The sequence below is a fragment of the Pan troglodytes genome, chromosome 14 (genome assembly GCF_028858775.2).
Source record: "Pan troglodytes isolate AG18354 chromosome 14, NHGRI_mPanTro3-v2.0_pri, whole genome shotgun sequence".
Lineage (NCBI taxonomy): Eukaryota > Metazoa > Chordata > Mammalia > Primates > Hominidae > Pan > Pan troglodytes.
The window spans coordinates 46,350,300-46,422,388 of NC_072412.2; the positions used below are offsets into that span (position 1 = coordinate 46,350,300).

A 72,089-nucleotide genomic window follows, 5' to 3' on the forward strand; every position below is an offset into this window, starting at 1 on the left:
CACATATGGCTAGTGGCTGGGACAATGCAGATTATAGAACAGTTCCATCATCAAAGAAACTTCTATTGAACAGTGTTATTATATAATGTCATCTCCAGAGAAAGAAGACTTTAGAAAAAGTCAGAAACGGCCGGGTGCAGTGGCTCACACGTGTAATCCCAGCACTTTGGGAGGCCAAGGCAGGCAGATCCCTTGAGGTCAGGAGTTCAAGACCAGCCTGGCTGACATGGTGAAACCCCGTCTCTAGTAAAAATACAAAAAATTAGCTAGGCGTGGTGGTGCATGCCTGTAACCCCAGCTACTCAGGAGGCTGAGTTGGGAGAATCACTGGAACCCAGGAGGCAGAAGTTGTAGTGAGCCAAGATTGTGCCACTGCACTCTAGCCTGGGTGACAGAGCAAGACTCCATCTCAAAAAAAAAAAAAAAAAAAAGAAAAAGAAAAAGTCAGAAACATCTTGAGGCAGGCATAGTGCTGTCATCTGTCCAATATTGAAGATGATTTAAGAATAAGAAAGAAGAAGAGAACAAAGAAGAGAAAAAGAAGTTGCCTTAGGTGTACCTACCCAGAAAAGGACAAAGGCATTCTTGTAGTCATTGTGTTGTATTTTAGCTCTTAAACTTTTTAAGAGATTAGAATAATTTGACACATAGAAGATCTAAACCACTGAAGAGGCTCTGAAGCAGATAAAAGTAGAAAGAAAATAAAAAAACTAATTAGTTACAAACTAAGCTTAACCACAACTCGTTTAAACGATACTATTTACTCTTCACATGATTGGTTTTTCTTTTGCTTTATAGTATGACATAGTTTATATCTTTAAAGGGGAATTAAAATATTTCTGGGAATTTTTAAAAGTAAGTTCACACAGCCACATAAAAACTACAGAAACAGATAAAACCTATCTTCTCATTTATTCCCTAATCCATTCAAATTAAATATAAAAATCTGTAATTTTTAAAAGACAGAAATAAACATATGTTCTGCCTTCCCGGAAGGAACTATGTTTCAGGGTAGCCAAATAACCCAGTTGTGAAGAAAATGGTCTGCTTATAGAAAAATGCCAGCTAAAACATGTAGATAGAATTAGAGAATTAGAAATTCACCATTTTGAAACCCCTAATGAAATAATCAACTCAAGCAAGGATCATTAATAAATGCTAAAACAATCAAGTAACTATTGATACAGAATATAACTGAATATACACATGGTACAAAGTTCACGTCACAGACTACTGGCTTGACCCAAGGGGGAATATAGCAGAGGAGATAGGCAGTGATCACCCTAACCTTGCGATCATCTCACCATCACTAATGATGGGATGTGAATACACATTATTGCCTATGAAATAGTCTTTAAAAAAAGAAGTTGAACCTGAATCTAACTAAACCTTGCAATGGGCTGAACGTGTATGTCTTCCCAAAATTAATATGTTGACATCCTAACCCCCAAGGTGCTGGTATTAAAAGGTGGGGCCTTTAGGGGTCATTAGATCATAAGGACAGAGGCTTCATGATTGGAATTAGTGCCCTTATAAAAGAGGTCCCAGAGAGCTAGCTAGTCTCTCCCACTATGTGAGGGCCCAGCAAGAAGGCCAATCTATGAACAAGAAAGTTGGTCCTAACCAGATATCAAAACCACATGCTCCTTGATCTTAAACTTGCTAGCCTCTAGAACTGTGAGAAATAAATTTCTGTTCTTTATAAGTCATCCAGTTTTTGGTATTTTGTTATAGCAGGCCTAAAAGCCTTTAGAACTAACTTCCAGTTAACCAGGAAAAAACAGAGTGAAAAGTTAAATGACACCATAAAAAGCAATCAGAAAATTCCAGAAGGGGAAATATTCTACAGGACAACTGACTAGTTTTTCAACAAGTCAATTTCACTAAATAAATACATAAACAAAGAGTATGGGTATTTTCCAGGTTAAAACAGTCTTGAGCTAAATAATCAAACGCAATGTGTGTCCCTTGATTAGAAGAAACTAATTTGAACAAACCAGCCACAAAAGATATTTCAGGGAGACCAAGCTGGAAGGATCACTTGAGGCCAGGAGTTTGAGACCAGCCTGGGCAACGTAGTAAGACCTCCATCTCTACAAAAACAATAAATTAGCTGGGCTTGGTGGTGTGCACCTATAGTCCTAGCTACTCAGGAAGCTGAGGCAGGAAGATCACTTGAGCCCAGGAGTTTGAGGCTGCAATGAGCTATGATTGTTTCACTGCACTTCAGGCTGTGTGAAAGAGCAAGACTTTGTCTCAAAAAATAAAAGGACATTTCATAATAATTGAGGAAATCTGAATGTGGACTGGGTAATAAATGATATAAAAAAGCCATTTTTTATTTTGTTTGAAAAGATGATTTTGTAACTATACAGGAAAATGTTCTTATTTTTTTAGAAATCTGTACTAAAGAATTTAGGGGTAAAATATCATTTTCTTTAATATACTTTCAAACACAAGCAAAAAATAGTCATGACACAAATAGAGCAAAATGTTTACAATCTATGTTCTATGCTTGCCTGTGAGTGTCATTAATCTCATCTCTCTGCTTTTCTGAAAGTTTGAAAATTTCAAAGTTTTATAATAAATTTTTTTACATCCCATAATTTTATAATAATTTTTTTAAAGTTTGAAGCAAATCAACAACTATAGCTTCAAAAATATCCTGACCCACAATAAACATTGAACAGGGTATATGTCTCCCATTTCCTAAAAAGTTGGTCCAGGAAGAAGTATGAGAGCTGCCATAGCTCTCCCAAGGCTCATTATTCTCCATCACTCCATGGGAAATCCCAAAATAAATTTTTTAAAAAGTTGTTTAAATTTATAATGTTTTTGATTCTATAATAATTTTATAATAAATAATTGTAAAATGTTTTTTATTTTATATTTTAATTTATAAAAATTTTTATACATGTTTATGTTTGAAATGTCTATTTCAAACTTTATGAGATATTAAACTATAAGTAATATAGTTCATCATTTTAGAAATGCCATGCTTTTCTTCTCCAGCAATTACATAATCAAAGAGTAACTGTAGTTTTTCCTAGAACATTGTTTTGTAGGCTGGGCATGGTGGTTCATTACACTTTAGGAGGCCAAGGCAGACAGATCTCTTGAGATCAGGAGTTTGAGACTAGACTGGGCAACACTGAGAAACCCTATGAGTAGTAAAAACACAAAAATCAGCTGTGCGTAGTGTTGTGCACCTATAGCCCCAGCTACTCAGGAGGCTGAGGTGGGAAGATCACCTGAATCTGGGGAGGTCAAGGCTACAGTGAGCCAAGACTGTACCATTGCACTCCAGCCTGGGCAACAAAGTGAGACCCTGTCTCAAAAAAATGAAATTTAATTTAAAAAAAGAAAATTGCTTTGTAAAATTAACTTTTTCAATCAAAACCAAGATTTTTCAGATATAGAGAATGCAGCCCACTGGTCAGATTTGTCAGTTCAAAGAGAATAAATTCTAGTTTCCTATTTTTCTAGCCTGCTTATGATTATCCAATAGGATATCAAAAAAGACCAAAGCCTTTGGAATCCATGTTCAGTATTCCTGAGTCTAACTCAGGATGCCAAATCAGGAGACAAGCACATTCTCATCAATTTTCAATCATTCGAGACCAATTTTGCTTATAATTATCCAGTTCTTTTAGACCACCTTTCTCCTGAAGCCAGCCTTATGGCTATTCACTTCACTTTAGCATAAGCCCCCAAGAAGGTGAACAAAATGAGGAAACGATTGGTTAAAGTTGGCGTTTGAAATTCTGAAACATGTCCACCATTCCCTTCACCCATGCCCGCCCCTCTTAGAAGTAGTACTTTCAGATTATTTAAGAGTCGATTCTTCTATGTGGATTTTGTCATCTGTCCTTTATAACAGCTAGTAGGTTTAATTTGACTCTATTTTAAGCATATATTGACCTATGCTAATTATCTGTTAAAATAAATTCCACTCTTAGATTTAATAAAGTGTGTTTGTCATGGAAGACCCATTGAAGTAAGAAGCTGAGGAGCCCTTATGGTAAAGTGGGACAAGAAATAATAAGACATAATAATTTTCCCATGCAAATCAACAACCGTAGCTTCAAAAATATCCTGACCCACAACAAGTATTGCACAGGCCATGTTTCTCTCACTCCCTAAAAAATTGGCTCGGGAAGGAGTATGAGAGCTCCCATAGCTCTCCCAAGGCTCATTATTCTCCATCACTCCACAGGAACAGCCTGTCAGAGAAGAGTGAAAGACCATTTGTCAACCTCTCTTCAACTCCCTGATTCTAGCCAAACTTCATCAATCTCAAGTGAGGAGCCAGAGAGAAATCAAACCCCATATATCCAGCATCATTGTCTACGGGAGTCAAAAATCACAATTCCACTACCCACCCCAACACCACTGGCCCTGTTTCTCCCAATTGCTTTTTATTGTGTTTTTTAAAAAATCCTCTTTCCCCATCCCTGCAACACCGAGAAGGAGGAATTATAGTAGATAAACATGAAGCATGGAGATCCTTTAAAAATGTTTTTAATAATAAATGAGAAAATGAAAAGGAGAGAGTTGGGAAGGAAGGAGGGAATTCAAATGCCAGGGAATTGTTCAGTTTCGCCTTTAAAGATGTTAACACTCATTTATACATCTGCAAGACACTCCCCTTAAAGAAAAGTTCTATGAGTGTGGGTCTGGTTGCATGAATAAGGATAAAATTACCTTTTTAGACGATGTTTCCCACATATCATTCAGAGACCCCTGAAGTTAGGTATCCCTCTTGTAGATGTCCTTGAGATGCTGCTGGATCTGGGAAAGAGGAAACTGGGATACGGGTCTATGCCAAAAGGTGCTTCTAGTTATAGGACAGAGAGGAAAGGGGCAGAGGGAGAAAAACCCGAAGTCTGAGAATCTGGATTGCAGAAGACTACCGAGGTCATGGGAGAAGGGAGAGAAAACAAGGATGAAAAGCGAAAGGGGAAGAGGCATGAAATGTTGTCAAATGTCAAAAGGCATTTGGAGAGAAGTTGGGAATTGCATTAAGAAAACCACTGCAAATCTCGTTTCAGACCATTTAGAGATATGCCCCCTGGGAACTGCGAGCTCAGGCTGTTTAGCATCAAACAAATGGATCCACTCCATCCCTACCCTAATTAAATAAATCATTCAGTAATTCCACTGGGTTAAAGAACCAAAATATTAAAACCTTCAGGGCCTACTCTTGCCAAATATGTCAGGGATCGTGTGTGTGTGTGTGTGTGTGTGTGTGTGTGTGTGTGTGTGTGTGTGTGTGTTCTGAGACACCACTACTGTTAAATAGGCAGAGCTAAGACTTAGGGGACTGGCAGATTATTGCAAAAAGGGCACGGGGCAGAGGGACTATGTTGTGAGCCTGGGAAAGAAGTTTGTGTGGGGACTGTGGGCAGTGAACGCGTTGGGAACAATATGGAAAACTGGGAGCTGTCTTGGAATCTACAGGGCCGGGTAAGAGGATGTCCGAAAGAAAAATGAGCAGGTGCGGGATGTGTGCAGAGTCGGAAAAGAGTCCAGGGCGCCCGGAGTGGCTCCAGGAACGACGGACACCCCTCAAGGCTTTTGGGGGCGGTGGGTACTAATAGAACCCAGTGTCCGGGGTGTGCAGGGGAGGCTGCGAGCACGGCGGGAGTGGGGCGCTGGAGGGTGAGGACGCGGGAGTGAGGAAGCAAAGCCGGGGCCGGGCAGGGGCCTCCCAGCTGGGCCCGGAGGCAGCATGGGGACAAGGGCTAGGAGAGGGCATGGCGTCGGCATGGCGGGAAGCGAGGGGCATCCGGACACTCACCCCATTGGCCGCGGCCATCTGCACCACGATCTCGATGGCCGTCCTGCTAAAGTACCTGCCGTCGCTGCCCATCACCGTGGTGCAGCCCGACGGTCACGCAGGTCGATGGACGACAGCACGCTCTGGAAGAAGTTGGGCAGGTAGTTGCGCTGGCCCTCGAAGAGGCCGGTAGGTCGCCGCAGACCCCCGCCGCCGGCGGGCCGCCGGTCCTCGTAGGGCGCGGTGGGCACTGTCAGCACCGGGATGGGGCTCCCCTCCGTGGCGCCTCCTGGCCGGTCCTGCTGAGGCTCCCGGGGCCGGAAGGAATCTGCAGCCTGCCGGGGGCCTCCGCCAGCCTGGCTGCTCGCCGGGACTCCACCTCACGCCCGGGCCCCCTCTCCGGCAGGTCCGCGCCCTGCGCCCTGCGCCCGCCCTCCTGGGGACCGCCCGCCCCTCCTCTCCACGTGGCCGCTCGCTGACTCCCTCGGCGGAGATTGCTTCTGCCTTCCTGTAAAGTTTTCTCCCGCCCACCTTTTCCGCTGCCAGACCGCCCGAGGTGCCCTCAGTTTCTCCCCAAGTTGGACTCACTTTCGGGGTGTCCCAAAAGCCTGATTCCAGGGCCTGCTAGCCCGACCCCGGTGACGCCTGCACCCGCGCCTGGCCCCAGCCTTCACGCATGATCGCCGCCCTCCAGGGCACACCCTCCGCCAGAAAACAGCCGGCGGGTGGCGAGACTTTGGGCAGAGTCCGGGTTCCTCTCCGGCGCCAGGCCCGTCTCCCTGTCTCCCTGGGAGTGTGCAGCCTACTCGCACCAGTTTCTCTTTAGAACAAGCACGGGGAGGGATTTTGGGAGGGGGCTGAAACCTTTTGCCATCAGTGAACAGCGTCAGCCAAAAATAACCATGGAAAGGCGAGCTAAGAATGGTTACCTCCTGCCAGCGCTGAAATCGGAGGCTGGGCGCTGCGTGTGGGGTGTGTGTGTGTGTGTGTGTACCCTCCCACCCCGAACATTTGTTGAAGGGAATCACCACTGTCAGACTTCAATCCAACAGGACCCACTCGAGCCATCCACACTTTCCCCAGCCTCCTCCAAAACAGCACACTTTCCGATATGGACAATTTTTTTTTTTCACTTGTTTGTTTGTTGTGGTGGTTGCAACAGCAGCAACACAGACGACACATATTTCCCTATTCTTCTCGCCCTTCTCACCCTCCCTACCCAGCTCCTGCCTTAGAAACAGGCTTGGCCTACACTGTATCTGTCCACACTGCCTGAACTCTTCCCTGAATTAATCGTTTTCAATAGGAGGGGGCTAAATCCCTTATTAATGCCCTACCAGGAGTGAATGAATAAAGCCAAGTTAAAGGGGAACTGGGTACCACATACTGTGCTAGGTTCCTTTGCATGTATCCTTTCATTCTGCTGGAGCTAAAGATGTTCTGCCTCCTCTCCATAAAACGCACCCAAACTCCAAAACCAGGAAATTCTCCATAGAAAATAGGAGTGAAGAGAGAAAAGACTAACAGGATAAACCCCAAAGCAGGAAGAAAGTTTTGTCTCCCATTTCGCTCAAGGAATTTTTGGACCCACCAAGGCTACTGTCCTGAAAGATCCTGCTGCTTCTCCTTCCCCAATTATTGTCCACTTCCTGAGAGTAAGGCTGACTTGCCACAGGCTTATAAAGTGTTTGGTCACAGTAAGACAACTGTGAGTAATAACACACATTGTATACTGTTTTGCAATTGATAAAAGGCTTTGCATCTGTTTTTTCTTTGGAGGCTGAAGAAAAGAAGAATGGTATTCACGCAGTTCCCATTTTACAGATGAAAACAAGAGGACTTTTTCTGTGAAGTCAGGAAAGTGGTTACAATGGTACTTTCCGCCTGTCCGAATTATGTATTGCCCCTCCCCTTTCTATTAATAACATTGAAGTGTGATGGGACAACCACTGAAGCCGTCAGTTGAAACCTGCTGGGACTTTTTAGCCATTCTCTTCAACATAAAGAATGGGTGTTTTTGGAGGGGGTGAGAGGAATGGGGAAATGTTGTCAAAGAGTACAATGTTTTAGTTGAGACAGGAAGAATATATTTTGTTGAGATCTACAGCACAGCCTGGTGACTGTAGTTAACAATGAAGTATTGTGTATTTCAAAATTGCTAAGACAATAAATTTGAAATGTTCTCACCACAAAAAAGATAGGTTTTGAGGTGATGAATCTATTAATTCTCTGGATTTAATTATTCCACAATGTATACATATATCATAACATCACATTATACCTCCGTAAATACATACAATTTTAATTTGTCAATTAACATTTTTTTAAAAGTATAGTGTGGCCAGTTGGGGAGGTAGTTTTTTTTTTTTTCCTCTAGTCTCTACTCAGTCTCCAAGATCCCATTCCCCATAAAATTCCTGTCACCCAGGTGGAGTGCAGTGGCACAATCATGGCTCACTGCACCCTCTCCCTCTTGGGCTCAAGCGATCCTCCCGCCTACAGGTACATGCCACCACGCCCAGCTAATTTTTGTAGTTTTTGTAGACATGGGGTTTCACCATGTTGCCTAGGCTGGTCTCGAACTCCTCAGCTCAATCAATCTGCCCACTTTAGCCTCCCACAGTGCTGGGATTACAGGTGGGAGCCACCAAGCCCAACCCATAAAGTTCCTAACTTTTTATCTCCCTGGGAGTGCACAGCCTACACACACCAGTTTCTCTTTAGAACATGCTTAAGAGTCTTGGCTTAGCATCCAACAGACAGAACTTTAACACTTCTACGGATCTGTGCACCTGTCTATGGTGTGGGGTTTTTAAGATCTCTTTCTAATGACACTTTATTTTGCAAAGCAGGACAGTTTCATTCCCAGAAGAGCAGGTATGGTAAATCCTTTGTTCCAGTAACGAAGACAATGATCCAAACCCTAAGCCTCAGAGAAGCCCAGAAACCCTCCAGGCCTCCATCTCTCTGCTCCTAGCACCTGCCTCTCTCTTGACATCAACATCATTCTCCCCTCTCACAGCCCAGCTCCTTCCACAGACCCAGGGATTAGGCACCAGCACCTCAGACTAGATTTTAGAGAATTACCATTCAAGAGGCAATCCTCTTCCCTTGGTTCCAATTTCAAGGTTCTCAAAGACTGGAACAGGGCTAGTTTGAGGCAATGTGCCCCATCGCATAGCCAGAAAGAACCTTACAGTGAAAAGGAAAACAATTCTTCCAAAGTAAGGGGGTGCTGATCCCCAGAGGGAGGACAGATGGGCAAACAAACAGTAACCGGGCCACCACATGCTTCACACTCACTGATCAAGGATTTCTAAAACCACTTTTCTTTCCTCTGAATTTATATAGGACTTTGTATCACTCATAAAGGAATGTCTTATAGGCTGATAACACCTTTCTATTCATGCTTATACTTAACATTTAGGCTAGGATAATTTCCTAACCTCAGTGTCCTCACTATAAGATGGGAATTATTATAATCCCTACCTCATAAATTGTTGGGAGGATTAAAATACTTAGTAAAGTGCCTGACTAATAGAAAGGCATTCAATAAATGTTCGCTATTCATGGTGTCATCATCATTATATTTACCATTATTACTAATCTCCTGTATTGCAAGAATTACAGTTTATATTTTTGTAGACCATCACTGTAGCTAAAGGGTCTTTGGGCCATAGGTGATATTCCATAAAGGTTGGTTAAATTGATCTCTGGTTTTTGATTATGGAAACTCAGAACTCCCTCAAAATGTACAAAACAGATTTACCTGCTAAATAAATCTCTTCAAAGCTGACCCCAGGTTTAATTGAATTAATTCCAATGAATTTGTCACAATGATGGAGAAAGGAAACTTAGAGGGCCCCACAGTTGTTTGCTGGTAAAATGAGAAGTTTGGATTAGATCAATGTTTCCCAAAATATTTTCCTCAGAATGTTAGTGCCCCTCGAATCCTGCACAAAGCAAGAGTTTCATGACCAAGTAGCTTTTAAAACTCCTGTACACTCTACTCCCATTCTTCACAATGCACACTTTCATATTAAAAGTTCTGAGAGATCCTCAACAGAAGACATCACTTAACTTTTTTTTTTTTTTTAAGACAGATTCTCACTCTGTCACCCAGGCTGGAGTACAGTGGCCACCACTCATGGAATAAAATTTTTTTAACCTGGTGCTTCCCAATCTAAACTCACAGGGACCAGTTTTCTTAATGAAAGAGAATCAGACTAGCTTGTAACCATAGCTGGTGACACTCTCCTGCCCCATTCCTTGTATGTCCTCAGTGGACTAGGTCAGGAATAAATAAATTTTCCTGATTCTCAAGGGCTGGTCACTCCTTTGCACTGAGCTCAAAGCTTCTCTGTAGCATGGGTCACAATGAATGGTAGCCCTGATAGCCTAGAGTAGCCTTTCAGCCTTCTCTGAGCCTCTAAAGACTGAGGATCCTTGGCATGAAATGGAGCAACTGAGATACCCTTGCTTCCTCTGGGGACTCTCTTGCTCTCAAAAAGGCATCAGCCATCATCTCCATCTAGAGAATATACTAGCTGACTCAGCTTGACCAGCCTGACCCAAAATGAGAATCTGGGTAAAATAAGCATTGAAACACTTCATTCCTTGTAGATTCACAAAACATATTAGCATATTACAGACTATGAAGTTCTGCAGGAAAAAAGAAACCTATTTAACTTTAATCCAACATTGCCAAGTTTTATTTGACCATGGAAGATTTTTCCAAAACACTTACAAACAGATCAAGGACATTAATCTTTCATGAAATACTAGATCCCCAGGGTCCTCTCCAGCTACATCATTCTGTGATTTTCTTTTTTATTTATGATGCATTAAAAGATTAATCTCTATCAGACTTCCATTTAGAAATTCACCAGAATGTGCAAAGGCAGCAGGTAAAATTGCTGAAGGGTATTATAAAAATACCCTCCAGTGATTTTTGAAACATAAACTGAAATATTTATATAACTATATATTTCAGTTTGTATATTATATATATATGTATATACACACATATATATGTGTGTATATATATTGGTGTATGTATATCTATATCTATGTATATATGGCATTATATCCATTTTACAGATGCAGAAACTGAGCTTTAGAGGGGGTGAGCAATTGGTCCAAAGCCACACAGCACACAGGTAGTCATTGATAAAGGTAAAAACAAGAGTTGAAGCCTGAGGTGTAAGGACACAGAGACAAGTACACAAATGTTTACAAGTTACACATATGACACGTGCCTTTAACATGAATTTCTTGAACATTCATTTAGAGGTCTTACAATGAAGACATCAGAGTGGCAGCAAGTTCTGTTGGAATCAGGGGAGCGTGTTCTTCTATAATCCCCTGGCGAACAGGAAAGCACACTGATTTGGCCCATGGTAGTTATACACTCCCATTGAGTCAGGGGCCACTTCTATGCACACAGGAGGTGCTAAAAATATGCTGTTGACTCATTGCCTCTAAGAGCAGAAGAAATGCCAAAAGTATAGGACAAGAGGCAGAAAAGCACACGGAAAAATGTCGTAGGGCAGTCCTCTAAGGAGGTGTTAGATCCCTTTGAAATCTGTCCAAACACTTTCTTGTGCTGGGGGAAGTCAATTACATATTTCAAGAAACCCCACATATCATACGAGTATCTTGTACGTGTTTGTGTACTCGTGTCTGTGACCTTACATCTCAGACTTCAACTTCTCGCTCCCCACACTTATCAATGACTGCCTGCATGGCCTTGGGCAAGTTGCTTTCCCTCTTCAAAGCTCAGTTTCTGCATCTATAAAATGGACATAATGCTACCTACCTCATGGGGTTAGTGATCACATTTAAGGAGCTAGTATGTGGAAATTGCTTACACAGTACCTATCACATAATAAGGGTTTAATAAGTGTTTGATGTAATTGTTTTGATTATTACTACAATTACTAAAATAATAATTACTACAATAATAATGTTTCTTATTCTCTATATTAGTATTATCTTTGAAAATGGGCATGGATTATGTCTATGTAACACTTTTGGCACAATATCTAGCATTATATCACACACAAATTAGAGAATTCATGTTATTAAGGATGAAAAAATATTTTTACTGACCCTTAAATTCTTCGTAACTGCAAAAGAAGCCATTATCCCAACACATGAAATTAAAAAAAAATTCAGTTCCTCTGGAGTTTGTTTTTGGAGGTAGCCACAGGATACCTAAATTTTTTTTCTTTTCAGAGAGACCGAGGGGCTCACTAGATTGACCAGGCTGGTCTTGAACTCTTGGTTTCAAGCCATCCTCCCACCTCAGCCTCCCAAAGTGCTGGGATTACATGCATGAGCCACCACATACAGCCTACCTAAAATACTGAATGCTGTTAATAAATCTCCTGAGGCCAGCATAGGAAGGTGGTGGGCAAAACTAATGCAGGTATGTTTTTCTGGCTTTTTCCTGTATTGGGCCAAACTTTGAAAAGCACTTACTATTAATGGCTAACTTGCAAAATTTGTGATTTATTAAAAGCAGATTTTAATTGTTTTACCTAAAAATAATAGGCCTCTGATCTGCCAAAGATGAAGATTTAATTTCTAGGTGTTCCCCACAATACCTAGAAACATCAGTGTAATCGATTATTAAACACTTTAGAACTATTCTCATCAAAGTTCTTTAATATATAATACAGCAAAAGAAAAGTTTCTTTTCTAAAGGCTTCTCTATACATTTTTTAATAGTTGAATTTCATTTCTGAAGGCTCCTAAAAAGAATAGAATTTAGATCTTTATTAAAGAGGAAATATATTTTCCATGTTTAATTTAAATTACATTCCATCAGTCATTTGCAATCTTAGCCTACACGGAAATTTTTTTTTGGTAGTTTTTATGTTTGGGCTTTAGGAGGGGATTCCCAATAATCTCTATATAAATATTTCTAATCTCTATATAAATATTTTAACATTTCAATGTAAGTTAGTTTTTTAAAGCTATTTTATCCATAAAAATAATGAATTTGCATGGCTGAGGGTGAAATAATGTGTTACCAGGACCCCTCAGTTTTGGGGGTTGTGAGTAGATCCCATCTTCATGTTCCTCCAGCCCAGCCCAAGCCTGGCTCAGGTCCTCCTCCCCCATTTGTCAGGAAACACCATCCCCAGGGATTATATGTGCCCTGCCTGACCAGTGTTCTCCATCAGAGTTTACCAATCTTTTGTTCATTCCCTCAGAGCACAGCTAAGCAAGAGTACACTAATTTGAAAATTAACTCAAGCAAATAGAGGAACAATATCCCCAACACATTGCATTTTAACATAGGGTTTCCTGGACACACTGTTTCAACCCAAGAGTTGGGCTAATAGTAGGAGTTCCATCTGCTAAAATACGGCTGTCAGCTTCAGAGGGAAATTCATGAACGTCTTCGTAGTTTGTTTTTACGTTTCACTTGGCACTGTTTCTAAAATTTCCTCTGAAGCCAAAAAACAAGTTATTTCCCAGCACACTGGGCACTTTTCATTTATCATTGGATTGATTTTTGTAACTTGCAGTAGGAGCTGAAATCGACCAGGGGGTTCTTATCCAACAGACAGCAGCAAAACTCTTTGTGTATCAGCGTTCCTTTCAACAAGCGTGACTTCCTCAATGGCATCATTCGTGAGCGTAACACAGAGCTCAGCAATAACGTTTCTTCACTAACCCTACCAGGTATCCAACATAGGATGTTACTTCCTTTCACTGTTTTCTGACTCCTGGCAGATATTAATCACTGGGATTTGGGAACAAGGAAATAGAATTTCTGAGAATGCTTGGGAATTCCCAAATTCATATGATTTTCATAACACTTCACTTACAAGTTTTTGAAAAATAATAAGTGACTATAATAACAAGCAAATACTCGTTTTTTTCTGTAACAGGATTATATGAAAAGTTTTAGTAGTCTTCTGTCTCAAAAAGATATGATAACAAATGATGATTTATTATTATTATGAGCCAACATATTGTAACAAGATAAAATCCAATAGTATTAATAGAGAAAACATTAAAAAGAAATGAATATTATCACAAAATAAATGCTAAAGAAAAGTCCTTTAAAGATTGAAAGGTAACACCACAAATACTTAATGCTTTAATCGTTGTTTACATGACATTGTTAAACAAGGCATCAATCATCCCCTCCAATACCATTTAAATAACATAACATTCTGATCTCCTGGCAAGATGAATAGCACTAGAAAGAAGCAACTGTCAAAATTGCCGATTTAAGGGCATATTGTGTTTCTAAAACTTGACATTTCTTAGAAAACCTCTCATAGGATTTGTAAAACATATACTATGCCTATGAACACATTAATATTTATTTGCAGAAATGGTTCACTGTTAGCAATGGACAAGGCCATGAACACACACTTGTAACACAGCAACAGATACAAGAAAGTCTGACTGAGGCTCCTTTACTGCTCCTGTCCTGTTCACCTTAACTTTCATCTCCACATGTCAGTGCTTCCTCATCTTGCTTGACTTGAAGTCAGTGCATTTCTTCAAGCCAGTAAGTTCTCTATACTGACTATTAAGCTGTAATTTTCACAGGAAAATTAGAATGTTCCTTCCCATTTTCCTAATTTCTCAACTGATTTTTCTCTGAATTCAGAATCCATAAATATTGAAATGCCAGGAGAGAATTTCCAAATGGAAATGCTGTTCCCTTCGTCCATTTTCAGAAGAAACCGTAGGATAGTGTTATCCTTCTCTTCTCCAATTTTTTTTTTCCTGCAAACTTATGGTTATCACCTCTTTAAGTGAGTAGCTCACAATTTTGCCTCCCCTGCAAATGGTTCCAAAACAGTGAAGTGGGTCCTCTTTAGCTGTGTCTTTAGTACATAATCCTGCATTTCTGACCATATGCAGGGAGTGTGACCCAGGGAAGGATCCCTGACTCAATGGGATTTCTCTTGCTGTCTCTAGAATATGAACACCGGAACCCAGACGTACAGAGGCTGGGAGCCATCGTGGTGTGCTATATTGATGATGGCAGCAGTGGGTGGTGTGGGGGCAGTTAATTGACAGCTACCTGTTTCTGACATCCCAGGAACTGCCTGAACCTCCTCTTTCCCAGTCATAAGATATCTAAGATTCTGCAGTATTCTTCATTAAATCCTAGCATGGTTTAAGCTAGCCAGAATTAGGGTCTGTTGCTTTCAATCAACAGAACCTTAGCTAATACATTGTTATTTCCTGGTCTTTGTTCCTTTAATTTTCCAGGAAAAGAAGGGAAAATGGCTTATTGGTTTTAAAAAGAGACAAGGGACAACATACCATTTATGCAAAATTTAAAAACACTCAAAGGAAACTCTGGAAAGTTCCTGAGACATATATAGGTAGGATCAGCATAAAACTTGAATAGTGTATCTAGATCATGCTTGCCATGGTTGCCTTGACACAATGAACATCTGTATCAAGATCATATTTTCTTGGTGGGACAGAGAGAAGCACAAGGCGGGACTCACATTTACAGTAATCCTTGTTTTCCAGGGACCATACAACCCAGTTTGTCCAGAGCTGTTCATCTTAAGATTGTTATCCCACCATAATTATAAATAGAACCTCCTTTTTCTCTCAAGAATATCCCACTTTGGATGATAATTTCTGTGACTACCCATTAAGAATATTTAATAACTATAGAAAACTGCTTCTCTATATTTTTTGTATGTTTGAAACATTTTATAACAAAAATATCTTTAAAGTTATCACCTACACAGAACATAGCTGCCAAATGCTCCTACTCTGCTATTCTAACCATGAATCCCTCTGGGGCCCCTTCCTCCTAAGGTGCTTGTGAGGATGAAATGAAATAAGCTCTATGAAGTGCCCAACAGTGACCAACACTGAATAAAATACAGCCACCATAGGTGGCCTTCCCTTATGTTCACCAAACTCCTGATAAGTTATTCGGTGATGTTTTAATCTTAATATTTTATGTAGATTATACATTCATCTGATTCAAAATGCAAAAGGTACAAAAGCATATACAGTTAAAAGTTTCCCAACCCACTACCATTTATCTCCCTGGAGGCAACTGTTTCCAGATTTTTGAATATCCTTAAAGAATATCATATGTATGGAAAAGAAAGTTTATATATTTATATGCATCTGTGTATGCATTTTCCTATGAGAGGCTCACAAAGTCTCCTTGAAGAGATATCATTAATACAAATACCCCTCAATTTACAATGGGGTTATATTCCAATAAACTTATGAAAATATTGTAAGCTGAAAATGCATTTAATACACTTAACCTACTAAACATCATAGCTTAGCTCGGCCTACCTTAAACACTCACATTAACCTACAGTTAGGCAAAATCATCTAACAGAAAGCCCATTTTATAATAAAGTGGGCTTTGAATATCTCATGTAATATAATGAATACTGTACTGAAAGTGGAAAACAGAATGGTTGTATGAGTACTCAAAGTACAGCTTCTGCTGAATGTGTATTGCTTTCAAACTATCTTAAAGTTGAAAAATCATAAGTCAAAATATTCTAAGTCAGGGATTGTTTGTACTTCTACTTTACATGATGAAATTGAGCCTTGAAAAGATTAAGTGACTCGCCCAAGGTCACACTGGCAGTTAAATAGTGAAACTTGGATCCAAATTGTTCAGTCACTACATGTATTGTCTTGAAATTTGAAAAAGAGATAGAGGAATTAAACTACTAAATTGAAGGACTATTTTAGGCATAGAAGAAGCAGATGCCTTCATGTCCAAGTGATTGTGAAAAGCCCACTTGCCCCAAAATATGTCTCCTGGTCATATGAAATTCCACCATTTCAGATTTTTACCTGGGGATTTAGAGTAATCTGCTGTTTTCCTAGAGCTCCCCTAAAGTAGAAATAGAAAATTTTGGAAGGCTAAATATATGCTAACATTGGAAAACTCATTTTCTCCCCTTCGTAAGGCAAGGTACTGAAGGAGGGGGCCCTGTGGGCTGTGCAGGGCATCCTGGAGGCATGGGGAGAAGAAACTGAAAGGCAAGTTTGTATGGAACAAAGAATACCAATCTCAGGATTCTCCCTTGAACCTGCCCTAACTTTGTTCAAATAGACTTAGCCACTGACCTGCTGTCAAAAGACCACAGCCAATCTGACTTGTTTTCAATATAATGATGAATATTGATTTGGTCCCTTCATCCAACATTCTCAGCTGGATCTTTTTTGACCAAGGATATACATTACTAGGTGAGTACAGGCAGTTAATTCTTCCACACGGGTCTTCGGAGTTTCTGAGTTAACCAGAATCACCCACCTTAACATCTGCCAGTTTATACCCCAAGTCCTGACCAGTGCCCCCTACCTGCTATGCCTCATGTTTTCAATAGAGCATAAAATCAGAAATGAAAGATGAAACATCGTAGCCAATATCACAGAAATACAAAGGATCCTAAGAAACTGCTAGGTATAATTACACACTAACTAATTGGATCATGTAGAAGAAATGGATAAATTCCCAGACACATAAAACCTACCAAGATTGACTCATGAAGAAATTTAAAAATCTGAACAGACTAATAGCAAGCAAGGAGGTTGAATCCGTAAGAAAATGTCTCCTATCAATGAAAAACCCAAAACCAGATGGCTTCCCAGATTAATTCTACCAAATATTTTAAGAAGAACTAATACCAGTCCTTCTCAAACTCTTCCAAAAAGCTGAAGTGGAGGGAATACTTCCAAACTCATCTTACAGGGCCAGCATTACCCTGATTCCAAAGCCAGACAAGAACACTACAAGAAAGGAAAATGACAGGCCAATATCCTTGATCTACATAGATGCAAAAATCCTCAACAAAATCCTAGCAAACCAAATTCAATAGCACATTGAAAGAATCATTCACCATGATCATGTCATGGTTCAACATAAGCAAATCAATACATATAATATACCATATTAGAAAAATAAAGGACAGAAACTATATGGCCATCACAATAGATATAGAAAAAGCTTTTGACAAAATTCGAAACCCTTTCATGGTGAAAAAAAACACCCAACAGATCACGTATTGAGGGACTGTATCCCAAGAAAATAAAGGCCATATATGACAAACCCATAGCTAACACCATAATCAATGGTGAAAAGTTGAAACTTTTCCTATACCATCAGGAACAAGACAAGGATGCCCACAGACACCACTTATCAGGGTAATTAGGCAAAAGAAAGAAATAAAAGGCATCCTAATAGGAAAGGAAGAAGTGAAACTGTCTCTACTGACGGCATGATCTTGTTATATATAGAAAATCCTACAAACTTCACTAAAAAAAGGTTAGAACTCAACACAAAGAAGGGAACAATAGACACTGGGGGACTCCAAAGGTGGGAGGGAAGGATGGTGGGAGCAAGGGTTGAAAAACTACCTATCGATTACTATGCTCACTGCTTGGGTGGTGGGATCATTAGAAGCCCAAACCTCAGCACCATGCAATATACCTGTTTAAGAAACCTGTACATCTACCCTCCTGACTCTAAAATGAAACATACAATATTTAAAAAACAAAAACAAATAAATACAATTTGAAAACTGTTAGAACTGAACTGATAGGTGAAATCAGTAAAGTTGTAGGATACAAAATCAACATATAGAGCCTTGAACACAGCAACATCCAGCTGTCTGACACGAAAGTCTCAGGGGCAAGAAAACCTCTATATGAACTCAGAAACAATGAGCTAAGTTGTGTTTATGTCTGAAAGGATGTTAAGAACTTCATTCATGTTACATCAGAGCCAACAGAACGAACCAAAAGGAAACCTGTACCCAACAAACAGAAATGACAAGATGAAGGGAAAGCAGAGGTAAGGGCTTACCTTAGAAAGGGCAAGTGATTAGCTCAATATGCAATACAATGTTTGCTCCTGAGCCAAAACTTTGTACAATAATTTGGATATTACTTGCACAACCAGAAAAATCAGCCACTCATTAGGAAAATGTGTTTCTGTAGAAGTCTTAGGACTCAGCTATCTATAATAACATGAAAAGACAATATTTTCATCCAAAATGAGTATTTTTGTTTGTCTTGGCTTGTTATTCTAACGTCAACAGCCTCTAAATAAACTGTTGAAGTACATGATATAACCACCTCTTTGTCCATCTTTCCCATTGCTCCCATAGGGTTTCAGTTGTGCAATTTCACCATTAGCAAAGCTTTTTGCTGAAATCTGTCTTTTCAAAGGGAGAGTATCCAGAAACAGAAGATGCTGATCTGGGAGGCTCTTCCTAGTAGAACTGCTGCTTCAGTTTAACTTGAAAAAGCCCACACCCAGTTCCTAATGACAAACATCTGAACACCAGGTCTTCCCATGAGCAAGACCATGCTATGCCTCCTGCTCGCTCTGTTCTATAAGCAACCCACAGATTGCTCCCTGTGAAGAGGAGCCTGCCAGGGGAGCAGCATTCCACCAGACCCTGATTTAGCAAGATATTTCCGTATCATTCCCCCAACCAGCTGGAAGTCCTCCACTGCTCTTGTGTAAAAATCTAACTCATCTCGCTGAATTTCCTGATTTAAAAGTCTAATTCATTTCACCAAAAGTGTGACAGAAGGAAACCAAGTACACCATCTCTCTCTTACCAAACCAAAGCTATTGCATGTGCATTCTGGGGGAAAAACATGGTCCAAATATGTTATGGAGGGGGTGCCAGCCCAGTGTCATCCTCTTACTATTGCCATAGGATCTTGGCTGATGGCATCAGAGGAAAAACAAGTTTATCGATTACTTTCAACCACTAAGCTCACTCCTCCATGAAAAATAAGTCACAAGTCCAATGTCTCTTATTAAAATAAGCACTGCAAAATATAAAGGAGTCACAGTTTTAAAATGGGACACACGCTCTCTAAGCGGTGAACCACGTTAGAGGTGCACTGTTTACATTGTATAAAGTCCCCTGGAGCCAGGGTTAGGAAGCGCATCTGTTCTTTGGTGTTCTGGGATGAAGGAGAAAGGAAAATGTGCTGCCAGAAGTGAGTGGGAAGGAGCCCATGAGATAAAGGAAGTAAATCCATTTGCTGATTGCAATAATAATGGTAATACACGAAGCTATACATACATACATACATACATACATACATACATAATAATGGTAATACACGAAGCTATACATACATACATACATGCAAACTTTCACATTTTTTAAAAAAAAGAACTTAAGGCTTCCACTCATGTAATCAGCCCTTATGAACTCTCCTGATTAGCTGCAAGGAAAGTCTTCCTTTCTCCTCTTTCTTGCACCATCCTGGGCTCCCTTTTGACTTTTTTTTTTTTAACTTGTAAACGATCAGCTCATATTCTGAAGTTTGTAGTCCCCTCCCGCCCCCTCTCTCTCTATACGGCTCATTTACATTGGCAGCTGTCGTGCTGCTGGGCATCCTCAAACCCACAAGTTTCCCTTTAATGTTTGAGCAGACAAACATGATCATGCACTAGGCATCACTGTGCCACTCAAAATGCTTTTTTGTTTTTTTATTGCATCTGAGAGAAATCTCAAGGTTGCAAACCTGGAGTCAGAATTGTCTCCATGTGTCTCAGTGGGAAGAGTATCGTGTGAAGAAACAAGTTGATTCTACTAATCAAAAGGAATTTTTTTTGATATCAGGTCATCCTCCGAATGAATTTATATTACCGAGTGGAGGGTCACATGAAGAAAAAGGTCAAACAGCACCACCTAGGGTAAGAGCTGAGAAGTGCAGCGGAGCCGGGCTGTGTCAGGAAAGAAAAGCAAGCTGGGGCCTGGCTCAGCGCTCTCCCCTCTGCTCCTGTCTGCACGGAAAGATTAGGATGACAGTGGCAGGAAGCCTGTGCACCTAGTATGCATCACTTGAAGGGAACACACAGATTCCAGTAAACAGTTGGAAGGAAATGTTAATACCAGGCTCTGCTAAACAATATGAAATGACTCCTAGATGAGACAAGCGACTTTCATCAAAGTTTCCTGATACCTGAAAAGACAGCCCAGGGGATCCTGCACTACATGTGGTGTATGTAAATTAAGCGGGTTTTTTTCCCCTTTGTAATCAAGGCTCATACACAAACAAAATCACACTTTAGAAACGGTCTATTTCAACTTGTAACTAGCTTGCTTTCAGGGGCTCCAGGTCAAAAAGAAATAGAGCACAAAGACACTTTCTCCTTAGGGATCATACACAAATTCACTCTGTCCGTTTCTTTCCCACATGGAGCAACAAAGCCGTCAGACCTCTCCATCCACCCATCTGGTCCTTCCTGATTAAAGTGAGATAAATCACAGTCCTCTCTCTCCAGATGGCAGGCGACAAGAGGGGGATGCTTGCCTCAAGAAGTCCTCCCAATCTCTCTGCATTCATGCAAGCCCGAGCGGAGAGATGGAAGAAATTACGGATGCATTTTAATTCCCCAGACCCTGCAATTAAAAATGGAAATTGTTTGGCCACGCCTGTTGGCTCACGCCTGTAATCCCAGCATTTTCAGAGGCCGAGGTCGGCGGATCACCTGGGGTCAGGAGTTCGAGACCAGCCTGGCCAACATGGTGAAACCCTGTCTCTACTAAAAATACAAAAATTAGCTAGGAATGGTGGTGGGCGCCTGCAGTCCCAGCTACTCGGGAGGATGAGGCAGGAGAATCACTTGAACCCGGGAGGCAAAGTTTGCAGTGAGCCAAGATCGCACCACTGCACTCCACTCTGGGTGACAAAGCAAGACTTCACCTCAAAAAATGTTTTTAAAAAATGGAAGTGTTGTTCTTTCATTTGTAAATGTGTTTTGGTAAAAGAGGGGCAGCTTAAGCAACCCTTTCTATGGTCTACATTGTTAAAATTCATCCGACATGGACTCTTGACTCCGTTTTGCCTGGGCAGACCCATTTCAAGCATTTACAACAGCTATAACCTCCTCAAATCAAAAAGAGGAATCAGCATTATTGCTAAGTTCAAATAAGGTCTTGTTTTATTTCATTTTTATGTTTGAATGCAGCCATTCCTCCAGGTGCTGTCATCAGATAAGATTGTCAGTCCTGATTAGGTAAAGGTATTATTACAAAATGCAATTCTTAAACATTCACTGTCTAACTACACTTTTAATAAGCCTTTCCCCCTCCCCTATGTATTCTCCCTTAGACACCCCTTCTCAAATTTAAAATCACAGAAACTAAAATATGATGCCTTAAGAGAGCCTAGCGACTGCCCAGTCCTCTAATTTGATGAGTGGGAGTACTGAAGCCCAGAGGAGGTCAAGTAATTTGTTCCCAATGTCTTAGATAAGAAGAAAATGACCAGCTGGGAAATCCCACTCATGTCAAGGCAGAGGCACAGGGCCACAGACTGTGGTTGAATTGTGCCACACTCCTACATCCTTCTTTAGGAATCACAGAACATTCCTGTGTTGAGTCGGAGTCACTGACTTCCTTTTAAGGCTGACTGAGTTCTGTCCTTACGGGCTGCGACAAGAAGTTTTGGTATTATGCTACACCAAGACCATTTATCTAGTTCAAGAAATGAGCACAGTCCTTAGAGCCCAGTAACTTTCCCCATGTCCAGTAAATGTAGCTTCTCCATTAGAAGCTGTCAGAATGGAGCCTTCTGGCTCATCTTGATTTTGATTTGTGCAAGAATGAATGGTTGTGCTAAGACAGCTTTCCTAGCTGATAGAGAGCGAAACTTTTTTCTCATAATCTATAAAAAAATTTAAATTAGAACTTTTTTCTCATAATCTGTGAAAAATATTAAATTAAATCTGGCTCGTCTTGATTTTGATTTGTGCAAGAATGAATGGTTGTGCTAAGACAGCTTTCCTAGCTGATAGTGAGCAAAACTTTTTTCTCATAATCTATAAAAAAAATTAAATTAGAAGCATAGAGTTTATTTCATGACTTTTATCTTCCTGCCATTTTCTTGTGGGCATAAATGATTTGTTTTTATCCTGCCTGCCCCCCAATCCCTTTTCCAAGAGACTAAAAGAGTATCTAGTGCAGAGTAGAGACTCAAATATTTTTTAATAAACAGTGATCCCAGCCACCCAGTGCATGTTGCCAAATGCCAACCCCATAAATGATCAAACACATCATCTCATTCAGCCAATCAAAATCAAGTGCTACCTATTTTCTTAAGTTTTCATAGCCCTTGGGCATCTGCTTTCTCAGCATTTCCCAAACTTGAGTCATTCTCATCCTGCCTTCCTAATTTTGATCTGTCAATTACCTCTACTATTATTTATTTCATATATTTTTAAATAGACCCACTTTTGAAACTTAAATACACGCCTTTTAAAAGGAAGCTTTCTTACTACTATACATCAAAAGCCATTATTACTTGTTCTAAGTACTCATAACAACATGTTCACAACTATTAAAATTTACTAATGTGCATCCACATACTCTCTAAATTCATGGAGCATCTGCACACACTTTAAGAAACAATTCTGCATTACTCACTCAATTTTCTTGACATCCTTCTGAGGCAGGACAAACCTTGGGCCCAAAGAATTGAGGTAGGAGTCCAAGCAAGTTGCCAGCCACATAAAGGCAAACCTTGGCTCGGAAGTCAGGACTACCAGCCCCTAGGTTATGGTTCATGCTCTTTCCTCTGCTCTCCAGAACCTCCTATCTCCAAGTGTAGTTAGCAGCCCAGATGCAGCAGCATCCTCTAGAGACTTGTTAAAAATGCAGAAGCTCAGGCTCCACCCCAGGCCTATGCAGACTGAATCTGCATTTTAACAAGGTCCAGGTAATTCACGTGCACATTAAGTTTGAAAAGGCCTGGTCTAGATCAGCGGTTCTCTAACTTAGCAGCACATTAGAACCATCTGTAGAGACTTTAAAAATACCAGTGCCTGGGCTTCACCTCCCAGAGAATCTGACTTAAGTGTCTGGGGTTTGCCCTGAGTCTAGGTATTTTTAAAAACTCCTCAGCTTATACAAAGCTGGCAGGGCCGGGCACAGTGGCTCATGCCTATAATCCCAGGACTTCGTGAGGCCAAATTGGGCAGATTGCTTGAGTCCAGGAGTTTGAGATTAGCCTGGGCTAAAACCCCATCCCTACAAAAAAAAAAAAATACAAAAAGTAGTTGGGCATGGTGGTGGCACATACCTGTAGTCCCGGCTACTCAGGAGTCTGAGTCCTCGTGAACCCAGGAGGTCACGGTCTGGTCAACAGAGCAAGACCCTGTATCAAAACAAACAAACAAGCAAACAAAAAATGCTAGCAGCTTACCAGCTAGGGAGGCCTCTACAGCCAAGTTTTCCAAATGGGGCTACATTAGTTGTTCCAGAACTTTAGCTGCATCAAAACCACCTGGATGGCTTGTTCAGCTACAGAGGGTCTGGCCATGCCCCTAGAGTTTCCAGCTGAGGGTCTGGAATGAGGCCCGATGATTTGCATTTCTAACAATCTCCAGGTGATGCTGATGCTGTGGGTCCAGGGACCACATTTTGAGAATCTATGCTAAATGAATCGGAGAAGACCGAAGCTCAAACTTATTCCAAGAACTTTTCAAGGCCCACCTGCAAGTTGTAGTGGAAGTAAGCATCTAAGGGTGCAAAAAAGTTTCACTGTAGACTAAGGCCTTTTACCTGAGCTCTCAAATGTTCACATTTCTCTTATCAACCTAAATAACAAACAGAGAGAGGCTCTCCACAAGAAAAAGATATTCGTTTGGAAACAGAGCCTTGCAATAGAAATAGGCAAGCCAGAGTAAACTATATGCCTATTCACGGAGGTAAAGGAAGACAAAAGAAAAAAATGAGGAAGATTATATCATAATTTGGAGATGATTATCCTTGGCTACAAAGATCAATAACAAAGGTGATGCCAGGCCCAGGTTGGACAGGCAGTTGTTGGGCAAATATCCTTCAAAAGCATTGTTGTGTGGAAAGTTGCAATGGGCTTTGTGCAAGATTGTGATTTTTGCAGTCTTCTGTGATAAGTTTTTGTTATCAGGCATACAAGCCCAAGAATCCTTTTTTGCATGGCCTTCCCTGGCTCTATTTGTCAGGGTTTTGGTTAGGGGAGGGGTATTTTTAACACTCTCAATGTAAAAAATGCCATAAGGTAGGTACCCCATTTACTTGTTTCGTCTTCATAAAATAACTTTTCCACCCGAACAAAGTCTACACACAAATTGTAAAAATACCCTGGCATGCAGTCCCTGGAAAAGTCTGGAGTCATTCTCGGGGTTCCCACCCAGGTGGGCAAGCATAGCCACCACAGATAAAAAGTAGGGGTGCCCGCTGGGGTTCGGCGGCAGGCAGTGGCCCTGGTTCTGATATTTGGCTGAAAACACAGCTCCTCTTTGTCACCCTCAGGACATTTCAGCTATTTCCTAGATAATAATCTCACCTCACCCTGCACAAAACAGGCACATGATCATGTCACTCTGACCTGGTTTGAGTCCAAGGAGACTTTTGTTTTTAAAATAATTTAGGTTAGTAGTTAAAATATGAACTTTGGGCCAGGAGTGGTGGCTCATGCCTATAATCCCAGCACTTTGTGAGGCCAAAGTGGGCAGATTGCTTGAGTCCAGGAGTTTGATACTAGCCTGGGCTAAAACCCCATCCCTACAGAAAAAAAAAAAAATACAAAAAGTAGTTGGGCATGGTGGTGGCACATACCTGTAGTCCCAGCTACTCAGGAGGCTGAGTCCTCGCTTGAACCCAGGAGGTCACGGTCTGGTCTACAGAGCAAGACCCTGTATCAAAACAAACAAACAAACAAACAAAAATGCTAGCAGCTTACCAGCTAGGGAGGCCTCTACAGCCAAGTTTTACAAATGGGGCTACATTAGTTGTTCCAGAACTTTAGCTGCATCAAAACCACCTGGATGGCTTGTTCAGCTACACAGGGTCTGGCCATGCCCCTAGAGTTTCCAGCTGAGGGTCTGGAATGAGGCCCGATGATTTGCATTTCTAACAATCTCCAGGTGATGCTGATGCTGTGGGTCCAGGGACCACATTTTGAGAATCTATGCTAAATGAATCGGAGAAGACCAAAGCTCAAACTTATTCCAAGAACTTTTCCAGGCCCACCTGCAAGTTGTAGTGGAAGTAAGCATCTAAGGGTGCAAAAAAGTTTCACTGTAGACTAAGGCCTTTTACCTGAGGTCTCAAATGTTCACATTTCTCTTATTAACCTAAATAACAAACAGAGAGGGGCTCTCCACAAGAAAAAGATATTCGTTTGGAAACAGAGCCTTGCAATAGAAACAGGCAAGCCAGAGTAAACTATATGCATACTCACGGAGGTAAAGGAAGACAAAAGAAAAAATGAGGAAGATTATATCATCATTTGGAAATGATTATCCATGGCTACAAAGATCAATAACAAAGGTGATGCCAGGCCCAGGTTGGACAGACAGTTGTTGGGCAAATATCCTTCAGAAGCATTGTTGAGTGGAAAGTTGCAATGGGCTTTGTGCAAGATTGTGTTTTTTGCAGTCTTCTGTGATAAGATTTTGTTATGAGGCATACAAGCCCAAGAATCATTTTTTGCATGGTCTTCCCTGGCTCTATTTGTCAGGGTTTTGGTTAGGGGACGGGTATTTTTAACACTCTCAATGTAAAAAATGCCATAATGTAGGTACCCCAATTACTTGTTTCGTCTTCATAAAATAAGTTTTCATAAAATCTCTGAAAAAGTGGAAATACCTAAACCGTTTTCTGTATAAACGTGGAAATATCTACACCGCTATCTCTGTAAATGTGTAAACAATTACAACGCTATCTGTATAAACATGGAAATATTTACACCGCCGTCTCTATAAACATGGAAATATGTACACCGCTATCTCTATAAACATGGAAATATTTACACCGCTATTTGTAAAAACATGGAAATATGTAAACAGCAATCTCTATAAACATGGAAATATCTACACCGCTATTTCTATAAACATGGAAATATCTACACCGCTATCTGTATAAAGATGGAAATATCTACACCGCTGTCTCTATAGGCAAGGAAATATCGACACAGCTATCTGTATAAACTTGGAAATATCTACACAGCTGTCTCTATAAACATGGAAATATCTACACTACTATCTGTATAAACATGGAAATATCTACACCACTGTCTCTATAAACATGGAAATATCTACAACGGTATCTCTATAAACATGCAAATATCTACATCACTGTCTCTATAGACATGGAAATATCTACACCGCTATCGGTATAAACGTGGAAATATCTACAGCGCTGTCTCTAGAAACATGGAAATATCTACACTGATATCTCTATAAACGTGGAAATATCTACACCGCTATCTCTATAAACATGGAAATATCTACACCACTATGTCTATAAACGTGGGAACATCTACACAGCTATCAATATAAACCTGGAAATATCTACACCGCTATAAGTATAAATGTGGAAATATCTATACCACTACATGTATAAACATGGAAATATCCACACCGCTATCTCTATAAACGTGGAAATAACTACAGTAGAATCTGTATAAACGTGGAAATATCTACACCGCTATCTAAACTTGGAAATACCTACACCGCTATCTGTATAAACGTGGAAATATCTACACCACTATCTCTATAAGCGTGGAAATATGTACACCACAATCTGCATAAATGTGGAAATATCTACAGCGCTATCTTTGTAAACGTGGAAATACCTACAACGCTATTTCTATAAACGTGGAAATATCTACACCGCTATCTCTATAAACATGGAAATATCCACACCGCTATCTCTATAAAGATGGAAATATCTACACCGCAATCTCTATAAACATGGAAATATCTACACCGCTATCTCTATAAACATGGAAATACTTACACCGCTATCTGTAAAACATGGAAATATTTACAAAGCAATCTCTATAAACAAGGAAATATCTACACTGCTATCCCTGTAAACATGGAAAGATCTACACCGCTATCTATAAAACATGGAAATATCTACACCGTTGTCTGTATAAACATGGAAATATCTACACGGCTATCTGTTTAAACATGGAAATATCCACACCGCTATCTGTACAAACATGGAAATATCTACACCGCTATCTGTATAAACATGGAAATATCTACACAGCTATCTGTATAAACATGGAAATATCTACACCGCTGTCTCTATTAACCTGGAAATATCTGCACCGCTATCTGTATTAACGTGAAAATATCTACACCGCTATCTGTATAGACGTGGAAATATCTACATCGCTATGTCTACAAACGAGGAAATATCTACACCGGTATGTGTATAAACGTGGAAATATCTACACCACTATCTGTATAAACCTAGAAACATCTTCACCGCTATGTCTATAAACGGGGAAATATCTCCACCGCAATGTGTATAAACGTGGAAATATCTACACCGCTATCTCTATAAACGTGGAAATATCAGCACCGCTATCTGTATAAATGTGGGAATATCTACACCGCTATCTCTATAAACGTGTAAACATTTACACGCCTCTCTCTATAAACGAGGAAATATCAACATCGCTATCTCTATAAACGTGGAAATATCTACACCGCTATCTCTATAAACATGAAAATATTTACACCGCTATCTCCATAAACATGGAAATACTTACACCGCTTTCTGTATAAACATGGAAATATTTACACAGCTATCTCTATAAACATAGAAATACCTACACCGCTGTCTGTATAAACATGGAAATATCTACAGCGCCATCTGTATAAACATGGAAATATCTACAACGCTGTCTCTAAAAACATGGAAATATCTACACCGCTGTCTCTAAAAACATGGAAATATCTACACCGCTGTCTCTACAAACATGCAAATATCTACACCGCTGTCTCCATAAACTTGGAAATATCTAAAGGGCCATCTCTATAAACTTGGAAATATCTGCACCACTGCCTCTATAAACATGGAAATATCTACACTGCTATCTGTATAAACGTGGAAATATCTACACGTCTATCAGTATAAACGTGGAAATATCTACACTGCTGTCTTTATAAACATTGAAATATCTACAATGCTATCTCTATAAACGTGGAAATATCTACACCGCTATCTGCATAACCGTGGAAATATCTACACAACTATCTGTATAAACGTGGAAATATCTACACTGCTGTATGTATAAACATGAAATATGTACACCACTATCTCGATAAACATGGAAATACCTACACCGCCATCTCTATAAACATGGAATTATCTGCACCGCTATCTCTATAAAAATAGAAATATCTACACCGCCATCTCCATAAACATGGAAATATCTACACCGCCGTCTGTATAAACATGGAAATATCTACACCGCCATCTGTATAAACATAGAAATATCTACACTGCCATCTCCATAAAGATGGAAATGTCTACACTGCGATCTGTATAAACTTGGAAATATCTACACCGCTACCTGTATCAACATGGAAATATATACACGGCTATCTTTATAAACATGGAAATATCTACACCACGATCTGTATAAATATGGAAATATCTATACCGCTATCTGTATTAACATGGAAATCTCTACACAGCTATCTGTATAAACATGGAAATATCTACACAGTCATCAGTATAAACATGGAAATAACTCCACCACCATGTGTATAAACATGGAAATAACTGCAACGCTATCTGTGTAAAGATGGAAATATCTACACCACAATCTGTGCAAAGATGGAAATATCTACACCACTATCTGTGTAAAGATGGAAATATCTACACCACAATCTGTGCAAAGATGGAAATATCTACACCACTATCTGTGTAAAGATGGAAATATCTACACCACAATCTGTGCAAAGATGGAAATATCTACACCACTATCTCTATAAACATGGAAATATCTACACTGCAATCTCTATAAACATGGAAATATGTAAACCGGCATCTGTATAAATATGGAAATAACTACAGAGTCATCTGTATAAACACGGAAATATCTACACCACCATCTGTATAATCATGGAAATATCTACACCACCATCTCTATAAACATGGAAATATCTCCACCGCTATCTGTATAAACATGGAAATATCTCCACCGCTATCTGTATAAACATGGAAATATCTGTATCGCCATCTCTATAAATATGGAAGTATCTACACCGCCATCTGCATGAATATGGAAATATCTACACCACCATATGTATAAACATGGAAAATCTACACTGCCATCTGTATAAGCATAGAAATATCTACACTACCATCTGTAGAAAGATGTAAATATCTGCACCGCGATCTGTATAAACTTGGAAATATCTACACCTCCACCTGAATAAACATGGAAATATCTACACGGCTATCTGTATAAATATGGAAATAACAATACCGCTGTCTCTATAAACGTGGAAATGTCTACACCGCTATCTGTATAAACATGGAAATATCTACATGGCTATCTCTATAAACCTGGAAATAACTGCACGGCCATCTGTATAAACATGGAAATATCTACACAGCCATCTGTATAAACATGGAAATATCTACACCGCAATGTGCATAAACATGGAAATATCTACACCGTTATCCGTAAACATGCAAGTATCTACAACGCTATCTGTGTAAACATGGAAATATCTACACCGCTATCTGTGTAAACATAGAAATTACTACACCGCTATCTGTGTAAAGATGGAAATATCTACACCGCAGTCTGTGCAATGATGGAAATATCTACACCTCTATCTGTGTAAAGATGGAAATATCTACACCGCAATCTGTGCAAAGATGGAAATAACTACACCGCTATCTGAGTAAACACGGTAATATCTACACCGCTATCTGTGTAAACATGGAAATATCTACACAGCCATCAGTATAAACATGGAAATATCTACAACGCCATCTGTATAAACATGTAAATATCTACACCGCAATCTGAATAAACATGGAAATATCTACCCCGCTATCTGTATAAAAATGGAAATATCTACACCGCCATCTCTATAAATTTGGAAATATCTACCCCGCTATCTGTATAAATATGGAAATATCTCCACCGCTATCTGTATAAATATGGAAACATCTACACCGCTATCTGAATAAACATGGAAATATCTACAGCGCTATCTGTGTAGACATGGAAATTTCTACACAGCTATCTGTGTAAACATGGAAATATCTACACCACTATCTGTGTAAAGATGGAAATAACTACACCGCAATCTGGCAAAGATGGAAATATCTACACTGCTATCTCTGTAAACATGGAAGTATCTGCACGTCTATCTGTATAAACACGGAAATATCTACACCGCCATCTTCATAAACAAGGAACTATCTCCACCGCCATCTGTGTAAACATAGAAATATCTACACTGCCATGTGCAGAAACATGGAAATATGTACACCGCGATCTGCATAATCATGGAAGTATCTACACCTCTACCTGTATAAACATGGAAATATCTACACCGCCATCTGTATAAATATGGAAATATCTACACCGCTATCTCTATAAACTTGGAAATGCCTGCACCGCTATCTGTATAAACATGGAAATATCTACATGGCTATCTCTATAAACATGGAAATATCTACAACGCCATCTGAATAAACATGGAAATACCTACAAGGTCATCTGTATAAACATGGAAATATCTACACAACTATCTTTATAAACATGAAAATATCTACAATGCCATCGGTATAAACATGGAAATATCTGCACCGCCATATGTATAAACCTGGAAATATCTACACAGCCATCTCTATAAACATGGAAATATCTACACCGCTATCTGTATAAACATGGAAATAGCCACACCGCTATCTGTATAAACATGGAAATATTCACACCAACCTCTGTAAAAATATGGAAATATCTACAGAGTCATCTGTATAAACATGGAAATATCTGCAACTCCATCTTCATAAACATGGAAATATCTACTGCGCCATCTATATAGACATTTAAATATCTACACAGTCATCTGTATAAACATGGAAATATCTACACCGCTATCTCTATAACATGGAAATAACTTCACCGCTATCTGTATAAACATGGAAATATCTACACCGCTATGTGTATAAACATGGAAATAACTCCACCGGTATCTGTATAAACATGGAAATATCTACACCGCTATCATTATAAACATGGAAATATCTACACCGCTATCTCTATAAACATGGAAATATCTACAACACAATCTCTGTAAACATGGAAATATCTACACAGCTATCTGTGTAAACACGGAAATACGTACACCACTATCTGTGTAAGATGGAAATAACTACACCGCAATCTGTGCAAATATGGAAATATCTACACTGCTATCTCTGTAAACATGGAAATATGTACACCGCTATCTGTATAACCAAGGAAATACCTATACTGCTAACTGCATAAACATGGAAATAACTACACCGCTATCTGTATAAACATGGAAATATCTACACCGCTATCTGTGTAAAGATGGAAATATCTACACCGCAATCTGTGCAAAGATGGAAATATCTACACCTCTATCTGTGTAAAGATGGAAATATCTGCACCGCAATCTGTACAAAGATGGAAATATCTATACCGCTATCTGTATAAACATGGAAATATCTGCACTGCTATCTGTATAAACATGGAAATATCTACATCCCTATCTGTATAAACATGGAAGTATCTCCTCCGATATCTCTATAAACATGGAAATGTCTACACCGCTATCTGTATAAACATGGAAATATCTACACAGCCATCTCTATAAACATGGAAAAATCTACACCGCTATATGTATAAACATGGAAATAGCCACACCGCTATCTGTATAAACATGGAAATAACTATGCCGCCATCTGTAAAAATGTGGAAATATCTACACAGTCATCAGTATAAACACGGAAATATCTACACCTCCATCTGTATAAACATGGAAATATCTACACTGCCATCTGTATACACATGGAAATAACTACACAGCCATCTGTATAAACATGGAAATATCTACATGGCAATCTCTATAAACATGGCAATAAATACACCGCTATCTGTATATACATGGAAATACCTACACCGCCATCTGTGTAAACTTGGCAATATCTACACGGCAATCTCTATAAACATGGAAATAACTACACCGCTCTCTGTATAAACAGGGAAATAACTACAGTGCTATCTATACAAACATTGAATTACCTACACCACTGTCCCTATAAACATGGAAATATCAACACCGCTATCTGTATAAACAGGGAAATATCTACATCGCTATCTGTGTAAAGGTGGAAGTATCTACACCGCTATCTACATAAACATGGAAATATCTACACCGCTATCTGTATAAACATGAAAATACCTACAAATCTATCTGTGTAAACATGGAAATATCTACACCGTTATATGTATAAACAGGGAAATATCTACACCGCTATCTCTATAAACTTGGAAATATCTACACCACCATCTGAATAAACATGTAAATATCTACACCGCCATCTCTATAAACATGGAAATATTTACACCGCCATCTGTATAAACATGGAAATATCTACACCGCCATATGTATAAACATGGATATTTCTACACCGCCATCAGTATAAACATGGAAATATCTACACAGTCATCTCTATTAACATGGAAATATGTACACCACCATCTGTATAAACATGGAGATATCTACACTGCCATCTGTATAATCATGGAAATATTTACACAGCCATGTGTTTAAACATGGAAATATCTACACCGCTATCTGTATAAACATGGATATTCCTACACCGCTATGTCTGTAAACTTGGAAATATCTACACCGCTTTCCCTATAAACATGGAAATATCAACACCGCTATCTGTATAAACATGGAAATAACTACACCGCTATCTGTGTAAACATGGAAATATCTACACCGTGATCTGTATAAACATGGAAATATCTGCAACGCTATCCGTGTAAACATGGAAATATCTACCACGCTATCTGTATAAACATAGAAATATCTACACTGCCATCTCCATAAATATGGAAATATCTACACCGCCATCTCTATAAATATGGAAATATCTACACCGCCGTCTCCATAAACATGGAAATGTCTCCACCGCCATCTGTATATACATGGAAATATCTACACCGCCATTTCTATTTACATGGAAATATCTGCACCGCCATCTGTATAAACATGGAAATATCTACACTGTCATGTGTATAAAGATGGAATTATCTACACCACCATCTGTATAAAATGCAAATATCTACGCTGCTATCTGTATAAACATGGAAACATCTGCACCGCTATCTCTATAAACATAGAAATACCTACACCGCCATCTGTATAATCATGGAAATATTCCAATGCCATCTGTGTAAAGATGGAATTATCTACACCACCAACTGTATAAACATGGAAAGATCTTCACCGCTAACAGTGTAAATATGGAAATATCTACAGCGCTATCGGTATAAACATGGAAATACCTTGAAGGCCATCTGTATAAACATGGGAATATCTACACCGCTATCCGGGTAAAAATGGAAATATCTACATCGCCATCTGTATAAACATGGAAATATCTACACCGCCATCTGAATTTACATGGAAATATCAACACTGCAGTCAGTATGAACACGGAAATATCTACACTGTCATCTGTACAAACATGGAAATACGTACACCGCTATCCGTATAAACATGGAAATATCTACACCATGAACTGTATAAACATGGAAATATCTACACCACTATCTATATAAACTTGGAAATATCTACACCGCTATCTGTGTAAAGCTGAAAATAACTACACTGCTAATTATGTAAACATGGAAATATAAACACCACTATCTGTGTAAACATGGACATACCTACAGTGCTATCTGTGTAAACATGGAAAAGTCTACACCGCTGTCTCTATAAACATGGAAATATCTATACAGCTATCTTCATAAACAAGGAAATACCTACACCGCTATGTGTATAAACATGGAAATATCTACACCGCTATCCCTATAAACATGGAAATACCTACACCGCTATGTGTATAAACGTAGAAATATCTACACCGCTACCCTATGAACATGGAAATATCAACAGCGCTTTCTTTATAAACATGGAAATAACTACACTGCTATCTGTAAAAACATGGAAATATCTACACCGCCATTTGAATAAACATGGAAACATCTACAATGTGATCTGTGTAATCATGGAAATATCTACATCGATATCGGTATACACATGGAAATATCTACACTGCCATCTCTATAAACCTGAAAATATCTTCGCCGCCATCTGTATAAAAATGGAAGTATCTACACCGCAATCTGTGTAAAGATGGAAATATCTACACTGCCCTCTGTATAAACATAGAGATATATACACCGCTATCTGTATAAACATGGAAATATCTACACCACAATCTGTATAAACATGGAAATATCTACACTGCCATATGTATAAACATGAAAATATCTACACCGCTATCTGTATAAACATGGAAAAAACTACACCGCTATCTGTATAAACATGGAATTACCTACTTCGCTATCCCTATAAACATGGAAATATCAACACCGCTATCTGTTTAAACATGGAAATAACTGCACCGCTATCTGTATAAACAGGGAAATATCTACACCGCTATCTGTCTAAAGATGGAAATATCTACATCGCTATATATGTAAACATGGAAATATCTACACCGCAATCTGTATAAACATGGAAATATCTACACTGCCATCTGTATAAACTTGGAAATATCTACACCGCCATCTGTATAAACATGGAAATACCTACACAGACATCTCTATAAACATGGAAATAACCACACCACCATCTGTATAAACATGCAAATATATACATTGCGATCTGTATGAACATGGAAATATTTACATAGCCATCTGTGTAAACATGGAAATATCTAAACCATCTGTATAAACATGGAAATATCTTCACCGCCATCTGTGTAAACATGGAAATATCTACCCCGCTATTTGTATAAACATAGAAATATCTACACTCCCAACTCTCTAAACATGGAAATATCTACACCGCCATCTCTATAAACATGGAAATTTCTACACCGCCATCTCTATATACATGGAAATATCTACACCGCCATTTCTATAAACATGGAAATACCTACACACACATCTGTATAAACATGGAAATATCTACACCGGCTTCTGTATAAACATGGAGATAACTTCACTGCCATCTGTATAAACATGGAATTATCTACACCACCGTCTGTATAAAAACGCAAATATCTACACTGCTATCTGTATAAACATGGAAATATCTGCATCGCTATCTCTATAAACATAGAAATATCTACACCGTCATGTGTATAAACATGGAAATAACTACACCGCCATCTCTATAAACATGAAAATATCTACACCGCCAACTGTGTAAACATGGAAATATCTACACCGCCATCTGTATAAACATGGAAATATCTACACAGTCGTATGTACATACATGGAAATATCTACACCTCAATCTGTATAAACATGGAAATATCTACACGGCCATCTGTATAAACATGGATATATATTCACAGCAATCTGTGTAAACGTGAAAATATCTACACCGCTATCTGTATAAACATGGAAATACGTACAACGCTATCTGTATAAAAATGGAAAAATCTACACCGCTATCCACATAAACATGGAAACATCAACTCCGCTGTCTGTATAAACATTGAAATAACTACACCGCTATCTGTATAAACATGGAAATATCTACAATGCTACCTGTAGAAACATGGAAATATCTACACCGCTATCTGTGTAATCATGGAAATCTCTACACCGCAATCTGTATAAACATGGAAATATCTACACTGCCATCTCTATAAACATGGAAATACCTACACCACCATCTGTAGAAACATGGAAATAACTACAACGCCATCTCTAAAAACATTGAAATATCTACACCGCAATCTCTATAAAAATGGAAATATCTACACCGTCATCTGTATGAACGTGGAAATATCTACATCACTATCTGTATAAACATGGAAATATCTACAACGCACTCTGTATAAACATAGAAATATCTACAGTGCCATCTCTATAAACATGGAAATATCTACACCGCCATCTATATAAACATGGAAATATCTACACCGACATCAGTATAAACATGCAAATATCTACACCGCTATCAGTATGAAGATGGAATTATCTACAACGCCATTTGTATAAACATGCAAATTCCTACAACGCTATCTGTATAAACATGAAAATGGCTGCACCGCTATCTCTATACACATGGAAATATCTACACCGCCATCTGTATAAACATGGAAATATCTACACTGCCATCTGTATATGAATGGAAATATCTACACCACCATCTGTATAAACATGGAAATATCTACACTGCAATCTATATAAACACGGAAATATCTACACAGTCACGTGTATAAACACGGAAATATCTACAACACCATCTGTATAAACATGGAAATATCTACACTGCCATCTGTATAAACCTGGAAATATCTACACTGCCATATCTATAAACATGGAAATATCTGAACCTCTCTCTGTATAAACATGGAAATAACTACACTGCTCTCTGTATAAAGATTGAGTTAACTACACCACTGTCCCTATAAACATAGAAATATCAACACCGCTATCTGTATAAACATGGAAATATCTACACCGCTATCTGTGCAAAGGTGGAAATAACTACACTGCTATCTACGTAAACATGGAAATATCTATACCGCTATCTATATAAACATAGAAATACCTACACCGCCATCTGTATAAACATGGAAATATCTACACTGCCATCTCTATAAACATGGAAATGTCTACACCGCCATCTGTATTAACATGGAAATATCAACACTGCCATCAGGATAAACACGGAAATATCTACACAGTCATCTGTATAAACATGGAAATATCTACACCACCATCTGTATAAAAATGGAAATATCTACACTGCCATCTGTATAAACATGGATATACCTACACAGCCAACTGTATAAACATGAATGTATCTACACAGCTATCTGTATAAACATGCAAATATCTACACCGCTATCCCTATAAACATGGAAATATCTACACCGTGACCTGTATAAACATGGAAATATCTACACTGCTATCTGTATAAACATGGAAATATGTTCACCGATATCAATATAAACTTGGAAATATCTACACCGCTATCTGTGTAAAGCTGGAAATATCTACACCTCTAACTATGTAAACATAGAAATATCTACACCACTATCTGTGTAAACATGGACATATCTACAACGCTATCTGTGTAAACATGGAAATATCTACACTGCTACATGTGTAAACATGGAAATACCTACACCGCTTTCTCTATAAACATGGATATATCTACAGCGTCATATGTATAAACAAGGAAATATCCACACCGCCATCTGTATAAACATGGAAATATCTACACCGCCGTCTGTAAACATCTAAATATCTACACTGCCATCTGTACAAACATGGAAATATCTACACAGTCATCTGTATAAACATGGATATCTCTACACAATCATCTATATAAACATGGAAATAACTACACTGCCATCTTTATAAACATGGATATAACTACACAGCCATCTGTATAAACATGAATGTATCTACACAGCTATCTGTATAAACATGCAAATATCTACACCGCTATCCCTATAAACATGGAAATATCATCACTGCTATATGTGTAATCATGGAAATATCTACACCGCTATCTGTATAAACATGGAAATATCTACAACGCCATCTCTATAAACATGGAAATATCTACACCGCCATCTGTCTAGACATAGAAATATCTATACCGCCATCTGTATAAACATGGAAATATCTACACTGCCTTCTGTAAAAACATGGAAATATGTCCACCGCCATCTGTATAAAGAAGGAAATAAGAACAGCGCCATCTGTATTAACATGGAAATATCAACATCGATATCTATATAAACATGGAAATATGTACAGCACAATCTCCATATAAATGGAAATATCTACACCGTCATCTGTATAAACATGGAAATAACTACACCGCTATCGGTATAAACATGGAAATATCGACACCGCCATCGTTATAAACATGGAAATACCTACAACGCTATAAATGTAAACCTGGAAATATCTACCCCGCTATCTGTATAAACATAGAAATATCTACACTGCCATCTCCATAAACATGGAAATATCTACACCGCCATTACTATAAATATGGAAATATCTTCACCGCCATCTCTATAAACATGGTAATATCTACACCGCCATCTGTATATACATGGAAATATCTGCAACGCCATTTCTATAAACATGGAAATATATACACAGCCATCTGTATAAACATGGAAATATCTACACGGCCATCTGTATAACAATGGAATTATCTACACCAACATCTGAATAAACATGCAAATATCTACACCGCCATCTGCATAAACATGGAAATATCTACACCGCTATCTCTATAAACATGGAAATATCTACACCGTCATCTGTATAAACATGGAGATATCTACACCGACATGTCTATAAACATGGAAATATCTACACTGCCATCTGTATAATCATGGAAATATCTACACCGCTATCTGTATAAACTTGGAAAGAAATACACCGCTATCTGTATAAACATGGAATTACCTACATCACTATCCCTATAAACACGGAAATAACAACACCGCTATCTGTATAAACATGGAAATAATTACACCGCTATCTGTATAAACATGGAAATATCTACACCGCTATGTGTATAAACATGGAAATATCTACACCGCTATCTGTGTAAAGATGGAAATATCTTCACCGGAATCTATATAAACATGGAAATAACTATACCGCTATCTGTATAAACATGGAAATATCTACAACGCTATCTGTGTAAACATGGAAATATCTACACCGGTATATGTATAAACATGGAAATATCTAAACCGCTATCTCTATAAACATGGAAATATCTAAACCGCCATCTGTATAAACGTAGAAATATCTCCATCGCCATCTGTATAAACATGGAAATATCAACACAGTCGTCTGTATAAACCTGGAAATATCTACACCACCATCTGTATAAACATGGAAATTTCTACACAGCCATCTGTATAAACATGGATATACCTACACAGCCATCTGTATAAACATGAAAATATCTACACCGCTATCTGTACAAACATGGAAATACCTACACCGCTATCTGTGTAAACATGGAAAAATCTACACCGCTATCCCTATAAACATGAAAACACCAACACCGCTATCTGTATAAACATGGAAATAACTACACTGCTATCTGTATAAACATGCAAATATCTACACCACTATCTGTGTAATCATGGAAATATCTACACCAATATCTGTATAAACATGGAACTATCTACACCGCCATCTCTATAAACATGGAAATATCTACACCGCCATCTGTATAAACATTGAAATATCTACACTGCCATCTCTATAAACATGGAAATATCTACACCGCCAACCGTATAGAAATGGAAATATCTACACCGCCATTTGTATAAACATGGAAATATCTACACGGCCATCTGTATAAACATGGAAATAAGTTCACCGCCATCTGTATACAGAAGGAAATAACTGCAGCGCCATCTCTATAAACATGAAAATATCTACACCGCTGTCGGTATAAACATGGAAATATCTACATCGCAATCTCTATTAAAATGGTAATATCTACACCATCACCTGTATTAACATGGAAATATTTGCATCACTATCTCTATAAACATGGAAATATCTACACTGCCATCTGTATAAATATGGAAATATCTAAACCGCCATCTCTATAAACATGGAAATGTCTACACAGTCATCTGCATAAACATGGAAATATCTACACCACCATCTGCATAAATATGGAAATATCTACTCTGACCTCTGTATAAACATGGAAATATCTACACAGCCACCTGTATCAACATGCAAATACCTACACCGCTATCTGTATAATCTTGGAATTAACAACACCACCATCTGTATCAACTTGAAAATTTCTACACCGCTATTACCATAAACATGGAAATATCAACAACGCTATCTGAATAAACATGAAAATATCTACACCGCTATTTCAATAAACATGGAAATACCTACACCGCCATCTGTATAAACATGGAAATATCTGCACAGCTATCTGTGTAATCATGGAAATATCTACAACGCTATCTGTGTAAAGATGGAAATATTTACACTGCTATCTATGTAAAAATGGAAATATCTACACCGCTATCTGTATAAACATGGAAATATCTACAACGCTATCTGTGTAAACATGGAAATATCTACACCGCTATGTGTATAAACATGGGAATATCTACATTGCTATCTGAATGAACATTGAAATATCCCCAGCGCTATATCTATAAACATGGAAATATCTACACCGCTATGTTTGTAAACATGGAAATATCTACACCGCTACCTATATAAACATGGAAATATCTACAACACTATCTGTGTAAACATGGGAATATCTTCACAGTTATCTGTGTAAACATGGAAATATCTCCACCGTCATCTGTATAATCATGGAAATATGTACACTGCCATCTCTATAAACATTGAAATATCTACACCGCCAGCTGTATAAACATGGAAATATCTACACCGCTATATCTATAAACATGGAAATACCTACACCGCTATGTCTATAAACATGGAAATATCTACATCTCTATCCCTATAAACATGGAAATATCAACAGCGCTATCTGTATAAACATAGAAATAACTACACCGCTATCTGTGTAAACATGGAAAAAGCTGCACCGCTATCTCTATAAACAAGGAAATATCTACACCGCCATCTGTATAATCATGGAAATATCTACACTGCCATCTGTATATGAATGGAAATATCTACACCACCATCTGTATAAACATGGAAATATCTACACTGAAATCTGTATAAACATGGAAATATCTACACAGTCATAAGTATAAACATGGAAATATCTATCTCACCATCTGTATAAACATGGAAATATCTACGCTGCCATCTGTATAAGCATGGAAATACCTTCACTGCTATCTGTATAAAGATGGAAATATCTACACCGCTATCTGTGTAAACACGAAAATAACTACACCGCTATCTCTATAAGCATGGAATTACCTACAAGACTATCCCAATAAACTTGGAAATATCAACACTGCTATCGGTGTAAACATGGAAATATCTACACCGCTATCTGTATGAACATGGAAATATCTACACCACTATCTGTGTAAAGACAGAAATATCAACACCGCTATCTATGTAAACATTGAAATATCTATACCGCTATCTGTATAAACATGGAAATATCCTCACCACTATCTGTGTAAACATGGAAATATCTACTCTGCGTCCTGTATAAAGATGGAAATATCTACACCGCAAGCTGTATAAACATGGAAATATCTACACCGCTCTCTGTAGAAACATGGAAATACCAACACCGCTATCTGTATAAACATGGAAATTTCTACACCGGTATCTGTATAAATATGGAAATATCTACATCAATATCTCTATAATCATGGAAATACCTACACCGCCATTTCCATAAACATGGAAAGATCTACACAGCTATCTGTATAAACATAGAAATAACTACACCGCTATCTGTATATACACGAAAATACCTACACCACTATATCTATGAACATGGAAATATCTACACCGCTATACCTATAAACATGGAAATATCAACACCGCTATCTGTATAAACATGGAAATATCTACACCGCTATCTGTATAAACATGGAAATATCTACACCGCCATCTGTATAAACATGGAAATATCTACACCGCTATCTGTGTAAACATGGAAATATCTACCCCGCTATCTGTTTAAACATGGAAATATCTACACTGCCATCTTCATAAACATGGAAATATCTACACCGCCATCTCTATAAATATGGAAATATCCACACTGCCATTTCTATAAACATGGAAATATCTACACAGCCATGTGTTTAAACAGGGAAATAACTCCACCGTTATCTCTATAAACATGGAAATATCTACACCGCTATCTGTATATACATGGAAATATCTACACCGCGATCTGTATAAACATGCAAATATCTAAACCGCTATCTTGTAAACATGGAAATATGTACATCGCTATCTGTGTAAACATGGAAATATCTACACCGCTATCTATGTAAAGATGGAAATCTCTACACCGCAATCTGTGCAAAGATGGAAGTATCCACATCGCGAGCTGCGTAAACATGGAAATATCTACACCGCTATCAGTATAAACTTGGAAATAACAACACCGCTATCGGTATTAACATGGAAATATCTACACTGCTATCTGTATAAACATGGAAATAACTACACCACTGGCTCCATAAACCTGGAAATACCTACACCACCACATCCATAAACATGGAATTGTCTACACCGCTATCTCTATAAACATAGAAATATCTACACCGCCATCTGTATAAACAAGGAAATATCTACACCGCCATCTGCATAAAAATGGAAATATCTACACCGCCATCTGTATAAACATGGAAATATCCACACCGCCATCTGTATAAACATAGAAATATCTACACTGCCATCTGTGAAAAGATTTAAATTCCTACACCTCTATCTGTATAAACATGGAAATATCTGCACCGCCATTTGTAAAAACTTGGAAATATCTTCACAGTCATCTGTATAAACTTGGAAATATCTACACCTCCATGATTATAAAGATGGAAATGTCTACACTGCCATCTGTATACACATGGAAATATCTACCCAGCCATCAGTATAAACGTGGAAATATCTACACTGCTATATCTATGAACATGGAAATACCTACACCGCTATCTGTATAAACGTGGAGGTCTCTACACCGCTAACTGTATAAACATGGAAATATCTACATCGCTATCTGTATGAATATGGAAATATCTACACCGCTATCTGTATAAACATGGAAATGTCTACACCGCTATCTGTATAAACATGCAAATACCTACACATTCATTTGTATAAACATGGAAATATCTTCACAGCCATGTCTTCAAACATGGAAATAGCAACACCGCTATCTGTGTAAACATGGAAATAGCCACACCGCTATCAGTATAAACATGGAAATATCTACACTGCCATCTGTAAAAATATGGAAATATCTACAAAGTCATCTTTATAAACATGAAAATATCTACACCTCCATCTGTATGAACATGGAAATATCTCCACCGCTATCTCCATAAACATGGAAATATCTACACCTCTATCTGTATAAACATGGAAATATCGACAACGCCATCCCTAAAAACATGGAAATATCTACACTGTCATCTGTATAAACTTGGAAATATCCACACCTCCATGAGCATAAACATGGAAATATCTACATAAATATCTGTATCAACATGGAAATAGCCACACCGCTATATCTATAAACATGGAAATATCTACACCGCCATCTGTAAAAACTTGCAAATATCTTCACAGTCATCTGTATAAACATGCAAATATCTACACCTCCATCTTTGTAAACATGGAAATAACTACACTGCCATCTGTTTACACATGGAAATATCTAGACAGCCATCTCCATAATCATGGAAACATCTACACCGCTATCTCTATAAACATGGAAATATCTACACCGCTATCTGTATATACATGGAAATATCTGCACCGCTATCTGTATAAACATGCAAAAATCTACACCGATATCTGTATAAACATTGAAATATCTACATCTCTATCTGTATAAACATGGAACCATCCCCACCGCAATCTGTATAAACATGGAAATATCTACACCGCTGTGTGTATAAACATGGAAATATCTAGACCGCTATCTCTATGAAAATGGAAATATCTACACCGCTATCTCTATAAACATGGAAATATCTACACCGCCACCTGTAAAAACGTGGAAGTATCGACACAGTCATCTGTATAAACATGGAAATATCTACATCACCATCTGTATAAACTTAGAAATATCTACACTGCCATCTGTATACACATGGAAACATCTACACAGGCATCTGTATAAACATGGAAATATCTACACCGCTATCTCTACAAACATGGAAATACCTACACCGCTATGTCTATAAACATGGAAATATCTACACCACTATATCTACAAAGATGGAAATACCTACACCGCCATCTCTATAAACATGAAAATATCTACACTGCCATCACCATAAACATGGATCTATCTACAATGCCATTTGTATAAACATGGAAATATCTACACCGCCATCTGTATAAACATGGAAATATCTACACCGCGAGCTGTATAAACATGGAAATATCTACACCAATATCTGTTTAAACATGGAAATAACACCTTGATCTCTATAAACATGGAAATACCTACACCGCTATCTGTATAAACATGGAAATATCTATACCGCTATCTCTATAAGCATGGAAATATCTACACCGCTATCTGTATAAACATGGAAATATCTACACCACTATCTGTATAAACATGGAAATATGTACACCGCTGTCTCTATAAACATGGAAATATCTACACGGCCACCTGTAAAAACATGGAAATATCTACACAGTCATCAGTATAAACATGGAAATAACTTCACCACCATCTGTATAAACATGGAAATATCTACACCACTGTCTTTATAAACATGAAAATATCTACAATGCCATCGGTATAAACATGGAAATATCTGCACCGCCATCTGTATAAACCTGGAAATATCTACACAGCCATCTCTATAAACATGGAAATATCTACACCGCTATCTGTATAAACATGGAAATAGCCACACCGCTATCTGTATAAACATGGAAATATCCACACCAACCTCTGTAAAAATATGGAAATATCTACAGAGTCATCTGTATAAACATGGAAATATCTACACCTCCATCTTCATAAACATGGAAATATCTACTGCGCCATCTGTATAGACATTTAAATATCTACACAGACATCTGTATAAACATGGAAATATCTACACCGCTATCTCTATAAACATGGAAATAACTTCACCGCTATCTGTATAAACATGGAAATATCAACACCGCTTTGTGTATAAACATGGAAATATCTCCACCGGTATCTGTATAAACATGGAAATATCTACAACGCTGTCTCTAAAAACATGGAAATATCTACACAGCTGTCTCTAAAAACATGGAAATATCTACACCGCTGTCTCTACAAACATGCAAATATCTACACCGCTGTCTCCATAAACTTGGAAATATCTACAGGGCCATCTCTATAAACTTGGAAATATCTGCACCACTGCCTCTATAAACATGGAAATATCTACACCGCTATCTCTATAAACGTGGAAATATCTACACCGGTGTCCCTGTAAACATCGAAACATCTAAACCGCTATCTGTATAAACTTGGAAATATCTACACCGCTATCTGTATAAACGTGGAAATATCTACACCGCTGTCTTTATAAGCATTGAAATATCTACAATGCTATCTCTATAAACGTGGAAATATCTACACTGCTATCTGCATAACCGTGGAAATATCTACACCGCTATCTGTATAAACGTGGAAATATCTACACTGCTGTATGTATAAACATGAAATATGTACACCACTATCTCGATAAACATGGAAATACCTACACCGCCATCTCTATAAACATGGAATTATCTGCACCGCTATCTCTATAAAAATAGAAATATCTACACCGCCATCTCCATAAACATGGAAATATCTACACCGCCGTCTGTATAAACATGGAAATATCTACACCGCCATCTGTATAAACATAGAAATATCTACACTGCCATCTCCATAAAGATGGAAATGTCTACACTGCGATCTGTATAAACTTGGAAATATCTACACCGCTACCTGTATCAACATGGAAATATATACACGGCTATCTTTATAAACATGGAAATATCTACACCACGATCTGTATAAATATGGAAATATCTATACCGCTATCTGTATTAACATGGAAATCTCTACACAGCTATCTGTATAAACATGGAAATATCTACACAGTCATCAGTATAAACATGGAAATAACTCCACCACCATGTGTATAAACATGGAAATAACTGCAACGCTATCTGTGTAAAGATGGAAATATCTACACCACAATCTGTGCAAAGATGGAAATATCTACACCACTATCTGTGTAAAGATGGAAATATCTACACCACAATCTGTGCAAAGATGGAAATATCTACACCACTATCTGTGTAAAGATGGAAATATCTACACCACAATCTGTGCAAAGATGGAAATATCTACACCACTATCTCTATAAACATGGAAATATCTACACTGCAATCTCTATAAACATGGAAATATGTAAACCGGCATCTGTATAAATATGGAAATAACTACAGAGTCATCTGTATAAACACGGAAATATCTACACCACCATCTGTATAATCATGGAAATATCTACACCACCATCTCTATAAACATGGAAATATCTCCACCGCTATCTGTATAAACATGGAAATATCTCCACCGCTATCTGTATAAACATGGAAATATCTGTATCGCCATCTCTATAAATATGGAAGTATCTACACCGCCATCTGCATGAATATGGAAATATCTACACCACCATATGTATAAACATGGAAAATCTACACTGCCATCTGTATAAGCATAGAAATATCTACACTACCATCTGTAGAAAGATGTAAATATCTGCACCGCGATCTGTATAAACTTGGAAATATCTACACCTCCACCTGAATAAACATGGAAATATCTACACGGCTATCTGTATAAATATGGAAATAACAATACCGCTGTCTCTATAAACGTGGAAATGTCTACACCGCTATCTGTATAAACATGGAAATATCTACATGGCTATCTCTATAAACCTGGAAATAACTGCACGGCCATCTGTATAAACATGGAAATATCTACACAGCCATCTGTATAAACATGGAAATATCTACACCGCAATGTGCATAAACATGGAAATATCTACACCGTTATCCGTAAACATGCAAGTATCTACAACGCTATCTGTGTAAACATGGAAATATCTACACCGCTATCTGTGTAAACATAGAAATTACTACACCGCTATCTGTGTAAAGATGGAAATATCTACACCGCAGTCTGTGCAATGATGGAAATATCTACACCTCTATCTGTGTAAAGATGGAAATATCTACACCGCAATCTGTGCAAAGATGGAAATAACTACACCGCTATCTGAGTAAACACGGTAATATCTACACCGCTATCTGTGTAAACATGGAAATATCTACACAGCCATCAGTATAAACATGGAAATATCTACAACGCCATCTGTATAAACATGTAAATATCTACACCGCAATCTGAATAAACATGGAAATATCTACCCCGCTATCTGTATAAAAATGGAAATATCTACACCGCCATCTCTATAAATTTGGAAATATCTACCCCGCTATCTGTATAAATATGGAAATATCTCCACCGCTATCTGTATAAATATGGAAACATCTACACCGCTATCTGAATAAACATGGAAATATCTACAGCGCTATCTGTGTAGACATGGAAATTTCTACACAGCTATCTGTGTAAACATGGAAATATCTACACCACTATCTGTGTAAAGATGGAAATAACTACACCGCAATCTGGCAAAGATGGAAATATCTACACTGCTATCTCTGTAAACATGGAAGTATCTGCAGGTCTATCTGTATAAACACGGAAATATCTACACCGCCATCTTCATAAACAAGGAACTATCTCCACCGCCATCTGTGTAAACATAGAAATATCTACACTGCCATGTGCAGAAACATGGAAATATGTACACCGCGATCTGCATAATCATGGAAGTATCTACACCTCTACCTGTATAAACATGGAAATATCTACACCGCCATCTGTATAAATATGGAAATATCTACACCGCTATCTCTATAAACTTGGAAATGCCTGCACCGCTATCTGTATAAACATGGAAATATCTACATGGCTATCTCTATAAACATGGAAATATCTACAACGCCATCTGAATAAACATGGAAATACCTACAAGGTCATCTGTATAAACATGGAAATATCTACACAACTATCTTTATAAACATGAAAATATCTACAATGCCATCGGTATAAACATGGAAATATCTGCACCGCCATATGTATAAACCTGGAAATATCTACACAGCCATCTCTATAAACATGGAAATATCTACACCGCTATCTGTATAAACATGGAAATAGCCACACCGCTATCTGTATAAACATGGAAATATTCACACCAACCTCTGTAAAAATATGGAAATATCTACAGAGTCATCTGTATAAACATGGAAATATCTGCAACTCCATCTTCATAAACATGGAAATATCTACTGCGCCATCTATATAGACATTTAAATATCTACACAGACATCTGTATAAACATGGAAATATCTACACCGCTATCTCTATAACATGGAAATAACTTCACCGCTATCTGTATAAACATGGAAATATCTACACCGCTATGTGTATAAACATGGAAATAACTCCACCGGTATCTGTATAAACATGGAAATATCTACACCGCTATCATTATAAACATGGAAATATCTACACCGCTATCTCTATAAACATGGAAATATCTACAACACAATCTCTGTAAACATGGAAATATCTACACAGCTATCTGTGTAAACACGGAAATACGTACACCACTATCTGTGTAAGATGGAAATAACTACACCGCAATCTGTGCAAATATGGAAATATCTACACTGCTATCTCTGTAAACATGGAAATATGTACACCGCTATCTGTATAACCAAGGAAATACCTATACTGCTAACTGCATAAACATGGAAATAACTACACCGCTATCTGTATAAACATGGAAATATCTACACCGCTATCTGTGTAAAGATGGAAATATCTACACCGCAATCTGTGCAAAGATGGAAATATCTACACCTCTATCTGTGTAAAGATGGAAATATCTGCACCGCAATCTGTACAAAGATGGAAATATCTATACCGCTATCTGAATAATCATGGAAATATCTGCACTGCTATCTGTATAAACATGGAAATATCTACATCCCTATCTGTATAAACATGGAAGTATCTCCTCCGATATCTCTATAAACATGGAAATGTCTACACCGCTATCTGTATAAACATGGAAATATCTACACAGCCATCTCTATAAACATGGAAAAATCTACACCGCTATATGTATAAACATGGAAATAGCCACACCGCTATCTGTATAAACATGGAAATAACTATGCCGCCATCTGTAAAAATGTGGAAATATCTACACAGTCATCAGTATAAACACGGAAATATCTACACCTCCATCTGTATAAACATGGAAATATCTACACTGCCATCTGTATACACATGGAAATAACTACACAGCCATCTGTATAAACATGGAAATATCTACATGGCAATCTCTATAAACATGGCAATAAATACACCGCTATCTGTATATACATGGAAATACCTACACCGCCATCTGTGTAAACTTGGCAATATCTACACGGCAATCTCTATAAACATGGAAATAACTACACCGCTCTCTGTATAAACAGGGAAATAACTACAGTGCTATCTATACAAACATTGAATTACCTACACCACTGTCCCTATAAACATGGAAATATCAACACCGCTATCTGTATAAACAGGGAAATATCTACATCGCTATCTGTGTAAAGGTGGAAGTATCTACACCGCTATCTTCATAAACATGGAAATATCTACACCGCTATCTGTATAAACATGAAAATACCTACAAATCTATCTGTGTAAACATGGAAATATCTACACCGTTATATGTATAAACAGGGAAATATCTACACCGCTATCTCTATAAACTTGGAAATATCTACACCACCATCTGAATAAACATGTAAATATCAACACCGCCATCTCTATAAACATGGAAATATTTACACCGCCATCTGTATAAACATGGAAATATCTACACCGCCATATGTATAAACATGGATATTTCTACACCGCCATCAGTATAAACATGGAAATATCTACACAGTCATCTCTATTAACATGGAAATAGCTACACCACCATCTGTATAAACATGGAGATATCTACACTGCCATCTGTATAATCATGGAAATATTTACACAGCCATGTGTATAAACATGGAAATATCTACACCGCTATCTGTATAAACATGGATATTCCTACACCGCTATGTCTGTAAACTTGGAAATATCTACACCGCTTTCCCTATAAACATGGAAATATCAACACCGCTATCTGTATAAACATGGAAATAACTACACCGCTATCTGTGTAAACATGGAAATATCTACACCGTGATCTGTATAAACATGGAAATATCTGCAACGCTATCCGTGTAAACATGGAAATATCTACCACGCTATCTGTATAAACATAGAAATATCTACACTGCCATCTCCATAAATATGGAAATATCTACACCGCCATCTCTATAAATATGGAAATATCTACACCGCCGTCTCCATAAACATGGAAATGTCTCCACCGCCGTCTGTATATACATGGAAATATCTACACCGCCATTTCTATAAACATGGAAATATCTGCACCGCCATCTGTATAAACATGGAAATATCTACACTGTCATGTGTATAAAGATGGAATTATCTACACCACCATCTGTATAAAATGCAAATATCTACGCTGCTATCTGTATAAACATGGAAACATCTGCACCGCTATCTCTATAAACATAGAAATACCTACACCGCCATCTGTATAATCATGGAAATATTCCAATGCCATCTGTGTAAAGATGGAATTATCTACACCACCAACTGTATAAACATGGAAATATCTTCACCGCTTACAGTGTAAATATGGAAATATCTACAGCGCTATCGGTATAAACATGGAAATACCTTGAAGGCCATCTGTATAAACATGGGAATATCTACACCGCTATCCGGGTAAAAATGGAAATATCTACATCGCCATCTGTATAAACATGGAAAAACGCCGCCATCTGTATAAACATGGAAATATCTACACCGCCATCTGAATTTACATGGAAATATCAACACTGCAGTCAGTATAAACACGGAAATATCTACACTGTCATCTGTACAAACATGGAAATACGTACACCGCTATCCGTATAAACATGGAAATATCTACACCATGAACTGTATAAACATGGAAATATCTACACCACTATCTATATAAACTTGGAAATATCTACACCGCTATCTGTGTAAAGCTGAAAATAACTACACTGCTAATTATGTAAACATGGAAATATAAACACCACTATCTGTGTAAACATGGACATACCTACAGTGCTATCTGTGTAAACATGGAAAAGTCTACACCGCTGTCTCTATAAACATGGAAATATCTATACAGCTATCTTCATAAACAAGGAAATACCTACACCGCTATGTGTATAAACATGGAAATATCTACACCGCTATCCCTATAAACATGGAAATACCTACACCGCTATGTGTATAAACGTAGAAATATCTACACCGCTACCCTATGAACATGGAAATATCAACAGCGCTTTCTTTATAAACATGGAAATAACTACACTGCTATCTGTATAAACATGGAAATATCTACACCGCCATTTGAATAAACATGGAAACATCTACAATGTGATCTGTGTAATCATGGAAATATCTACATCGATATCGGTATACACATGGAAATATCTACACTGCCATCTCTATAAACCTGAAAATATCTACGCCGCCATCTGTATAAAAATGGAAGTATCTACACCGCAATCTGTGTAAAGATGGAAATATCTACACTGCCCTCTGTATAAACATAGAGATATATACACCGCTATCTGTATAAACATGGAAATATCTACACCACAATCTGTATAAACATGGAAATATCTACACTGCCATCTGTATAAACATGAAAATATCTACACCGCTATCTGTATAAACATGGAAATAACTACACCGCTATCTGTATAAACATGGAATTACCTACTTCGCTATCCCTGTAAACATGGAAATATCAACACCGCTATCTGTTTAAACATGGAAATAACTGCACCGCTATCTGTATAAACAGGGAAATATCTACACCGCTATCTGTCTAAAGATGGAAATATCTACATCGCTATCTATGTAAACATGGAAATATCTACACCGCAATCTGTATAAACATGGAAATATTTACACCGCCATCTGTATAAACATGGAAATACCTACACAGACATCTCTATAAACATGGAAATAACCACACCACCATCTGTATAAACATGCAAATATATACATTGCGATCTGTATGAACATGGAAATATTTACATAGCCATCTGTGTAAACATGGAAATATCTAAACCATCTGTATAAACATGGAAATATCTTCACCGCCATCTGTGTAAACATGGAAATATCTACCCCGCTATTTGTATAAACATAGAAATATCTACACTCCCAACTCTCTAAACATGGAAATATCTACACCGCCATCTCTATAAACATGGAAATTTCTACACCGCCATCTCTATATACATGGAAATATCTACACCGCCATTTCTATAAACATGGAAATACCTACACACACATCTGTATAAACATGGAAATATCTACACCGGCTTCTGTATAAACATGGAGATAACTTCACTGCCATCTGTATAAAGATGGAATTATCTACACCACCGTCTGTATAAAAATGCAAATATCTACACTGCTATCTGTATAAACATGGAAATATCTGCATCGCTATCTCTATAAACATAGAAATATCTACACCGTCATGTGTATAAACATGGAAATAACTACACCGCCATCTCTATAAACATGGAACTATCTACACCGCCAACTGTGTAAACATGGAAATATCTACACCGCCATCTGTATAAACATGGAAATATCTACACAGTCGTATGTACATACATGGAAATATCTACACCTCAATCTGTATAAACATGGAAATATCTACACGGCCATCTGTATAAACATGGATATATATTCACAGCAATCTGTGTAAACGTGAAAATATCTACACCGCTATCTGTATAAACATGGAAATACGTACAACGCTATCTGTATAAAAATGGAAAAATCTACACCGCTATCCACATAAACATGGAAACATCAACTCCGCTGTCTGTATAAACATTGAAATAACTACACCGCTATCTGTATAAACATGGAAATATCTACAATGCTACCTGTAGAAACATGGAAATATCTACACCGCTATCTGTGTAATCATGGAAATCTCTACACCGCAATCTGTATAAACATGGAAATATCTACACTGCCATCTCTATAAACATGGAAATACCTACACCACCATCTGTAGAAACATGGAAATAACTACAACGCCATCTCTAAAAACATTGAAATATCTACACCGCAATCTCTATAAAAATGGAAATATCTACACCGTCATCTGTATGAACGTGGAAATATCTACATCACTATCTGTATAAACATGGAAATATCTACAACGCACTCTGTATAAACATAGAAATAACTACAGTGCCATCTCTATAAACATGGAAATATCTACACCGCCATCTATATAAACATGGAAATATCTACACCGACATCAGTATAAACATGCAAATATCTACACCGCTATCAGTATGAAGATGGAATTATCTACAACGCCATTTGTATAAACATGCAAATTCCTACAACGCTATCTGTATAAACATGAAAATGGCTGCACCGCTATCTCTATACACATGGAAATATCTACACCGCCATCTGTATAAACATGGAAATATCTACACTGCCATCTGTATATGAATGGAAATATCTACACCACCATCTGTATAAACATGGAAATATCTACACTGCAATCTATATAAACACGGAAATATCTACACAGTCACGTGTATAAACACGGAAATATCTACAACACCATCTGTATAAACATGGAAATATCTACACTGCCATCTGTATAAACCTGGAAATATCTACACTGCCATATCTATAAACATGGAAATATCTGAACCTCTCTCTGTATAAACATGGAAATAACTACACTGCTCTCTGTATAAAGATTGAGTTAACTACACCACTGTCCCTATAAACATAGAAATATCAACACCGCTATCTGTATAAACATGGAAATATCTACACCGCTATCTGTGCAAAGGTGGAAATAACTACACTGCTATCTACGTAAACATGGAAATATCTATACCGCTATCTATATAAACATAGAAATACCTACACCGCCATCTGTATAAACATGGAAATATCTACACTGCCATCTCTATAAACATGGAAATGTCTACACCGCCATCTGTATTAACATGGAAATATCAACACTGCCATCAGGATAAACACGGAAATATCTACACAGTCATCTGTATAAACATGGAAATATCTACACCACCATCTGTATAAAAATGGAAATATCTACACTGCCATCTGTATAAACATGGATATACCTACACAGCCAACTGTATAAACATGAATGTATCTACACAGCTATCTGTATAAACATGCAAATATCTACACCGCTATCCCTATAAACATGGAAATATCTACACCGTGACCTGTATAAACATGGAAATATCTACACTGCTATCTGTATAAACATGGAAATATGTTCACCGATATCAATATAAACTTGGAAATATCTACACCGCTATCTGTGTAAAGCTGGAAATATCTACACCTCTAACTATGTAAACATAGAAATATCTACACCACTATCTGTGTAAACATGGACATATCTACAACGCTATCTGTGTAAACATGGAAATATCTACACTGCTACATGTGTAAACATGGAAATACCTACACCGCTTTCTCTATAAACATGGATATATCTACAGCGTCATATGTATAAACAAGGAAATATCCACACCGCCATCTGTATAAACATGGAAATATCTACACCGCCGTCTGTAAACATGGAAATATCTACACTGCCATCTGTACAAACATGGAAATATCTACACAGTCATCTGTATAAACATGGATATCTCTACACAATCATCTATATAAACATGGAAATAACTACACTGCCATCTTTATAAACATGGATATAACTACACAGCCATCTGTATAAACATGAATGTATCTACACAGCTATCTGTATAAACATGCAAATATCTACACCGCTATCCCTATAAACATGGAAATATCATCACCGCTATATGTGTAATCATGGAAATATCTACACCGCTATCTGTATAAACATGGAAATATCTACAACGCCATCTCTATAAACATGGAAATATCTACACCGCCATCTGTCTAGACATAGAAATATCTATACCGCCATCTGTATAAACATGGAAATATCTACACTGCCTTCTGTAAAAACATGGAAATATGTCCACCGCCATCTGTATAAAGAAGGAAATAAGAACAGCGCCATCTGTATTAACATGGAAATATCAACATCGATATCTATATAAACATGGAAATATGTACAGCACAATCTCCATATAAATGGAAATATCTACACCGTCATCTGTATAAACATGGAAATAACTACACCGCTATCGGTATAAACATGGAAATATCGACACCGCCATCGTTATAAACATGGAAATACCTACAACGCTATAAATGTAAACCTGGAAATATCTACCCCGCTATCTGTATAAACATAGAAATATCTACACTGCCATCTCCATAAACATGGAAATATCTACACCGCCATTACTATAAATATGGAAATATCTTCACCGCCATCTCTATAAACATGGTAATATCTACACCGCCATCTGTATATACATGGAAATATCTGCAACGCCATTTCTATAAACATGGAAATATATACACAGCCATCTGTATAAACATGGAAATATCTACACGGCCATCTGTATAACAATGGAATTATCTACACCAACATCTGAATAAACATGCAAATATCTACACCGCCATCTGCATAAACATGGAAATATCTACACCACCATCTGTATGAACATGGAAATACCTACATCGCTATCTGTATAAACATGGAAATACCTACACCGCTATCTGTGGAATCATGAAAATAACTACACCGCTATGGGTATAAATATGGAAATATCTACACCGCTATCTCTATAAACACAGAAATGTCTACACAGCTACCTGTATAAACATGGAAATATCTAAACGGCTATCTCTGTAAACATGGAAATACCTACAACACTATCTGTGTAAACATGGAAATATCTACAGAGATATCTGTGTAAACATGGAAATATCTACACCGCTATCTGAATAAACATGGAAATATCTACACTGCAATATGTGCCAAGATGGAAATATCGACAACGCTATCAGTGTAAACATGGAAATATATACACCACTATCTGTGTAAACATGGAAATATCTACAACGCTATCTGTATAAACATGGAAATAGCTACACCGCAATCTCTATAAACATGGAAATATCTACTCCGCCATCTGTATAAACATGGAAATATCTACACCGCTATCTGTATAAATATGGAAATATCTACACCGCTATCTCTATAAACATGGAAATATCTACACCGCTATCTGTATAAACATGGAAATAACTACACCGCTATCTCTATAATAATGGAAATATCTACTCCGCCATCTGTATAAAAATGGAAATATCTACTCAGTCATCTGTATAAACATGGAAATATCTACACCACCATCTCTTTAAATATGGAAATATCTACACTGCCATGTGTATTCACATGGAAAAATTTACACAGCCATCTTTATAAACATAATAAAATCTACACCGCTATCCCTACAAACATGGAAATACCTACACCGCTATCTCTATAAACATAGAAATATCTACACCGCAATCTCTACAAACATGGAATTATCCAAACGCCATCTCTATAAACATGAAAATATCTACACCGCCATCTGCACAAACATGGAAATATCTACACAGTCATCTGTATAAACATGGAAATATCTACACCACCATCTGTGTAAACATGTAAATATCTACACCGCTATCTGTATAAATATGGAAATATCTACAACGTTAACTCTATAAAGAAGGAAATACCTACACCGCCATCAGTATAAACATGAAAATATCTACACCGCCATCTGCACAAACATGGAAATATCTACACAGTCATCTGTATAAACATGGAAATATCTACACCACCATCTGTGTAAACATGTAAATATCTACACCGCTATCTGTATAAATATGGAAATATCTACAACGTTAACTCTATAAACAAGGAAATACCTACACCGCCATCAGTATAAACATGCAAATATCTACAGTCATCTGTATAAACATGGAAATATCTACAACACCATATCTATAAACACGGAAATATCTACACTGCCATCTGTATTCACATGGAAATATCTACACCGCCATCTGCATAAACATGGAATATCTACACAGTCATCTGTATTAACATGAAAATATAAACACAGTCATCCGTATTAACATGGAAATATCTACACCAATATCTCTATAAACATGGAAATATCTACACGGCCATCTGTATACACATGGAATTATCTACACGGCCATCTATATACACATGTAAATATCTACACCGCTAACTGTATAAACATGGAAATATCTACCCTGACATCTGTATAAAGATGGAAATATCTACACCACGAGCTGTATAAACATCAAAATCTCTACAACGCTCTCTGTATAAACATGGAATTACCAACACTCCTATCTGTATAAGCATGGAATTACCAACACTCCTATCTGTATAACCATGGAAATATCTACACAGCTATCTGTGTAAACATGGAAATATCTACATCGCTATCTGTGTAAAGATGGAAATATCTACACCGCAATCTGTGCAAAGATGGAAATATCTACACCGCTATCTCCGTAAACATGGAAATATCTGTACCGCTATCTGAATAAACATGGAAATATCTACATCGCTATCTCTATACACATGGAAACATCTGCACCGCTATCTCTATACACATGGAAATACCTACGCAGCCATCTCTAAAACATGGAAATATCTACACCACTATCTGTATAACCATGGAAATACCTACACAGCCATCTCTATGAACATGGAAATATCTACATCATTATCTGTATAAACATGGAAATAGCCACACCGCTATCTCTATAAACATGGAAATTCTACACCGCCATCTGAATAAACATGGAAATATCTACACCACCATCTGAATAAACATGGAAATATCTACACCGCTGTCTGTATAAACATGGAAATATCTCCAACGCTATCTGTATAAACATGGAAATATCTCCACTGCTATCTGTATAAACTTGGAAGCATCTACACCGCTATCTGTATAAACATGGAAATATCTACACTGCTCTCTGTATAAACATGGAAATATCTACAACACTATCTGGGTAAACATCGAAATATCTACACTGCTATCTGTGAAAAACATGGAAATATCTACACCGCAATCTGTGCCAAGATGGAAATATCTACACTGCCATCTGTGTAAACATGGTAATATCTGCACCGATATGTCTGTAAACATGGAAATATCTACACCGCTCTCTGTATAAACATGGAATTACCAACACCACCATCTCTATAAACATGGAAATATCTACACCGCCATCTGAAGAAACATGGAGATATCTACAGTGTTGTCTGTGTAAACATTGAAATATCTACACCGCTATCTGTACAAAATTGGAAATATCTACAACGCTATCTGTGTAAACATGGAAATATCTACACAGCCATCAGTATAAACATGGAAATATCTACACAGCAATCACTATAAACATGGAAATAGCTACACGGCTATCTGTATAAACATGGAAATAGCTACACCGCTATCTGTATAAACATGGAAATATCTGTAACACTATCTGTGTAAACATGGAAATACCTACACAGCTATCTGTGCAAACATGGAAATATCTACACCGCTAAATGTGTAAAGATGGAAATATCTATACCGCAATCTGTGCAAACATGGAAATATCTACACCGCTATCTCTGTAAACATGGAAATATCTACACCGCTCTCTGTATAAACATGGAAATATCTACACTGAGATCTGTATAAACATGGAAATATCTACACCACGATCAGTATAAACATGGAAATATCTTCACCACTATCTCTATAAACATGGAAATATCTACACCGCTATCTGTAGAAACATTGAAATATCTACACCGCTATCTGTATAAATATGGAAATATCTAAACCGTTATCTCTTTAAACATGGAAATGTCTAAACCATTATCTGTATAAACATGGAAATATCAACACTGCCATCTGTATAAACACGGAAATACCTACACAACCATCTGTATAAACAGGGAAATACCAACAGAGACATCTGCATAAACATGGAAATATCTACACCACTATCTCTATAAGCATGGAAATATCTACACTGCCATCTGAATAAACATGGAAATATCTACACAGCAATCACTATAAACATGGAAATAACTACACTGCTATCTGTATAAACAAGGAAATAGACACACCTCTATCTTTATAAACATGGAAATGTCTACACTGTCATCTGCAAAAACATCAAAATATCTACAGAGTCATCTAAATAAACATGGAAATATCTACAGCTCCATCGGTATAAACATGGAAGTATCTACACTGCCATCTGTATACACGTGGAAATATCTACAGAGCCATCTCTATAAACATTTAAATATCTATACCGCTATCTCTATAAACATGGAAATACCTACACCACAATCTGTATAAACATGGAAATATCTACACTACTATCTGTATATACATGGAAATATCTACACCGCTATGAGCATAAACTTGGAAATATCTACACCGAAATCTGTATAAACATGGAAATATCTCCACCGCTATCTATATAAACATGGAAATATATTCACCACTATCAGTATAAACTTGGAAATATCTGCACCGCTTTCTGTATAAACATGGAAATATCTACACCGCTATCTGCATAAGCATGGAAATATCTACAACGCTATCTGTATAAACCTGGAAATATCTAGACTCCTATCTCTATAAACACGGAAATATCTACGCCACGATCTTTATAAACATGGAAATACCTACACCGCTATCTGTATAAACATGGAAATATCTACACCGCTATCTGCATAAATATGGAAGTATCTACACAGCTATCTCTATAAACATGGAAATGTCTTCACTGGTATCTGTATAAACATGGAAATAACTACAAGCTATCTCTATAAACAAGGAAATATCTACACCGCCATCTGTATAAACATGGAAATAACTACACGGTCATCTGTATAAACATGGAAATATCTACAGCACTATCTGTATAAACATGGAAATATCTACACTGCCATCTCTATAAACATGGAAATAACTACACCGCTATCTGTATAAACATGGAAATAGCCACACCACTATCTGTATAAATATGGAAATATCTCCAACGCCATCAGTAAAAACATGGAAATATCTACACAGTCATCTGTAGAAACATGGATATATCTACACTGCCATCTCTATAAACATGGAAATATCTACACTGCCATCTTTATACACGTGGAAATACCTTCACAGCCATCTGTATAAACATGGAAATATCTACACTGCTATCTCTGTACACACGGAAATACTTACACCGCTATCTCTATAAACATGGAAATATCTACACTGCCATCTCTATAAACATGGAAATATCTTCGCCGACACCTCTATAAACATAAAAATATCTACTCCGCCGTCTCCATAAACATGGAAATATCTACACCAACATCTGTGTAAAAATAGAAATATCTACACCGCCATCTGCATAAAGATGGAAGTATCTACACCGTGAGTTGTATAAACATGGAAATATCTAAACCGCTATCTGTATAAACATGGAAAATCAACACCGCCATCTGTATAAACATGGAAATATCTACACCGCTATCTGTATAAACATGGAAATATCTACACCACTATCTATATAAACATGGAAATACCTACACCACCATCTCTATAAACATGCAATTGTCTACATCGCTATCTCTATAAACATAGAAATACCTACACCGCCATCTCTATAAACATGGAAATCACTGCACCTCCATCTCCATAAACATGGAAATATCTACAACGCCATCGGTTTAAACATGGAAATAGCTACACTGCCATCTGTATAAAGATAGAATTATCTACACTGCCATCTGTAGAAAGATGGAAATGTCTAAACCGTGATCTGTATGAACATGGAAATATGTACACCGCTACCTGTATAAACATGGAAATAACTACACAGTCATCTGTATAAACATGGAAATATCTACACCACCATCTGTGTAAACATGGAAATATCTTCACCGCCATCTGTATAAATATGGAAATATATCTACCGCTATCTGTATAAACATGGAAATATCTCCACCGCTATCTGAATAAACAGGGAAGCATCTACACCGCTATCTGTATAAACATGGAAATATCTTCACTGCTCTCGGTACAAACATGGAAATATCTACAACGCTATCTGGGTAAACATGGAAATATCTACACTGCTATCTGTGCAAAACATGGAAATATCTACACCGCAATCTGTGCCAAGATGGAAATATGTACACCGCCATCTGTGTAAGCACGTTAATATATGCACCGATATGTCTGTAAACATGGAAATATCTACACCGCTCTCTGTATAAACATGGAATTACCAACACCACCATCTGTATAAACATGAAAATATCTACACCGCCATCTGAATAACCATGGAGATATCTACACTGATGTCTGTGTAAACATGGAAATATCTACACCGCTATCTCTACAAAATTGGAAATATCTACAACACTATCTGTGTAAACATGGAAATATCTACTCAGCCATCTGTATAAACATGGAAATATCTACACAGCAATCTCTATAAACATGGAAATAGCTACACCGCTATCTGTATAAACATGGAAATATCTGCAACACTATCTGTGTAAACATGGAAATACCTACAAAGCTATCTGTGCAAACATGAAAATATCTACACCGCTATATGTGTAAAGATGGAAATATCTATACCGCAATCTGTGCAAATATTGAAATATCTACACCGCTATCTCTGTAAACATGGAAATATCTACACCGCTCTCTGTAAACATGGAAATATCTACACCACGATCAGTATAAACATGGAAATATCTTCATCGCTATCTCTATAAACATGGAAATATCTACACCACTATCTGTAGAAACATGGAAATATCTACACCGCTATCTGCATAAATATGGAAATATCTACACAGCTATCACTATAAACATGGAAATGTCTACACCGGTATCTGTATAAACATGGAAATATATACAAGCTATCTATATAAACAAGGAAATATCTACACCACCATCTGTATAAACATGGAAATAAGTACACGGTCATCTGTATAAACATGGAAATATCTACAGCACTATCTGTATAAACATGGAAATATCTACAACGCCATCGGTAATAACATGGAAATATCTACACAGTCATCTGTATAACATGGAAACATCTACACCTCCATCTGTATAAACATGCAAATATCTACACTGCCATCTGTACACACATGGAAATATCTACACAGCCATCTGTATAAACATGGAAATATCTCCACCGATATCTCTATAAACGTGGAAATATCTACACCACTATCTGCATAAACATGGAAATATCTACACCGCTATCTGTATAAACATGGAAATATCTACACCACTATCTGTATAAACATTGAAATATCTACACCTCTGTCTGTATAAACATGGAAATATCTCCACCACTATCTGTATACACATGGAAATATCTACACCGCTATCTGTATAAACATGTAAACATCAACACTGCCATCTGTATAAACACGGAAATACCTACACAGCCATCTGTATAAACAGGGAAATACCAACAGAGTCATCTGCATAAACATGGAAATATATACACCACTATCTCTATAAACATGGAAATATCTACACTGACATCTGAATAAACATGTAAATAACTACACAGCAATCAGTATAAACATGGAAATATCTACACTGCAATCTGTATAAACAAGGAAATAGACACACCGCTATCTTTATAAACATGCAAATGTCTACACTGCCATCTGTAAAAACATCAAAATATCTATAGAGTCATCTATATAAACATGGAAATATCTACAGCTCCATCTGTATAAACATGGAAGTATCTACACTGCCATCTGTATACACGTGGAAATAACTACACAGCCATCTGTATAAACATGGAAATATCTACACCGCTATCTCTATAAACATGGAAATACCTACACCGCAATCTGTATAAACATGGAAATATCTACACGGCTATCTGTATATACATGGAAATATCTACACCGCTATGAGCATAAATTTGGAAATATCTACACCGAAATCTGTATAAACATGGAAATATCTCCACCGCTATCTATATAAACATGGAAATATATCCACCGCTATCAGTATAAACTTGGAAATATCTGCACCGCTATCTGTATAAACATGGAAATATCTACACCACTATCTGTATAAGCATGGAAATATCTCCACCGCTATTAATATAAACATGGAAATATGTACACCGCTATCATTATAAACATGGAATTATCTACACCGTTATCTGTATAAACATGGAAATATCTACAACACACTCTGAGAAAACATGGAAATATCTACAAAGCTATCTGTGTAAACATGGAAATACCTACACCGCTATCTGTTCAAATATGGAAGTATCTACACTACTAACTCTGTAAACATGGAAATATCTACACCGCTATCTGTATAAACCTGGAAATATCTAGACTCCTATCTCTATAACCACGGAAATATCTACACCACGATCTTTATATACATGGAAATATCTACACCGCTATCTGTATAAACATGGAAATATCTACACCGCTATCTGTATAAATATGGAAATATCTACACAGCTATCTCTATAAACATGGAAATGTCTACACCGGTATCTGTATAAACATGGAAATATCTGCAAGCTATCTCTATAAACATGGAAATATCTACACCGCCATCTGTATAAACATGGAAATAACTACACGGTCATCTGTATAAACATGGAAATATCTACACTGCCATCTCTATAAACATGGAAATAACTACACCGCTATCTGTATAAACATGGAAATAGCCACACCACTATCTGTATAAACATGGAAATATCTACAACGCCATCGGTAAAAGCATGGAAATATCTACACAGTCATCTGTATAACATGGAAATATCTTCACCTCCATCTGTGTAAAAATGCAAATATCTACACTGCCATCTGTACACACATGGAAATATCTACACAGACATCTGTAAAGACATGGAAATATCTCCACCGCTATCTCTATAAACATGGAAATATCTCCACCACTATCTGTATAAACATGGAAATATCTACACCGCTATCTGTATAAACATGGAATTATCTACAACGCTATCTCTGTAAACATGGGAATATCTACACAGATATCTGTATAAACATGGAAATATGTACACTGCTATCTGTATAAACTTGGAAATATCTACACCGCCATCTGTATAAACATGGAAATATCTACAGTGTCATCTGTATAAACATGGAAATAACAACACAGTCATCTGTATAAACATGGAAATATCTACACCTCCATCTCTATAAAGATGTAAATATCTACACGGCCATCTGTATCAACATGGAAATATCTACACTGCTATCTCTATAAACATGGAAATATCTATACCGCCATCTCAATAAACATGAAAATATCTACACCGCCATCTCCATAAACATGGAACTAACTACACCGCCATCTGTATAAACATGGAAATATCTACACCGCTATCTGTATAAACCTGGAGATATCTACACTGCCATCTGTGTAAAGATGGAAATATCTACACCGCGAGGTCTATCAACATGGAAATATCTACACCGCTATCTGTATAAACATGGAAATACCAACACCGCTATCTGTATAAACATGGAAATACCTACACCGCTATCTCTATGAACATAGAAATGTCTACACCGCTATCTATATAAACATGGAAATATCTAAACCACTTTCTCTATAAACATGGAAATATTTACAACGCTATTTGTATAAACATGGAAATACCTACACCGCCATCACTATACTCATGGAAATATCTACACCGCTACCTCTATAAACATAGAAATATCTACACCGCCATCTCTATAAACATGAAAATATATACACCGCCATCTGCATGAACATGGAAATATCCACACCGCTATCTGTATAAACCTGGAAATATCTACAGCACCATCTATATAAACATGGAAATATCTACGCTGCCATCTGTGGAAAGATGGAATTATCTACCCCACGATCTGCATAAACCTGGAAATATCTAAAAGGCTATCTCCATAAACATGGAAACGACTACAACGCTATCTGTGTAAACATGGAAATATCTACAGAGCTATCTGTCTAAACATGGAAATATCTACACCGCTATCTGAATAAACATGGAAATATCTACACTGCAATCTGTGCAAAAATGGAAGTATCTACACCGCTATCTGTGTAAACATGGAAATATATACACCTCTATGTGTATAGACATGGAAATATCTAAACCGCTATCTGTATAAACATGGAAATATATACACCTCTATGTGTATAGACATGGAAATATCTACACCGCTATCTGTATAAATATGGAAATATCACCTCCGCCATCTGTATAAAGAAGGAAAAATCTACACCACTATCTGTACAAACATGGAAATATCTACACCGTTATCTCTATAAACATGGAAATATCACCACCGCCATGAGTATAAACATGTAAATATCTACACAGTCATCTGTATATACATGGAAATATCTACAACACCATCTCTATAAACATGGAAATATCTACACTGCCATGTGTATACACATGGAAATATCTACACAGCCATCAGTGTAAACATGGAAACATCTGCACCACTATCTCTATACACCTGGAAATACCTACACCGCTATCTGTATAATCATGGAAATAACTACACCACTATCAGTATAAACATGGAAATATCTACACCGCTATCTGTACAAACATGGAAATATCTACAATGCAATCTGCATAAACATGGAAATATCTACACCACCATCTCTATAAACATGGAAATATCTACACCACCATCTGTATAAACATAGAAATATCTACACTGCCATCTGTATAAGCATGGAAATAAGCACACAGTCATCTGTATAATCATGGAAATATCTACACCACTATCTGTACAGACGTGGAAATATCTACAATGCTATCTCTATAAACATGGAAATTCCAACACAGCTATTTGTATAAACATGCAAATATCTACACCGCTATCTGTATAAACTTGGAAATATCTACACCAATATCTGCATAAACTTGCAAATATCTACACCGCCATCTGTATAAACATGGAAATACCTCCACCGCTATCTGTATAAACATGGAAATATCTACACCGTTATCTGTATAAACATAGAAATAACTAAACCGCTATCTGTATAAATATCGAAATATCTACTCCGCTATCTCTAAAAACATGGAAAGGTCTACAACACTATCTGTATTAACATGGAAATAACTACATGGCTATCAGTATAAACTTGGAAATATCTACACCGCCATCTGTATAAACATGGAAATACCTACAGAGTCACCTGTATAAACATGTAAATATCTACACCACTATCTGCATAAACATGAAAATATCTACACTGCCATCTGTACAAACGTGGAAATATCTACACAGTCATCTCTATAAACATGGAAATATCTTCATCGCTATCTGTATAAACATGGAAATATCCACACCGCTATTGGTGTAAACATGGAAATACCTACACCGCCATCTGTAAAAACATGGAAATATCTACACAGTCATCTGTATAAACATGGAAGTATCTACACCTCCATCTTTATAAACATGGAAATATCTACACTGCCATCTGTATACACATGGAAATATCTACAGAGCCGTCAGTATAAACATGGAAATATCTACACCGCTATCTCTATAAACATGGAAATACCTACAACGCTATCTGTATAAACATGGAAATATCTACACCGCTATCTGTGTAAACATGGAAATATCTACACCCCCATCTGTATAAACTTGGAAATATCTACACTGCCATCTCCATAAACATGGAAATATCTACACCACTATGTGTATAAACATGGAAATATCTACAGGGCTATCTCTATAAATATGGAAATATCTAAACCGCCATCTGTATAAACATGGAAATGTCTCCACCGCCATCTGAATAAACATGGAAATATCTACACGGCTATCTGTATAAATATGGAAATATCTTCACAGCTATCTGTATAAACATGGAAATATCTACCCACCTATCTGTATAAACATGGAAGTGTCTACACCGCTATCTCTATAAACATGGAAATACCTACACCGCCATCTGTATTAACCTGGAAATATGTATACAGTCATCTGTATAAACATGGAAATAACTACACCGCTATCTGTATAAACATGGAAATAACTACCCCGCTATCTGTATAAACACGGAAATATCTACACCACTATCTGTATAAATATGGAAATATCTACACCGCTATCTGTATAAACATGGAAACGTCTACACAGCTATCTGTACAAACATGGAAATAACAACACCGCTATCTGTATAAATATGGAAATATCTACACTGCTATCTCTATAAACATGGAATTGTCTACAATGCTAACTGTATAAACATGGAATTATCTACACGGCTATCTCTATAAACATGGAAATATCTCCACCGCTGTCTGTATAAACATGGAAACATCTACACCGCCATCTGTATAAACTTTGAAATATCTACACCAATATCTGTATACACATGGAAATATCTACACCGGTATCTCTATAAATATGGAAATATCTACACCGCTATCTCCATAAACATGGGAATGTCTTCACCGCTATCTGTATAAACATGGAAATATCTACACCACTATGTGTACAAATCTGGAAATATATACGCCTCTCTATATATAAACATGGAAATTTCTACACCGCCATCTGTATAAACATAGAAATATCTGCAATGCCATCTGTAGAAAGATGGAAATTTCTACACCAATATCTGTATAAACATGGAAATATCTGCACCGCTACCTGTATAAACATGGAAATATCTACACTGCTATCTGTATAAACATGGAAATATCGACACCACGATCTGTATAAACATTGAAATATCTAAACCGCTATCTGTATAAACGTGGAAACATCTACACCGCCATCTGTATAAACATGGAAATATCTACACCGCTATCTGTGTAAACATGCAAATATATACACCACCATCTGTGAAATCATGGAAATATCTACAATGCCATCTGTATAAACATGGAAATATCCCAACCAACATCTGTATAAACATGGAAATATCTCCACCGCTATCAGTATAAACATGGAAATATCTACACCGCTATCTGGATAAACTTGGAAATATCTACAACGCTATCTGTGTAAACCTAGAAATAACTACACAGGTATCTGTGTAAAAATGGAAATATCTACACCGCTATCTGTGCAAAGATGGAAATATATACACCACAATCTGTGCAAAGATGGAAATATCTACACCGCTATCTCTATAATCATGGAAATTTCTGCACCGCTACCTGTATAAACATGGATATATCAACACAGCTATCTCTATAAACATGGAAATATCAACACCGCCATGAGTATAAACATGTAAATATCTACACAGTCATCTGTATATACATGGAAATATCTACACCACCATCTCTATAAACATGGAAATATCTACACTGCCATGTGTATACACATGTTAATATCTACACAGCCATCAGTGTAAACACGGAAACATCTGCACCACTATCTCTATACACACGGAAATACCTACACTGCTATCTCTATAATCATGGAAATAACTACACCGCTATCAGTATAAACATGGAAATAACCACACAGTCATCTGTATAAACATGGAAATATCTACACCCATATGTGTACAGACTTTGAAATATCTACAATGCTATCTCTATAAACATGGAAATTCCTACAATGATATTTGTATAAACATGCAAATATCTACACCGCTATCTGTATAAACTTGGAAATATCTACACAGCTATCTGCATAAACTTGGAAATATCTACACCGCTATCTGTATAAACATGGAAATATCTACACCGCTGTCTGTATAAACATGGAAATACCTCCACCGCTATCTGTATAAACATGGAAATATCTACACCATTATCTGTATAAACATAGAAATAGCTACACCGCTATCTGTATAAATATCGAAATATATACTCCACTATCTCTATAAACTCGGAAATGTCTACAACGCAATCTGTGTTAACATGGAAATATCTACATGGCTATCTGTATGAACATGGAAATATCTACACCGCCATCGGTATATACATGGAAATACCTACAGAGTCACCTGTATAAACAGGTAAATATCAACACCACTATGTGTATAAACATGGAAATATCTACAGGGCTATCTCTATAAATAAGGAAATATCTAAACCGCCATCTGTATAAACATGGAAATATCTCCACTGCCATCTGAATAAACATGGAAATATCTACACGGCTATCTGTATAAATATGGAAATATCTACACCGCTATCTCTATAAACATGGAAATATCTACCCAGCTATCTGTATAAACATGGAAATATCTACATCGCTATCTGTATAAACATGGAAATAGCCACACCGCTATTGGTGTAAACATGGAAATACCTACACCGCCATCTGTAAAAACATGGAAATATCTACACAGTCATCTGTATAAACATGGAAGTATCTACACCTGCATATTTATAAACATGGAAATATCTACACTGCCATCTGTATACACATAGAAATATCTACAGAGCCATCTGTATAAACATGGAAATATCTACACCGCTATCTCTATAAACATGGAAATATCTACCCAGCTATCTGTATAAACATGGAAATATCTACACCGCTATCTCTATAAACATGGAAATTCCTACACCGCCATCTGTAAACACCTGGAAATATATACACAGTCATCTATATAAACATGGAAATAACTACACCGCTATCTGTATAAACATGGAAATAACTACACCGCTATCTGTATTAACACGGAAATATCTACACCACTATCTGTATAAACATGGAAATATCTACACCGCTATCTCTATAAATATGGAAACGTCTACATGGCTATCTGTATAAACATGGAAATAACTACACCGCTATCTGTATAAATATGGAAATATCTATACCGCTATCTCTATAAACATGGAAATGTCTACACAGCTCACTGTATAATCATGGAAATATCTACACGGCCATCTCTATAAACATGGAAATATCTCCACCGCTGTCTGTATAAACATGGAAACATCTACACCGCCATCTGTATAAACATGGAAATATCTACACCGCTATCTGTATACACATGGAAATATCTACACCGCTATCTGTATGAATATGGAAATATCTACACCGCTATCTCCATAAACATGGGAATGTCTTCACCGCTATCTGTATAAACATGGAAATATCTACACTGCCATCTGTATAAACATGGAAATATCTACACAGACATCTGTATAAACATGGAAATATCTACACCGCTATCTGTATAAACTTGGAAAGATCCACACCACTATCTGTATAAACACGGAAATATCTATAATGCCATCTGAATAAACATGGAAATATCTACACCGACATCTGAATAAACATGGAAATATCTACACGGCTGTCTGTATAAATATGGAAATACCTACACCGCTATCTCTATAAACATTCAATCTCTACACCGCTATCTGTATAAGCATGGAAATATCCACATGGTTATCTCTATCAACATTGAAATATCTACACCGCCATCTGCATAAATATGGAAATACCTACACTGCTATCTCTATAGACATAGAAATGTCTACACCACGATCTGTATAAAGATGGAAATAACTACGTGGCTATCTTTAGAAACATGGAAATATCTACACTGCCATCTCTACAAACATGGAAATACCTACACAGTCATCTGTATAAACATGGAAATACCTACACCATTATATGTATAAACATGGAAATATTTACACTGCCAACTGCATAAACATGGAAATATCTACACAGCCATCTCTATAAACATGGAAATATCTACATCATTATCTGTATAAACATGGAAATAGCCACACCAATATGTATATAAACATGGAAATATCCTCATCACCATCTGTAAAAACATCAAAATATCTACACAGATATCTGTATAAATATATAAATATCTAAACCGCCATCTCTATAAACGTGGAAATATCTCCAGCGCTATCTGTATAAACATGGAAATATCTCCAATGCTATCTGTATATACATGGAAATATCTCCACCGCTATCTGTATGAACATGGAAATATATATACCGCTATGTCTATAAACATGGAAATACCTACACCGCTATCTGTATAAACATGGAAATATATATACTGCTATCTGTATAAACATGGAAATATCTACACCGCTATCTGTATAAACTTGGAAATATCTTCACCACCATCTGTATAAACATAC

General features: G+C 37.3%; 1 long non-coding RNA gene across 1 annotated transcript; it reads right to left on the reverse strand.

Moving 5' to 3' along the window:
* Nucleotides 1-4,693: 4,693 nt before the first annotated feature.
* On the reverse strand, nucleotides 4,694-24,531 carry LOC134808214 (uncharacterized). The gene is made up of 3 exons (XR_010150762.1): nucleotides 23,873-24,531; nucleotides 5,801-5,922; nucleotides 4,694-4,791 (listed from the first exon to the last, which is right to left on the reverse strand). It is a non-coding gene; the product is annotated as an uncharacterized LOC134808214 (long non-coding RNA).
* Nucleotides 24,532-72,089: the final 47,558 nt, after the last annotated feature.